This window comes from Mus musculus, chromosome 9, assembly GCF_000001635.26.
Source record: "Mus musculus strain C57BL/6J chromosome 9, GRCm38.p6 C57BL/6J".
NCBI lineage: Eukaryota > Metazoa > Chordata > Mammalia > Rodentia > Muridae > Mus > Mus musculus.
In genome coordinates, this window is record NC_000075.6 from 103289828 (window position 1) to 103352165 (window position 62338).

Genomic DNA, 62338 nt, shown 5'->3' on the forward strand with positions numbered 1-62338 from the left:
TTACTATAAACAGTTAGTTTGGGAATAGTCTAGTGCATGCCTTTGAGTGCAAATAGACAGGCATCTCTGCAGCAGACTTTTCTAGGAGAACAACTGTTTGGTCCAGAAGTAGGTGGAGGCCTGGTTTCATAGATCCTGGAAACTCTTAGGACCCAGTCAAGAAGCTCTGAAAAGGGTTATTACAGAAAGAAATGTGTACTGTCTTCTGGTTTTAGGTGTTATTGGCAATACTAAGGTTCTCTCTTTCTACATGAGTTGCTTACATCTTAAAAACATGACTGGGATTGGATTTTTTTGTATTTATCAAAATAATGATATGATTTTCCTGCCTTGTCTGTGGGGAACTATGCAGCAGAGCATGAGTTTTCTTCTTTTGTTGTTATTTGCTTGTTTTTGTTTTTGTTTTTTAAATGTTTTGTTTTGTTGCTTTTTGAGACAGGTAGGGTCTTGCTATAAACTAGGCTGGCCTCAAATTTGTGATCCTCCTGCCCCAGCTTCCTGAGGCCTGGACATATGGGGGTGTATAACCACATCTGACTTCTAGTTCGCTTTGTTTGCTTGCTTTGTAATGGAGTTTGAACCCCGGGTCTCACATTCGCTGGGTAAGCATTTCACCCCTGAACGGCATCTCTAACCTGCTAACTGGATTCTAGATTTATTTCCCTTTATGGATTAGCAGTGCTTTGCTTACATGTGTGCCTTCTGCTTGTGACAGTGAGAACAGGGTGTCGAATCCCCTGGAACTGGGGTTGCTACTGGTTGTAAGTCACCATGTGGGTACTAAGAACAGAACTCTGGCCCTTTGTAAGAGCAACAAGTGCTCTTAGTCACGGAGTGGTCTCTGCAGCTCCCTGCTAACTGACTTTTAAGTATTGCCACTGTTAGATTTCTGCAATAAACCCCATTTGGTCATTATATGTAAGATTACCCATGTACTGTTGGGTTGGTAATATTTTCTTTAGTGTTCCTTTCTGTATCTATTCTCTTGAGAAAAATAAATCTGGGGGCTGGAGAGAGGTCTCAGCATGTTCCAAGAACCAGAGTTTGATTTCCAGAACCCGTATATGGTAGCTCACAGCTGCCAACTCCAGGAGGATCTGATGCCCTCTTCTTGCCTCCACAGACACCTGCACTCGTGTGTGTGTGTGTGTGTGTGTGTGTGTGTGTGTGTGTCTGTCTGTCTGTCTGTGTGTCTGTGTGTCTGTGTATATATGTATATATACAAGTGTAGTGGCTATTCCTGGTTGTCAACTTGACTATATTTGGATGATCTACAATCCAGAATTGGAAGGCTCACCAGTGACCCTTATCTGGAGGCTTGGAGATAGAAGTTTCTGATCTGGATCTTGGTATGGAGATCTTGAGGCATAGTGGCTATGGATTAAAGGTGGAATACACCTTTAATCTGGGCTACACTTTCTGCTGGAGACCATATAAGGACATTGGAAGAAGGAATCTTGCTCTCACTCCTTCGCCTTCTTGCCGTGTGGGACTGAGTAACTGCTAGATCCTTGGACTTCCATTCACGGCTACTACTGAACCATCGTTGGGAATTGGGCTGCAGACTGTAAGTCATCAATAAATTCCTTTACTATTTAGAGACTATCCATAAGTTCTGTGACTCTAGAGAACCCTGACTAATACATGCAAGTATATATACATACATATATGTGGGAATATATGCATACATGATAAAAATAAATACATCCTTTTTAAAAAGAGAAAAATAAAGAAAAATTTAAAAGAGAGAAATAATCTTACAGTTTCTCTTTATTCTAATTTCCATATATCTTTTGCTTTAACATTACAATGATTTTTGAACTGAGAAATGTCACCTCTTACTTTCTGAAAAAGGCTATGTAAGAATAACATTCCTAGCTGGGCATGGTGGTGCACGCCTGTAATCCCAGCACTTGGGAGGCAGAGGCAGGCAGATTTCTGAGTTCGAGGCCAGCCTGGTCTACAGAGTGAGTTCCAGGACAGCCAGGGCTACACAGAGAAACCCTGTCTCGGGGAAAAAGAAAAATAGAATAACATTCCTTTTCCCTTAAATGTGCAGAAGACATCAGCAATGACGTCCCCTGAGTTTAGAGCTTCCCTTGTGGGAAAGTTTTCAACAACACACTAACCATTGTCTCCTCCCTCCTCTCTCTGGTACTAGGGATTAAACACAGGGCTTCATACATACTAGGCAAGAACTGTGTGAAAGAGTTCAGCCCTTCACTTTTACTTTAGACTTGATCTCACTATGAAGCCCAAGCTGGCCTACGATTCATAATCCTCCTGCCTCCATCCCAGTAGCTAAACTTAGAGATGTGCACACCCAGGAAATTAAGATTTATTTATATTGCTGGGCAGTGGTGGCACACACACTCTAGGACTCGGGAGGCAGAGGCAGGCAGATCTCTGAGTTCGAGTCCAGCCTGGTCTGCAAAGTGAATGCCAGGACAGCCAGGGCTACATAGAGAAACCTTGTTTGAAAACAACAACAACAACAACAAAAACCCAAAGAACAAAAAACAACCCCTCCCCCCCCCCCTTTTTTTTTTTTTTTTTTTTTTAAGACAGTGTTTCTCTGTGTAGCCCTGGCTGTCCTGAAACTCACTCTGTATACCAGGCTGGCCTCAAACTCAGAAATCTGCCTGCCTCTGCCTCCCAAGTGCTGGGATTAAAGGCGTGCACCACCACACCCAGCTACAAACCCATTTTTATATTTATAGAAATATCCATAATTTCTAATATTTCAAACCAGAGTATAGGCAAATATTGTCTTTTACTTATTTGTATGTGTATGAGTGTTTTGGCTGCCTGTATGTCTATGTACCACATGTGTGCCTGTGGAGACCATTGCCCCTGGGACAGGAATTACTAATGGCTGTTAGGATCTGTTTATGGATGCTAGGAATCAAACCTCAGTCCTCTTAAAGAGCACCAGTGTTCTTAATTTCTAAGCCATCACTTCAGCCAAAGTATTGTAAGAAACTTATCTAGAGGCTGAGGCGATGGCTCAGTCAGTTAACTGCTCCTTGTGCAAGCACAAGGCCCTGAGTTCAGATTCCTGACATACTACTTAAAAATCCAGGCAAAGGGGCTGGAAAGGTGGCTCTGAGGTTATGAATACTGGCTACTCCTCCAGAGGACTGAAGTTTGATTCCCAGCAACCACATGGAAAATTGGAAATGGAGATTTGAAAGCACACAATTTTCTTTAGCTGGGCCTGGTGGCACACACCTTTAATCCCAGCATTTTGGGAGGCAGATCTCAGAGTCCAAGGACAGCCTGGTTTACAGAATCCCAAGACAGCCAAAGCTCCATAGAGAAACACTATCTTGAAAAAACAAAGCAACAAAACAACCAGGCATAGTGGAGGCTGCGAATCCAGAGATGGGGAGGCAGAGATCCCTGGCCAAGCTGAACCAGTGAACCCCTGGTTCAGCGAGAGACACTGCCTCAAAAAAAAGGTGGAGAGTTTCTGAGAAAGACAGCCAGCCTTGATCTCTGTCCTCCAAGAGTACATGCATCTCACACATCTCGTGAGCATGTGTACACGCATGCACATACATAAATCACATACACACACACACACACACACACACACACACACACACACGCACACACACACACACACCATCTACATTTCAAAGTTACTGAAGCAAAGTCACTCATCACATTATCCTGTAACTGTTATTTGGTGTTCTGTACTGGCGATTGGATCCAGGGCCTTGCACTTCGTAGGCTCCAGATCTGCCACTGGGTTAGGTCTCTAGTCCTCCTCCCTTTAAAAAAAGCAAAAACAAAAACAAACAAAGAAAAAAAACCACTTTGTATTCTAACACAGGGTCTCACTAAATCTCTCGGGCTGGCCTGGAACTTATGACCTTCAGCCCCTTGAGGTGGCACAAACTGCCACCAGATCTTGTAGATGACATTTTAAATGTATGACGGATTCTTCCTATAATACCTTTTTCCATTGTTGACACTGGTAACTGTTGATTACAGTTGCCGAGGTTTTAGCTATTTTATTAATTTAAGAAAACACACAAACTTGGGTTGGGGAGATGGCTCAGTGGTTAAGAGTATTGACTGCTCCTGCAGAGGACCCAGGTCTGGTCCCTAGCATTCATTATCAAACAGCTCACAACTGCCTGTAACTCCAGGGCCTGTAACTCTAGGAAACCCAATGCTGTCTTCTGTCCTCCACAATCATTTGCTAGCACTCACACAGCATACACAGACTCGAACAGGCACGGACATACAGAAATCTTTAAAACAATATCCCCTACATACAAACTTTTGGCTTTGTTGATTTTTCTGTATTGTACACTCATTTTATTTCATTGATTTCTGCTTTCTTGACTATCTATGGATTTTATCATTTCTCTAGTGGTTTTTGTTTTTTTGTTTGTTTTGTTTTTTGAGATAGGGTCTTTGCTATGCCCTCAACCTCATCTGGAACTTCCTGATTGCCTGATTTAATTGCTGTGAAGAAGAAATATTCAATATTTTTTGGGAGATGGGATTTTCGAGACGGTTTCTCTGTGTAGCCCTGGCTATCCTGGAACACACTCTGTAGACCAGGCTGGTCTCAAACTCAGAAATCGGTCTGCCTCTGCCTCTCAAATACTGGGATTAAAGGTGTGCACCACCACTGCCCACTAGAAATATTCAATATTCTAATCTTGGATTGGATCATGGTGTCTGATTATGATGCCTGCTATAATATTCAAACATTTATAAAACAGATGAATAAATGCACCAAGACTATGCAGGGCAGTCTCTTCTGCAGGCCTGTAAGCAAAGCCCACAGGGTCCAGGAGCGACCATTTCTCCTAGAGTTAATGATCTATCTAAAGCTAACACACTCTAAATCCATAAGGGCCAAAGTACCTACTGACCTGAGTGGAGTATGCTCTGAAAATGTCTCATGTCCAAGGACAAACTCCTATAGCAAAGAAAGGACATCCAAAGTGCTAGAGTCATCTTGTGGGCTCAGGCAAACAGACACCAGAGAAAAGATTAGAAAGATAGGACACGGTGACTCCTGTCTGCAGTTGCAGCACTTGGGAGACCAGAGAACTAGGGGTTCAGAGGCAGCCTTAGCTACATAGTAAGTTTGAGGCTAGCGTGGGCTACATGAGACTCAAACAAAACAAACAAACAAACAAACAAACAAACAAACGCCAAATCAAACCAAACCAAAATCCAGAAGATTAAAAGAAGAAACAGTTTTCAGGACTTTGAGCCAAGAGTGATTTTTGGAAAACTGCAGATTTGGGCTACTCTTTACTAGACACTACACTAAGTGTTTTTGTAGCATTAATTTATGATGAGCTTATAAGTAGTATTTTACATGTTTTTTTTTTTTTGCATTCAAGAAAAAAGGAAAGCAGAGAAGTTAAGAAATATGTCAAAGGTCCAAAGGTTCATGGTTTTTGCACATGTTTTGTGCTCGTTGGTTGGTTTTAAAACAGGGTTTCTCTGTGTGGCCCTGGCTGTGGCCCTGGCTGTCCTAGAACTCACTCTGTAGACCAGGCTGGCCTCAAACTCAGAGATCAACCTGCCTCTGCCTCCCAAGTGCTGGGATTAAAGGTGTGCGCCATCACAAGATCTTTCTCTCTCCTTCCTTTCTTTCTTTCTTTCTTTCTTTCTTTCTTTCTTTCTTTCTTTCTTTCTTTCTTTCTTTCTTTCTTTCTTTCTTTCATTCTCTCTCTCTCTTTCTTTCTCTTTCTTTCTTTCAAGATTTATTTATTTATTACATATAAGTAACACTGTAGCTGTCTTCAGACACACCAGAAGTGGGTATCAGATCTCATTACCGATGGTTGTGAGCCACCATGTGGTTTCTGGGATTTGAACTCAGGACCTTCAGAAGAGCAATCAGTGCTCTTAACCTCTGAGCCATCTCGCCAGCCCCCACAAGATATTTCTTCTCTCTCTCTCTCTCTCTCTCTTTTTTTTTTTTTTGGTTTTTTGAGACAGGGTTTCTCTGTGTAGCTCTGCTGTCCTGGAACTCACTTTGTAGACCAGGCTGGCCTCGAACTCAGAAATCCACCTGCCTCTGCCTCCCAAGTGCTGGGATTAAAGGTGTGCGCCACCACGCCTGGCTTAAGATATTTCTAATGCTTAATTTGATTAGCAAAGGCTCAACAAATGGGGAAATGAGACAGGAAGAGGAAAAGGCATTCAAACAATGTGTTAACAAGTCAGTAGCCACTGTCAAGACTGAGGCTTAATTCCACTGGGGAAATTCTACGAGCCAAGGGGCACAAAAATAAAGGCTTTATACAGCTTCCTGTCAGTTCTTTTTCATCGGTCATATATCCACTGGAGACACCTGCTTTGTTATGCAGACAGAACAGCAGACTCCTCATGCTCAGAAAACACCTGCAAGCAAAGAACCACTTGCTAGTTGGTAACACCGTCCAGAGGTCTGTAAGAGCAAAGAAACACTTGCTAGTTGGTAACACTGTCCAGAGGTCTGTAAGAGCAAAGAAACACTTGCTAGTTGGTAACACTGTCCAGAGGTCTGTAAGAGCAAAGAACCACTTGCTAGTTGGTAACACCGTCCAGAGGTCTGTAAGAGCAAAGAAACACTTGCTAGTTGGTAACACTGTCCAGAGGTCTGTAAGAGCAAAGAAACACTTGCTAGTTGGTAACACCGTCCAGAGGTCTGTAAGAGCAAAGAAACACTTGCTAGTTGGTAACACTGTCTTGAGGTCTGTAAGAGCAAAGAAACACTTGCTAGTTGGTAACACTGTCCCAAGGTATGTAAGAGCAAAGAAACACTTGGTAGTTGGTAACACTGTCCAGAGGTCTGTAAGAGCAAAGAAACACTTGCTAGTTGGTAACACTGTCCAGAGGTATGTAAGAGCAAAGAAACACTTGCTAGTTGGTAACACTGTCCAGAGGTCTGTAAGAGCAAAGAAACACTTGCTAGTTGGTAACACTGTCTTGAGGTCTGTAAGAGCAAAGAAACACTTGGTAGTTGGTAACACTGTCTTGAGGTCTGTAAGAGCAAAGAAACACTTGCTAGTTGGTAACACCGTCCAGAGGTCTGTAAGAGCAAAGAAACACTTGCTAGTTGGTAACACTGTCTTGAGGTCTGTAAGAGCAAAGAAACACTTGCTAGTTGGTAACACTGTCCCAAGGTATGTGAGAGCAAAGAAACACTTGGTAGTTGGTAACACTGTCTTGAGGTCTGTAAGAGCAAAGAAACACTTGCTAGTTGGTAACACTGTCCCAAGGTATGTGAGAGCAAAGAAACACTTGCTAGTTGGTAACACTGTCCCAAGGTATGTGAGAGCAAAGAAACACTTGGTAGTTGGTAACACTGTCTTGAGGTCTGTAAGAGCAAAGAAACACTTGCTAGTTGGTAACACTGTCCCAAGGTATGTGAGAGCAAAGAAACACTTGCTAGTTGGTAACACTGTCCCAAGGTATGTAAGAGCAAAGAAACACTTGGTAGTTGGTAACACTGTCCAGAGGTCTGTAAGAGCAAAGAAACACTTGCTAGTTGGTAACACTGTCCCAAGGTATGTGAGAGCAAAGAAACACTTGCTAGTTGGTAACACTGTCCAGAGGTCTGTAAGAGCAAAGAAACACTTGCTAGTTGGTAACACTGTCCAGAGGTCTGTAAGAGCAAAGAAACACTTGCTAGTTGGTAACACTGTCCAGAGGTCTGTAAGAGCAAAGAAACACTTGCTAGTTGGTAACACTGTCCAGAGGTCTGTAAGAGCAAAGAACCACTTGCTAGTTGGTAACACCGTCCAGAGGTCTGTAAGAGCAAAGAAACACTTGCTAGTTGGTAACACTGTCCAGAGGTCTGTAAGAGCAAAGAAACACTTGCTAGTTGGTAACACTGTCCCAAGGTATGTAAGAGCAAAGAAACACTTGGTAGTTGGTAACACTGTCCAGAGGTCTGTAAGAGCAAAGAAACACTTGCTAGTTGGTAACACTGTCCAGAGGTATGTAAGAGCAAAGAAACACTTGCTAGTTGGTAACACTGTCCAGAGGTCTGTAAGAGCAAAGAAACACTTGCTAGTTGGTAACACTGTCTTGAGGTCTGTAAGAGCAAAGAAACACTTGCTAGTTGGTAACACTGTCTTGAGGTCTGTAAGAGCAAAGAAACACTTGCTAGTTGGTAACACCGTCCAGAGGTCTGTAAGAGCAAAGAAACACTTGCTAGTTGGTAACACTGTCTTGAGGTCTGTAAGAGCAAAGAAACACTTGCTAGTTGGTAACACTGTCTTGAGGTCTGTAAGAGCAAAGAAACACTTGCTAGTTGGTAACACTGTCTTGAGGTCTGTAAGAGCAAAGAAACACTTGGTAGTTGGTAACACTGTCTTGAGGTCTGTAAGAGCAAAGAAACACTTGCTAGTTGGTAACACCGTCCAGAGGTCTGTAAGAGCAAAGAAACACTTGCTAGTTGGTAACACTGTCTTGAGGTCTGTAAGAGCAAAGAAACACTTGCTAGTTGGTAACACTGTCCCAAGGTATGTAAGAGCAAAGAAACACTTGGTAGTTGGTAACACTGTCCAGAGGTCTGTAAGAGCAAAGAAACACTTGCTAGTTGGTAACACTGTCCAGAGGTATGTAAGAGCAAAGAAACACTTGCTAGTTGGTAACACTGTCCAGAGGTCTGTAAGAGCAAAGAAACACTTGCTAGTTGGTAACACTGTCTTGAGGTCTGTAAGAGCAAAGAAACACTTGGTAGTTGGTAACACTGTCCAGAGGTCTGTAAGAGCAAAGAAACACTTGCTAGTTGGTAACACTGTCCAGAGGTCTGTAAGAGCAAAGAAACACTTGCTAGTTGGTAACACTGTCTTGAGGTCTGTAAGAGCAAAGAAACACTTGGTAGTTGGTAACACTGTCCAGAGGTCTGTAAGAGCAAAGAAACACTTGCTAGTTGGTAACACTGTCCCAAGGTATGTGAGAGCAAAGAAACACTTGCTAGTTGGTAACACTGTCCCAAGGTATGTGAGAGCAAAGAAACACTTGCTAGTTGGTAACACTGTCCCAAGGTATGTAAGAGCAAAGAAACACTTGCTAGTTGGTAACACTGTCCAGAGGTCTGTAAGAGCAAAGAAACACTTGGTAGTTGGTAACACTGTCCCAAGGTATGTAAGAGCAAAGAAACACTTGGTAGTTGGTAACACTGTCTTGAGGTCTGTAAGAGCAAAGAAACACTTGCTAGTTGGTAACACTGTCCAGAGGTCTGTAAGAGCAAAGAAACACTTGCTAGTTGGTAACACTGTCCCAAGGTATGTGAGAGCAAAGAAACACTTGCTAGTTGGTAACCCTGTCCAGAGGTCTGTAAGAGCAAAGAAACACTTGGTAGTTGGTAACCCTGTCCAGAGGTCTGTAAGAGCAAAGAAACACTTGCTAGTTGGTAACACTGTCCAGAGGTCTGTAAGAGCAAAGAAACACTTGGTAGTTGGTAACACTGTCCAGAGGTCTGTAAGAGCAAAGAAACACTTGCTAGTTGGTAACACTGTCCAGAGGTCTGTAAGAGCAAAGAAACACTTGCTAGTTGGTAACACTGTCTTGAGGTCTGTAAGAGCAAAGAAACACTTGGTAGTTGGTAACCCTGTCCAGAGGTCTGTAAGAGCAAAGAAACACTTGCTAGTTGGTAACACTGTCTTGAGGTCTGTAAGAGCAAAGAAACACTTGCTAGTTGGTAACACTGTCCAGAGGTCTGTAAGAGCAAAGAAACACTTGCTAGTTGGTAACCCTGTCCCAAGGTATGTGAGAGCAAAGAAACACTTGCTAGTTGGTAACCCTGTCCCAAGGTATGTAAGAGCAAAGAAACACTTGGTAGTTGGTAACACTGTCTTGAGGTCTGTAAGAGCAAAGAAACACTTGCTAGTTGGTAACCCTGTCCAGAGGTCTGTAAGAGCAAAGAAACACTTGCTAGTTGGTAACACTGTCCAGAGGTCTGTAAGAGCAAAGAAACACTTGCTAGTTGGTAACACTGTCCCAAGGTATGTAAGAGCAAAGAAACACTTGGTAGTTGGTAACACTGTCTTGAGGTCTGTAAGAGCAAAGAAACACTTGCTAGTTGGTAACCCTGTCCAGAGGTCTGTAAGAGCAAAGAAACACTTGCTAGTTGGTAACACTGTCCAGAGGTCTGTAAGAGCAAAGAAACACTTGGTAGTTGGTAACACTGTCCAGAGGTCTGTAAGAGCAAAGAAACACTTGCTAGTTGGTAACACTGTCCAGAGGTCTGTAAGAGCAAAGAAACACTTGCTAGTTGGTAACACTGTCCCAAGGTATGTGAGAGCAAAGAAACACTTGCTAGTTGGTAACACTGTCCCAAGGTATGTGAGAGCAAAGAAACACTTGCTAGTTGGTAACACTGTCTTGAGGTCTGTAAGAGCAAAGAAACACTTGGTAGTTGGTAACCCTGTCCAGAGGTCTGTAAGAGCAAAGAAACACTTGCTAGTTGGTAACACTGTCCAGAGGTCTGTAAGAGCAAAGAAACACTTGCTAGTTGGTAACACTGTCTTGAGGTCTGTAAGAGCAAAGAAACACTTGGTAGTTGGTAACACTGTCTTGAGGTCTGTAAGAGCAAAGAAACACTTGGTAGTTGGTAACCCTGTCCAGAGGTCTGTAAGAGCAAAGAAACACTTGCTAGTTGGTAACACTGTCTTGAGGTCTGTAAGAGCAAAGAAACACTTGCTAGTTGGTAACACTGTCCAGAGGTATGTAAGAGCAAAGAAACACTTGCTAGTTGGTAACACTGTCCCAAGGTATGTAAGAGCAAAGAAACACTTGCTAGTTGGTAACACTGTCCAGAGGTCTGTAAGAGGGATGTGGTGGCTTGAGTGAGAAATACCCCCAAAGTCTTGGGCATTTGAACAATTTGTCTTCAGGTGATGGGGTGCAGGTGCTGGCTAGTTTTAGGTCAAGTTGAGACAAATCAGAGTTGTTAATTGGGAACAAAGAACCTCAATTGAGATAATGCCTTCACCAGATTGGCCTGAGGTCCATGTTCTTCTTGATTGATGATTGATATGGGAGGGCCCAGTTCAATGGGGGTCCCTTGGGAAGGTGGTCCCGGGTGCTACAAGAGAACAGCCTGTGTGAATCATAAGGACTAAGCAGTAAGTGGTGCCTCTCCGTGGCTCCTGCATCAGTTTCTGCCTCCAGGTTCCTGCCTTGAATTCTTGCCCTGACATCCATGAATGGGTTACAAGCTGTAGAATTAAATAAATGTCTCTTCTTCAAGGTGCTTTTGGTCATGGTGTTTAACCACAAAAATAGAAATCCTAAAACATCGGTGCTGTTTTGGGGAGGTTTAGGTAATGCTCTGTTGATGGTCAGATCAACGGAGTCTTTTCCTGAGGCTCTGATGTACGGAGAATGAACCTGCTTGGCAGACCCAGTAATGGCCCTGGGCCAGGGCTTTTGGGTGGGGATCTGTAGCTTCTGTTCTCTTCCCAGCGTGTGGGGCTATGGTTATCAGTCCAAGGCCACTGTGTACCCGGTCTGTAATGTTCTTGAGATACCCCTTGCTCCCCTTGTGCAACACTGTTTGATTACCTTCCTGTTGACTTCGTCCCTTCGTAGGACAGTTTCTGCTGACTTAGTCCCATTTCTTCTCTCAAAATGGTGTCTGAGATGCTGTAGTTGCTTGTCCTAAGACATAGCTCGCATGAGACCTCCCGACCCCAGATTTTCTCTCTATCTTCTTATCTAATGTCCATCTCCCGCTTAGGACCATGTTACTGAAGAATGACTCTCCGACCCAAGTCAGTGCAGTCGCGCTTGGACAAAGCAGATCACTGGGGTTGGAGTTTAAGACTCAAACGAAACGACTTGCCTACTTGCAGTTTGCTCTGCCTTGTGTTTGTAGTTCAAGAGCTGAGGAAGCTGCCAGCTGCTATGCTGCCCCGACCACTGTGGACTCTGACCCTTTGGAGCCATTGTAAGTCTCCTTCAAGTAACAAGACAGTCATCCATGAAAGAAGCATGGACCAGTTGTGATGACTCATTGCTACAATCCAAGCATTTGCTAGGCTGAGATAGGAGGAACAGCACAGGCACTAGGCCAGCCTGGGCTACATAATGAGTTCCAACCCAGCCTGGCCATAGAGTGAAACAGAATCACAGAAAACCAAAGAGGGAGAGAGAAAGAGGGAGGAAAGAGGGAGAGGGAGGGAGAGAGAGAGAGAGAGAGAGAGAGAGAGAGAGAGAGAACGAACGATGTTGGTGGTAAGGATAAAGGTAGAATATTAACTCCAGAATCCTGAAACAACAGACATTGAAGCCATTGTTTCTGGAATGGGAATATATCTCACTTGATGGCGCCTACTCAGCCCAGAAGAGTCCTATACTCCTCCATCTTTCCTCCATATATAGGCTCTCATGGCCATGACTCAAAAGCCTCTTAGGTTTCTCTTCTTTTTAGGACCTAGATACAATTGGCTTTTCTAACAATGTAGCCCCCTACATTTTTTGGCAAGGAAGCCACTTTTTTCTCAGAGTGTCTCCTTACACGATCTACTTAAACACAGCCGGGAACAATCTACATGTGATGTTGGCATTCTACTTTAGAGCCCTCTCCCTGGAACTCACACTGTCGGTAGGCTGTACTTTCCAGCTAGCTGAAGCTATCAGCTTTCATAGCTGCTAGGCCACTTCAAGTTAGCTCTGTAGCAATAGAGGCTGTTTGCTAAGCTCTCTTGTATTTATACATATTCACTTGAAATGCTGGGAATTTAAATATAAAACCCTTTAAGTAAAACAAACGAGCCCTTTTCAACTAAAAAAAGAAAAAAAAAAACATCAAGGTGGGTGATACCTGAGGAATAACAGCTGGGGCTGGCACCTGACTGTCATATACTTGAGCACACATGTGTACCTGCACACATGTGAACATACATAACACACGCCTCAATAAAATGTATGTTGTGGTGGGGCTGCAGAGGTGCGTCAGTGGTGAAGAGAATTTGCTACTCTTCCAGAGGACCCAAGTTTTGTTTCCATGTTAGACAGCTCCCAACTGCCTGTAACTCCAGCTCTGGAGATTTGATGCCACCTCCTGGCTTCTATGGGCATTACATTCATGTGCACAAACACACATAATCAAAGTAAAAATATACTGTGTTAAATGCATAAACATATACCATGGTCATTTATCAGATCGCCTATAGACTGCTCTGAAGGGCATTTTCTTGATTAGTGATTGATGTGGGAGGGCCCAGACCATTGTGGGTGGTGCCACCCCAGGGGAGGTGATCCTAGGTGATCTAAGAAAGCAGGCTTGAGCAAGCAGTGGGTGTAAGCCTGGTTGTCTTTGGCCTCTGCTTTAGTTCTTGCCCTGACTCTCCTCAGTCCTTGGTGACCTATCAAGTATCCTACAGATATGATGACAACTTCAGGACAGAACTGCATTTTAGACATCAACTGTGGCTTCTTTTTCACAGCTCTAATAATTTCTTCAAGGCACTGCAGGGTCTCATGTATCCCAAGATACCTCCTGCTTAGCTAGGATGCAACCAGTGTTATATGGCCCTGAAGATGGAACCCAGGGACTTTTATGCTAGGCAAGTGCTCTACCAACTGAGCTACATCCTCAGACCCTTACCTCCAATACTAAGTATTTCCCTTCTTTTCCCTAGTGGGCATTTACCTCTGCGCCAGTGTTATCGATATCCTGTAAATGAAAAAAGTTAATGATACCTTTAAAGCAGGACCATTATAATCACTACAGTGACCAGCAACCCTAAATATATTGTACTTAAAAGAATAGAGTTTGTGTTGGGCGTGGTGGCATACCTTTAATCTCAGCATTCCGGGAGGCAAAGGCAAGATCTCTTGAGTTCAAGGCCAACCTGTCCTACACAGTGAGTTCCAGGACAGCCAAGGCTATGCAGAAACTCTGTCTCAAAAAATAAAATAAAATAAAATAAAGCTGGGGGTGGCTAATAATTCAGCATTTTATCAATAATTTACCCTTAGCAACTTTTTTTTGTTTTTGTTTGTTTGTTTGTTTGTTTGTTTTTCGAGACAGGGTTTCTCTGTGTAGCCCAGACTGTCCTGGAACTCACTTTGTAGACCAGGCTGGTCTTGAACTCAGAAATCCCGCCTGCCTCTGTCTCTGCCTCCTGAGTGCTGGGATTAAAGGCGTGATCCACCACTGCCCCCGGCTACCCTTAGCAACTTTTAAGAGGTAACATAAGAATGGGGTTTTGGTTAGAACCTAAGAGTTTTCTTACTGTAGATAGGCCAGAATAGTCAGATATTACCTGGGGACAGTGAAAAATGAGAAAGGGCATGAGCTATCAAAGGTGGCAGGATCTAACTGGATTTTTACAAGGAGAACGACCAGTAGTCAGACTACAGGTTTGGCTAAGTAAAGATTCTTTGTCACAAAATGCCGGAAGTACACATCAGAAAAGAAAAAAACCAACTTCTGTAATAAACTGTGCCGGGAAAATTGGATAGCCATACATAAAAGAAGGAAACTAGATCTTAATCTCTCTTGCGTTACACAAATATCAACTCCAAATGGATTAAAGACCTTAATGTCAGAACTGAAATCCTGAAACCAAAATAGTCAAGGGCTTTCTGAATAGGGCCCTAGTTGCTCAGGATATAATACGAACAACGGACAAATGAAATGGGATTGCGTGAAGTTAAAAGGTTGTGCACAGCAAAGAAAAATTAATCAAATGAATAAGCATACAGATGGGAGAAAATCTTTGCCAATTATACACCTGATAGAGGATATCTAGAAATACTTTTTTTTGGGGGGGGGGGGGTGGAGTTTCAAGACAGGTTTCTCTATATAGTCCTGGCTGTCCTGGAACTCACTTTGTAGACCAGGCTGGCAACTCAGAAATCCGCCTGCCTCTGCCTCCCAAGTGCTGGGATTAAAGGTGTGCTCTACCACTGCTCGGCTTAGAAATACATATTTTAAAAGTCTTGAATGTGAATATAACCTAATCAATAATCTAGCGTGCCTTTCATCACCCAGTCTTCTTTCCGTTACTGTTTTTGGCTTTGGTAAGGATTGATTGTTCATCCACTTTGGGGAGTCAGACCTTGACTTTCTTAACATCCTCCCACCCACAAGCCGCTATTAGCTTCATGCGCTGCCCCGGCACCGTCAGGAGAACTCGCCACTGGACCCCCTCGCCCCACTTCTGCACGTTCTGGACTTAAGGCTGATCGGTCCGGCCGCCCGCAGGCCCTCGCCACGAACGATGAGCTGCGCCGCAGCCGAAACTGTTGCCGCAAACCCAGACCCCAGAGCATCTCGGGAAAGCGTGCCCAAGGACCGCCCTCTTCCGACCGCTCCGCTTCCCAGAGCGGGGGCCCCGATGACGCCACTTCCTCCGGAAGAGGTGTGGCGTCCGCTCGGTTGGCGCGAAAGTCGGTTCCCGGTCTTGGCCCTTCCGGGTTCTGCAGCGTTAGCTTCGGGTTGGGGGCGCCGCCGAGGGCGGGGGCTGCGCGCCGGGCTGGCGCCCGACCCCAGCCGCCGTCCTGCCGGCCGCGCGCCCCCCGACTTGGTGCCCGTGGGCCCTCGGGCTCCACCTAGGTGAGCGAGCTTCGGCTCCTCCCGGCCGGCGTGGCCGCCCGGCGCCTCTTGCGGCCTTCGCGCCTCTCCTAACCGGCGGGTGGGCCTCAGGTCCCTGGGGAGCCGCGGCCTGGACGCTCCTTTCCCTGGGAGCTGGGCCGAGCGTGCACGACCTTGCACGGTGGCTGCTTGCGTTCAGAGTTCGTTAACTTAGGAGCAAATCTTGCGGGCTGTGGGTACCCGTAGCCGCAGCGGCGCCCTGCGTCGTCTTAAGCCCCATGCAAGTGAACAGTGAGTGACTGAGGACCAAACCAAGGGTCTCAGGGGATTCAATCAGGAACGTTCATTTTGTTCTCACGTTTGCAAGGATCCGTGTCCTTTTTTTTCTTCTTCGACTTTGCCCACCTTCTGGGGCCCTTTGTAAACATCTTGAATGAATTGATGAACCAAGCCAGATAGCTATGTCTTAGGCACTCTTGTCTGCATAAGAAAATAGTTGATTTGCAGGCCGGGCGGTAGTGGCACACTCCCTTTTTTGCCAGCTTGAGTGAGGCAGAGGCCGAGCATCTCTTGAGTGCCAGGCAGACCTAGTCTACAGAGCGAATTCCAGGACTGCCAGGGCTTGTCTCAAAACTAAAAAAAAAAAAAAAAAAAACCAAAAACCCTACAAAAATAGTTGACTTGTACATTTAATTCCCTGATTGACTGACTGACTTTTGTTCTTCTTGACTGCCTTATTCTCACAGTTCAGCTATGTCCAGAAATGACCAAGAGCCGTTTCTTGTGAAGTTTTTAAAGTCTTCGGACAATTCAGAATGCTTTTTTAAAGCTCTTGAGGTAAGAATTAATGGATATGTCTTATTTGATACTTGAGCTCATTTTCATGTTTTAAATGTTTTTGCTTTGTTGGATTTTATGTCTTAGAAGTAGATAATTTTAATGAAATTTTGCTATAGCATATGCTTAATACAGATAAATCACTGCTATATAATTTTTAGTTGATGCAAGTTTACCATTATATTTTTTGGGAGGATTGAAATCTATTGTGACAATTGGATGTTAACCTACAGTTTGATCCCCTACCCCCGCCCGGTCTGTGTCTGTTTGTGTGTGTGTCTGAGCCATCTTCCCAGTCCTCTGACTTAGAGTTCCTGACTTGTTTTGTTTACTAACCCCATTGATCCTTTAAGCACTGAAAAACGGAGTCACAATGCAATAGTTTTGGTTCATTGCTTGCTCTCTCTCTTTCTCTCTGTCTCTCTCTCTCTGTCTCTCATACACACACACACACACACACACACACACACACACACACACACACATATTCATGAATGAATGAATGATGGGAGTAGTTTTGAGCTTTGCCATTCACAAACCCTAGTAATGTCCTTGTAGCTTGGGAATCTATTAGAAATGCAGAGCCTTGGGATCCCAACCCACATTTGACAATTAGAATATGCATTTTAAACAAAAGTCCCAGTGCATATTCAGGTTTGAGAAGTTAGCTGTTTTTTTTTTGTTTGTTTGTTTGTTTTGTTTTTTAAAGTTCACTCACTTAGCAATCATCAATTGAGTGTCCGTCATCTGACAGGTTTTCCTCTAGCATAATACTTGGGGTACACCAATGATCAGAACAAGCAAATATCTCTCCTCTTTCAGCATACATAGAACAGGAAATCGGTATTAATCAGGTGATAAGCAAGAAACTACACAGTATGGGGGCAGTGAAAGAGTTGAGACTGAGTCTCACAGTGTAGCCCAGACTGATCTGGAACTCTGTGCTTCTGCCTCAGTTTCCTGCATGCTGAGATTACAGGTGTGTGCCCCAAAACCTAGTACCTATGTAATGTGTTATAAGGGGTCTAGTACTGTGGGAAAATGAAAAAGAAAAAGCCAAAACAATTTAAGGTTTTCCAGAGGATGTTTGTTGGAGGAGAAAGACATGGAAGGGTTACAGCTTAAAACTGAATTTAAAAAAAAGCAAACTATTTCTCTTAAGATTATAGACTAGGGTCTTGTATAAGGTACTAGGTATCCGGATATGCTTATAAACAAAATACATCATGGAATGTTCATTTGTGTTGGTGTGTGGGGATGGTGTTTATGTGGGTGCTCTTGTGCACATGCATTCGGAATAGTATCTGCATACCACAGTACATGTGTAGATGTCAGAGGACAACTTGAAGCAGTTGGTTCTCCTTTTACCCTGAGGTTCTCAGGCTGAATGGCAGGCACTTTTACCTGATGAGCCATTTAACAGAACCAACACATTCCTTCTCACAGGGAAGAAATAAAACTATGTACATTTACAAAAAGAACCATTTTTTTTTCCTTCATAAAATGTAGTCAAGTGGTAGAGGGAGTGTAGTTAGAAAGCAGGATGACCATGGGAATATTGCTTAGTGGTAGTTGTATAGTGTGCATAAAAACCTGGTTTTAGTTCCCGGTGCTGCAAAGCAAACCCACCGTGGTATCTAGAAAGATCTAGACAGGTATCTCTAGGAAGTGACAGTGAAGCAGGCGTTATTGCAGTGAAGAACCACTTCCAATGAAAGCTTAAGAAAAGAGTAGCTCCTGTAGTAGGACCAGAAGCAGAACCGCTTAGTAGGTCATTAGTATCTTCCAGGTGTACGGTTTGGGGATGACTGGAATTAGCCAGGAAGGTGGATGTAAAGATGAGACTTGAGATAAGTGAGGGCTAAATTTTATGATTTTGTAGTCATGAAGTTGTATGGTGCTGATGCATCTTTAATCCCAGCTCTTGGGAGGCAGAGAGATCTCTATGAAATGGAGGCCAGCCTGGACTACGGAGTTAAGTTCCAGGACAACCAAGGCTACACAAAGAAACCCTGAATGGGGGGCGGGGGGGGGGGGGGAAGAATTGGGACTGATCCATGTGCCCTTTCTTTTTGTCCAGTGGTTCATTTCTGCTATATTCCTCAGTTTCTCTCCATCTTATTTTTTTGAGATAAATTTCTCACTGTTGTAGAGCCCACTGATTTGCTAGACTGGTTGGCCAGGGATCTGGTGGGCTCCAGTCTCTGGCACCCACCCCACTGCCCAGTATTGGGATTGTGAGTCCATGCCTCCACACTAGGCTTTTTACATGGGGCCAAACTCAGATGCCCAAGCTTACACTGCAGGCATTTTACCCACTGAACCCTCTGCTCAGCTCCTGGGTGGTTTCTTTAAAAGGATTACTAACTGTGAAGAATAGAGAGGAGACCAGTTCAGAGGCTTCTGCATGGGTCTAGGTGAGAAGCATGCATGGGTCTAGGTGAGAAGCTTTATTTAATAAGGAAAGGGCTGGGTTTGAAATTAGCTCTGAGCACTTAGTAGGACTTAAATTTAGGGTACTAATTTCTACTACAATCTTACTTGTTTTTTCTTTCAGTCAATAAAGGAATTACAATCAGAAGATTATCTTCAGATTATTACAGATGAGGAAGCATTGAAGATAAGAGAGAATGACAAATCGCTTTATATCTGTGACCGTTTCAGTGGCACTGTTTTTGATCACCTTAAACAGGTTTGCTGTTTCTAGAATACTTATTTGCTCTTTCACCCTCTCTTTTAATCTGTGTGTACCTGTGCTTGTGTGTGATGTGTCTGTCTGTCTGTGTGTGTGTACATGCATGCGTGTGTAGGGTCTCATTCTTCATGAAAACTATCATGAGTGCTACGAGTACCTTGGGATTCTTTGGGCTTGGGGTTCTTAGATATCTGAGCTGCTTTATTGGCTGTTGCTTTTTTGAAAAGCATACTTGAATGTTTCTCAGTTGTTATAGCATAAGATTATTGCATTAAGATTGTATTTCTTGGGAAAGGTGCCCTAGTGGTTCAGGGCACGTACTTCAAGGGATCTGAATTTGATTCACAGCACCCATGTCAGGTGGCTCATGACTGCTTATAATGCCGGTTCCAGTACCTCCAACTCCAGGTTTATCTGTACAAAATGTGTGTATACCTACATAAGGATACATACATACATACATACATACATCATATAATTTAAAATAATAAAAAGTTTTATGTTGTAAGAGTTTTTACCTGCATGCATGTTGGTGCACCATGTGCACACTTGATACGCTTGGGGGTCAGAAGAGGGCATTGGATCCCTTAGAATTGAAGTTACAGGTTGTAAGCTACTGACTAAGGTACTGGGAACCAAACCTAGGTCCTTTGTAAGAACAATAAGTGCTCTTAACTTTTTAAAATTAATAATGATAATAATAAGACAAGGAGGAAAGTTTGTTTTAAGTGGTTGAAGTTTTGGAGGCAGTTATGAGCGCTCTTGTGGTTTTGCTTTGGAGGGTGCGTGTCTATTTAGTGCTTGCTTGAGAAATTATGTGATAGTCTTTTTCTCCTAACATTTCATGGTTTTCTGCAGTAGCTGTTAGCTTCTGTGAGTAACTAATAAAATGTCCCAAGTTTAATTTTGTGATTTTGTCCCAAACTTTTTACAGCTTGGCTGCAGGATTGTTGGTCCTCAAGTGGTCACATTTTGTATGCGCCACCAGCAATGTGTCCCAAGAGCTGAGCATCCAGTCTACAACATGATAATGTCTGACGTAACTGTATCCTGTACAAGCCTGGATAAAGACAAACGGGTAAGCACTGAAAGCAGCCGGGCTGCCCCCACCTGACTTACCCAGGGCTCAACAGCAGCAGGCCTCACACGTGGGGTTCACAGCTACAGGCCTCACACGTGGGGTTCACAGCCAGCAGACTTGTGCATGGCTCCCAGTGGTATTTTTTTCTAAAGATTATTATATAATTCCATCATTTCCTCATCCCTTTTCCTCCCTCCAAATCCTCTCATACACCATTCCTTGCTTTTTTTTTCAAGTTTTCAAATTTATAATCTTTTTTTCATTGTTATATGCATAAATATATACATAATCTTAGATAAATACAACCCGCTTAGTCTGCATAATGTTACTTATATGTATTGGTGTGCTCTTCCCTGGGGAAAGTGGAATATGATTGTAGAGACACTGGTTAAGTGCTTTGTTTTGATTTAAAAGAAAAGTTACTTTTTTTTCTACAGTCAGTGAGTTTTGTTTTAAATCATTTAATTTTTGCAGAACAGAAAATCTTTCAAGAAAGGATTCTAATCTGGGTGTTGTAGTGCATGCCTTTAATCCCCAACTCTTGGAAGGTAGAGAAAGGCAGATTAGTGAATTCCAGATCAAATAGGGCTACATATTAATAAGACCTGTCTCAAAAAAAAAAAAGGAAAGGAAAGGAAAGAAAAAAGAAAAGTGGCTGGCACCTTTAATCCCAGCACTGGAGAGACAGAGGCAAGTGTGTCTAAGTTCAAGGTCAGCATGGTCTAAGGCCAGGATAGCTAAGGCTACACAGAGATGCCCTGTCTCGGGGAAAAAAGAAATAATCAGAAGCAACATAGTTTTGAATTATGGAATTTAAAAGAATAAATAAGGTCACTTATTAATGATAATAATTCTACCTGAAAGTGTTTCTGTAGGTGACTGAGGGTGCTTAAACTTAAGAAGGCTATGATGTCATTAGCAATATTAATCTGCAAGACCACATTGTTATAAATGTGGTTGATTAGAAAGTATTGTTAAAAAGTATGTGACTGTTCAAGAAAACAGTTCTTTTCAGGTTTTTTGTTTTTTTGTTTTTAGGGGAAGGCTGTGGATTGAGCCCAGAGCCTTGTGCATGGTAGGCAAGCATTCTACTACTGAGCTACATCACCAGCCTACAAATAGCGATTTTTAAATTTAAAATTGATACACATCTTTCCAAAAATAATTACTTATTTTTTTTAGTAGCAAAAAACATTTGTATGTTTAGTCTATCAACAGTAAATGATACTTATGGGGGCTGGAGAGATGGCTCAGCGGGTAAGAGCACTTATTGCTCTTAGAGAGGACCTGGGTTTGGTTCCCAGTACCTGCTAGATAGCTCACAACCATTTAAACCTTCAGTTTCAGGGGGTCTATCTGATGCCCTCTTGTGATCTCCAAGGCATGCAAATAATGTATAGACATATACTCAGGCGAAAGAAACACTCATACACATAAATTTTTTTAAAAAAATTACGTGATTTTTTTTTTTTTAAAATAGAAGAATTGTTGTTTTCTCCAGCATTAACATATTTTCTTTTGGGTCTATAGGAAGAAGTTCATAAATACGTACAAATGATGGGTGGACGAGTATACAGAGACCTTAATGTATCAGTCACTCACCTTATTGCAGGAGAAGTTGGGAGCAAAAAGTACTTAGTTGCTGCTAATCTGAAGAAGCCTATTTTGCTACCTTCTTGGATAAAAACCCTTTGGGAGAAGTCACAAGAAAAGTGAGGCACATTCATATGCTTTGTCTGTTTGAAAAAATGATGCATTTGGATAGTTTTGACGGTGTTTGGTTTTCATGGGGAAGCTTTATGGTATCTCTGGACTTGTTACTGAGAAACAAAACAGGGTCTTTGTTCATTTCTCCAGTGACAGTAGGGGAGATGGTCCATAGATTCAGCAGTGCCTAGAGGGCAAATGCTTTGATAATGAAGTTCTTTTCTGCATCAAATACATCTAAAATAATTCAGTTTGGCTTTTGTGTTGCACTGTGTAATACTGTTCCCCAGTATTAAGATGGAGAATAAAGTACCTACTTGGGCAGCTCTGTTCCCTGCTGGGTAGGGTGGAGGTGCAGAGAGGGGTAGAGGTAAGATTAATATACATATATGTAAGCCATCTGCTGAGAGGTGATCATTCCGTGTACATCGAGCCTATTTTCTGCACTGGGCTGGACATTAGATGTATGTAGAGATCAGAACAGGATAACAGTTTACCTTATGGAGTTTGGAGGTACACTTCTGTTTTCCCTAAACTTGGGTTTATAGTAATAAATCCGGGTATCTGAATTATATCTGCATTCTGTGGCATTTTTCTGCACTTATTTCAACATTATTCAGCATGTACTCAGTACATTTCCTAGTTAGTACCAGCCTGGTGAAGTTTAGCACACCTACTTATTGTGGCAACAAAATGGCAGTACTATTGTTGGAACTCTGCCGAAAAGCATTCCTTTTACTTATCAAGAGTAATGGAAGAATGTGTCTGTTTTATACCAGACAACCTGTGTAAACGTTAGGTTTTTAAGTACAGATCCAGTCTTATAATTCTGCCAAATGCTCCCCATTTATTAGCAAGGACTTAGGAGTTAATAGTGCTTTCTTTAAGATAGTCTTGGGACTGTTGCTGAAATACAAGTTTTTATTAGAGACTTGGGACTGAGCTAGATGAGCAGTTAGTGTAATCCTCAATGTCAGTTTTCCTTTCTGAAAAATGTTTATAGATCCTAAAGAATAGCAACTGAGCAGACAGGGAGAGCAGTAGGAGCTAGCACGGTCTGAGTACTCGGGCTCAGTTGTCTCCTCTTCTTACTTTCTCCAGAAAAATAACCAAGTACACTGATGTAAACATGGAAGACTTTAAGTGTCCTATTTTTCTTGGTTGCATTATCTGTGTGACTGGCTTAAATGGAATACACAGAAAGACAGTCCAGCAACTCACGGCTAAGCACGGAGGCCAGTACATGGGACAGTTGAAGATGAATGAGTGTACACACCTCATTGTGCAAGAACCAAAAGGTAAACAATGCCTTAGATGTGGTTGAGCGTGCAAGTCCTGTTTAAGCACTAATTCTCTGTAGACCACCTTGTGTTCTGATGTGTCATTGCCTTAGTTTATCTGGGTTTTTTTTTGCCTTTTAAATTCTTGAGAAGATAGTTTGGGTCACAGTCTAGAAAAATTAAGGAACTGTCCTTGTTATTGTCCAGAATATGGAATAAACATAAAATATCAAAAGTTGCCCATGATGTTTCACTACCTGACTTAGACCTTGATGAAAAAAAAACAAAACTCTTCACAGCATAACAAATATGTATAGCTGAGTGGTATTCTTTCTCATGACTAACTTCAGAAGCTTAGTTAAGCACTTAGTGGGATGAATTGGTTTATATTACTGCATTTGGATTGGGGTGCGGGTGGGTGGTATGGGTAGAGTTCCCGAGTGCTGGGCAAGTGCTCTACCACATTTTCCAACTAGTCTATGAACTAGAATTTCTTTCTTTCTTTCTTTCTTTCTTTCTTTCTTTCTTTCTCTTTTTCTTCTTTTTCTGAGACAGGGTTTCTCTGTGTAGCCCTGGCTGTCCTGTAACTCACTCTGTAAAGTTTTACTATTGAGAAACTTTAAAATTATTACTGTTTTTGATATTTCGGGAATTTTATTCTAGGGAATAGTTTTGCTAATACTCCTAAAATCAGGGTTAGGGTTTATACAAATATATAAGAAGAGTCTTGCTGTATTTTTAGTAACTCCTTTGTGTTTGTACTGTTTTACTAAGCTACCTTGATAAGAAGCATTTGAGAGTGATTGTTAGTTACTTGATAATTGTCACTTGATCAGGAGATTGGTGTAATGGTTATGATAGGACAGTTACTGTGGCTTTTCTCAATCTAAAGGCAGTCTGTTTATCTATTAACTATGTTTTAAGGTATGCGGGATTGAGCCTAGGTCTTGCTTATGCTAGGCAAGTGCTTTCCCACTGAGCAATGACCCTAGTCCTGCTTTCTGTTGGAGACAGGCTCTCGTCAAGTTTGCCATGCTGCTGTGAGATGTATGATTTTCCTGTCTTACAGAATATAGACTCTACCAGGCCCTGCTCCCTTGACTTTATGGAGTACCAAAAGTTCTCCATAGAGCGGGGTGTCAAAGGAGGAGGAGGAGGCAGGAAATCAGGGCTACACATCTTTGTCTAGTCAAAGATAGTATTTATTACGTTGCATACATTTATGGTATCTGCAGTTGTATTATATGTTCTTATTAAACAACATTAATAGCCGGGCAGTGGTGGCGCACGCCTTTAATCCCAGCACTTGGGAGGCAGAGGCAGGCGGATTTCTGAGTTCGAGGTCAGCCTGGTCTACAAAGTGAGTTCCAGGACAGCCAGGGCTATACAGAGAAACCCTTTCTCAAAAAACCAAAAAACAGAAACAAACCAAAAAAACAACATTAATAATGTCAAGCATGATGGTGTCTTCAGTCCCAGTGCTTGGGAGGCATAGGCAGGCAGATCTGTGTGAGTATAAGTCCAACCTAGTCTATCCAGGCTAACTAAGCCTACAAATGAGACCCTATTCCAAAGCTGGTTGGCTGGAAACTTGACTCAGTGGTTAAGAGCACTGGCTACTCTTTCAGAGGACCCTAGCTTGATTCCCAGCACTTATATGGCAGCTCACAACTCTCTGTAGTTCCAGTTCCAGGGTGTCCAACACCCTCTTCTAACCTCCTTAAGCATCAGACATGCAAGTAGTACACAGACATACATGCAGACAAAACACCCAGACACATTAAATAAGAAATAAAAAATTCGCTGGGCGTGGTGGCACACGCCTTTAATCCCAGCACTCGGGAGGCAGAGGCAGGTGGATTTCTGAGTTCGAGGCCAGCCTGGTCTACAGAGTGAGTTCCAGGACAGCCAGGGCTACACAGAGAAACCCTGTCTCGAAAAAAAAAAAAAAAAAAGAAAGAAAGAAAAAATTCTTAAAGGTAAATATATTTACTGGTAAGCTTTAATCATTACTTTTGTTTGGAGTGACTTTTAAAAAAATAATTTACTATGAACTAACTATATAGTCTATGTATTTCTGTATTTCTTTCGTAATGAACACAGGACAAAAATACGAATGTGCCAGGAGATGGAATGTGCACTGTGTGACCCTGCAATGGTTTCATGACAGTATTGAGAAAGGCTTTTGTCAGGATGAATCTATATACAAGGCTGAAACCAGAGTAGAAGCAAAGATGGTGCCTGATACTTCAACACCCACTGCTCAGAGCAATGCTGAAAGTAAGTCTCTTTGAGATTAAAATAAACAATTACTTGTTCACATGATAATTGATTGACTGGGGATGTAGCTTAGTGGGAAAGCTTTTGTCTTGCAAGCCCAGGAACTCAGTCTTAAACACCAAGGAAAAAGTGAAGGAGTTGATTTGTTAACAGGACCATAGGAATATAGTAGGGACTTTATTTTCTCCCTTTGCCCCTGGGTAGAATTAAATAAAATAGCCATGCGTAGACAGCTTTCCAGAACTTCTTTTGTATGCCTTTTGGAATGAGAGATTGCTTTCTTTCACATCCTAATTCACACAAGAGGGGATTAAGAACACTAGTGTATGGGCTTAAGGGAAGAGTTGTTCGCCCCTCTCCACATTTGTTTGCTTGGTTAATTGGTTTTTCAAGACAGGGTTTCTTTGTATAGCTCTAGCTGTCCTGAAACTCCCTCTGTAGATTGCTGAGCCCGGCATGGCCCTGGTGGGGACAGTTCTTGCCCCTGGGACAAGACCCGGTGTGGGCCTCCTCAAGTGTTGATGGCTGGTGGGTAGAAGACTTGTTGTGTAGTAATGTACGTATTTTCTGGACCAGCAGTGGGCGAGTCTTTCCTTCTGAAGAATGTCCTCCCTGTTAACTTTAATGATTCCATGATAATTAGAAATAGAGTCCAGGAGAGTGTGGCTGTGTCTCGGACCTTCAGGACAGCCCTTAAGGATATGGGAAAGAACTCTAAATACGTGAGTTCAAAAATGTAAGGATGCAATATGAATTATGAGGGGCTTCACGAATCTAAAGGAACAGAGATAGCTACACTATGAGCCTGCTTGTCAGAAAGATACAAAGGCAGGCGGATACAAATGTCCCAGGCAGATTCCTGGGACACAGCAAGATTAGGTCCAAGTGTGGTTGAAATGATAATTTCCAGTTCTACCTAGCTAGTTTAGCATCTGTGTGTAAGAAACTAGCAGATCTCTGAATTCTTTTGCAATGTTAAAAGAAAATGTGTTTGTTGTCTCCTAAGAAACAAAAAAGTCACTGATGCTGATTCATAGGATAATTAAAAAAAGGAACCTGGAATAAATAACTGAATTGTTATGTAAATAAAAAACTGGGCTTTTGGTCTACCTGATGTGAACTAGCAGAAAGCAGTAGCAGATCCTTTTTAGAATTTTCTCTAGTGAGAGCTCTGGAGAACAAAAACATCTCTGCAAGAATTTTTCTTAATTTTCCAACTTGGTAGGAAGATAAAATAATTTTTTTATAGCAGTTTTTCTGACTATGGTCAGAAAACCCATGAGCTATCCAGATAGCTTTTAGAATTTTTCCTAGCAGAGAGAACTGTCTCAACCAGAGTTTTTAGAATAGTGAGAAAAGGCTGTCCAGAGCAGAGCAGAGCACATACACACTCATACACACACACACACACACACACACACACACACACACACACACACACACACACACTAACTCTCACACACTCACACACTCAGACTGAGAGATCGAGCAGTCTGGAAAGCCATCTCAGCAAAACCTAGGCTGCCAGCTTGGACCCACAATTAGACTTCGAGTTGTTCTTTTCGCTGCTCTCAGACACTACTTCTCTCAGAACCCCTCTCTGCCAAGGCTAGTCCCTGGCAGTAGATCATTGAGCTGGCCTCAGATTGAGATTGCGTCCACTTTCTGAGCACTGGGATTAAAGGCGTGTCCACCATGCCCAGCCTATATTTTCTGTATTGGTTTACTGTAATGATTATAAATCATTACATAAAAATTCGGCCTGCATGAAGTCCTGAGTTTGATTACCTTTTGATTACTACTACTGCATTATAAAGCTGGATGTGGTGGCACATACCTATAATACCAGCACTTGAGAGTTGGAGATGGAGGGATCAGAAGTTTAAAGTCTTCTTTGGCTACAAAGAGTTCAAAGCCAACCTGGATTTGGTGAGACTCTGCCTCAGAAAACAAAACAAAAGGCCAGGGACAGTGGTATATAACCTCAGTGCCAGCACTGCGGGCTGAGGCAAGTTCGATGTGGTCCTGATCTGGGTAGTGCAGTCCTTTTCAGCCTTCCTAATGCTGTGACCCTTTATTACAGTTCCTCGAATTATGGTGACCCCGACCATAAAATAATTTTGTTGCTACTCTATAACTGTAATTTTGCTACTGTTATGAATTGTAATATAAATATCTGTTTTCTGGAGGTCTTAGGTGACATCTGTGAAAGAGTTGTTTGACCCCCAAAGGGCCTCAACCCACAGATTGAGAACCACATGCCCCTACATCCACATGCCACTCTGATGTGTCAGCTAGGCTAGCATATTCAGTCAATACTGAGGTCTTATTTCGGAAGTTCCATTTAGCAAAGTCTTCCTCCTTGGACCTTAAAGCCAGCCTTATGGGCTATAAGCCACTTTAAGGAAATATTAAATATAATTTCACCTAAAGAATGAAACTTTATAGCCGGGCATGGTGGCGCGCGCCTTTAATCCCAGCACTCGGGAGGCAGAGGCAGACAGATTTCTGAGTTCGAGGCCAGCCTGGTCTACAGAGTGAGTTCCAGGACAGCTAGGGCTACAGAGAAAACCTGTCTCAAAAAACCAAAAAAAAAAAAAAAAAAAAAAGGATGAAACTTTTATTTTTTTTTTCAGTAAAAATCTCTGAATTTTTGTAGGTTTATGCCTTAAGCCCTTTCTAGGAAAAGTTAGTTTATTAGGAAGCAGGTAATGGCTCTTTTACCTCAGGAATTTTCATTTCCTTTCACATTTTAGGTCACACGCTCGCAGATGTCAGCCATATATCCAACATAAATGGCAGCTGTGTAAATGAAACAATGTTTGGTTCAACTACTAGCAAACTTGAATGTTCCCTTGAAAACCTAGAAAATCTGGACATCAGTATGTTTCAAGCTCCTGAAGACTTATTAGATGGCTGTCGGGTATGTCTTTATTATGTAACAAAGTCAGAAGGACAAATAAGAGACCTGAGTTTAGGGCTAGCTTGGGCTACACAGGTCCAGACATCCATACACCCTCAGCCTGACTCCAAAGACCCCTCACAGATGGACTTGCTCCTTATGTGCGTAAGCAAACCTTGCACTAAATTAGGAAGCTGACACTTGGCACACACACGCTGTGCCTGTGGGTCTGTCTGGGCTGTAGCTTCATCCCTTCTATTGCTGAGTTCTTAAGTCTGCTCTGAAACCTTACCGCCTACTTTACAGATGTTCATCCTTATCATTTGTTTACAATACATTAATGACGGTGATCATTTCATGTTACATTATGTTATTTAAAATATAACTTAATCCCCATGAGTAAAGTGGTTATTATCTTGAAGCTAATACTTAGATGATTAAAATCCATTTTTAGGGCACTTAGGCTAACGTGCTTGTTGCTAAGCCTGACAGCCTGTGCTCAGTCCCTAGCACCCCATGTGGTCGAAGGAATGAACGTAATCCTGTCCTGTGACATGTACTTGCGCCACGCCCACACGTGTATATGTACAAGACTTAAATACAATAATGTGCTTTCTCAGAGTCCTAGACAGATAATACTGTGGTCTTAAAGTCTGCCTTCTTAATTGTGTACAAGACCTTGGGTTCAGTGCTCAGAAATAAAAAGAGAAAAAGATTAGATTTGTAAGATTATTTTCAGTGTGTGCATGGAAGCTCCGTGATGGAAGTGTCGCGTATTTAGACCCACACACCCCACACAGTGCTAGGAGGGGAGTGAGAAGCTACACATTTTTCCTCAGAGTAGGCAGTTAGGTTTATTGTTAAGGCCACATATCTGTGATCGCTCCTAAGATTTATCAACTTACTGGTGGGATAGAACGACACTTTGTGTAATCTTTTTTCTTTGATCTTGGGACAGACTAGTTCTAGATGTAACTTTGAATTTTTTTTTTTCTATGTAGGAAGTATTTGATTCCTAATTTTTGCTAGGATGTATTCTAGTAATGGTGATAGTTTGGGACATGTGGAAATAGATTGTCCTTTTTGAAATTTTTTAAAGACTTGAAATTTTTAAAAGACTTGAAAAGTAATGTCGGCTATCCCTCACATCTACAACCCCTGTACACATGTTTCTTCAAAGCATTGGGCTCAGCTCCTGGATTTGTTGTTTTGGTTAATTCAAGTCGAAAAGAAATTTCAGGAAAGATAACTATGTAGGAAGGAGTTGGCTCCGAGCCTTGAGGAGTTTGCTCAGTTCATATGGTTGGTCAGTACCAACTGAAAACATGCAAGCCTGGGTGCTCCTGAGTTTACAGTGAACTGCAGTGTTTCTCTGTAATTATTCATCTACAGGCAGTCACTCCTTTACAATTTAAGGAGCTATTTGTATGTTAGAAATAGCTCTGCCACCCACCAAACCTGATGACCTGAGTTCCATTCCTGGGACCATAAGGTAGGAGAGAACTGAGTCCCTCATGTTTTCCTCTGGCCTCCATATATGTATTCTGACACCTGTGCATGTGCACACATATGTACACACACACACACATATACACACAGTGAAAATCTTATAGCAAGCTGTGCACCATCATTTAGAAGATGTTGCAGTTTGTCCTGTAATTCATCTGCGGCCTCAACCCTCCTTCAGGTTTTTACTGAGAGATGACAGTGCTGTGGTTAAAATACCAGTTTTAGGCTGAGGAGATGGGTGAGTGGGGCAGGCACTTGCTGTGAAAACATGGGGGCTGAAATTTGATTCCCAGCACCTATGTAAAAGCTGTGAGTGATGGTGTCCAGCAGTGGGGGGTGGAGGGGAGCTAGCTGCTAGTGTGTGTGCACACATTAGATGTAGACTATAGTTGACTCCATGTGTATCCCAAAATGTACATGAAGTATCTTGTTTACACACAGTGGATACAGTTTTCCTTTAAATTTGTTTCTGTTGAGGAAAAAAATAACTTGAGTATGTTAATCCAAAGCAAATGTTTTCTTTGCAGATATATCTTTGTGGTTTTAGTGGCAGAAAGCTGGATAAGCTGAGAAGGCTTATTAACAGTGGAGGTGGAGTTCGATTTAATCAACTAAATGAAGATGTAACTCATGTAATTGTGGGAGATTATGATGACGACGTGAGGCAGTTCTGGAGCAAATCATCTCACAGGTCCTGTCAGTCTTCAGCTCAGAGCACTTGGTACAGGGATGGTTTGGGTTAGCTTTGCATGTCTGTGCGTGGAGCTGTGGGAATGATGGCCAGTGGAGTGACGATCTTCTACTCGGGAGCCTAACTCTGCTCTTTTTATAGGCCTCACGTAGTGGGAGCAAAGTGGTTGCTGGAGTGTTTTACTAAAGGATATATACTTCCTGAAGAGTCCTATATCCACACTAACTACCAGCCAGCTGGAATTGCAGTTTCCGATCAGCCTGGAAACCAGACAGCTGTCTTAGACAAGAGCGGCTCATTCTCCAAGAGCGCCCTTGTTCCTGCTGAGAGGCTTCAGCAGGCCGACGAGGATCTGCTTGCTCAGTATGGAAATGACGACTCCACGATGGGTGAGGAAGAGTTGATTAGCTTTTGTAGTTAAGAAGCAATAGATAATGCATGATAGCTGCCATATTTTTATGAACATTTTATTTTCAAAAACTTTTAGATTTGTAACTTTGTAACCAGGCAAGGCCATCAGGCTCCAAATGATTGAATCATGCTCTCAGTAGCTCTATGTTGAGTATGAACTGTTTTTGTTTGGGGTGTGTGTTTGTGTGTGTGTTGGTGCCAGAGGTCAGAGGTGAGACCCTCATGGAGCTAGAGTTACAGGCATTTGTGTCTAATGTGGGTGCTAGGAATAGAACTCGCGTACTTTGTAAGAACTGTGCATCCTTTTAACCTCTGAGCTATCTCTCTGGCACCTCTGTGTGAATTGTAATGGTAGAAAACAAAGGCCCTCTGACTGGGCTGTCGGAAGTCTTTCCTGCATGCAATACTGTTCCTGGTACTGCTGTCTCAGCGTATAGTTTCATCGGTGTAGTAAGGTAAATTACCAACAAAGAGTTAGAACTAACCTTTTTAGAGTGTATTATTTGATACATCAAAAGATAGGGTTTTGTGGTGACTGTCACGTACTGTTTGTTTATGAAAATAGAGCATACCCCTGTGCCAAGAGCATTCCTGTGAAGTCCTCCTGTTTTTCGCTTTCTAGTTTGTGTCCTGTGTAGGTTTATAGATGAGCCTTTGGCCTTCGTGGCTAGGTTGTTTAGTTGTTTACATTGCTTATTGCAATGCTGAGGCTGACTCAGGCGTAGGCTCTATCACTGAGCTGTTACTCTTTTTATTTTTAATTTTAAGGCTTAGTCTGCTCTTGGACTTCCTCCGTGAGGCAGGTAGATTTTGAACTTGGAGTCTTTCTGCCTCAGCTTTCTGAGTAGTTGGTTTTTCAGGCCTCTTCTACTAGGGCTGGCTTCAATTTACATAAAGTATATGTACTTTGTAGTTGTAAAGACATAGTTTTCAGTTCTTTTTTTTTTAAGATTTTATTTCTTTTAAAAAAAGATTTTATTTATTTTACGTATATGAGTACTATAACTGTACAGATGGTTGTGAGCCTTCATGTGGTTATAGGAATTGAATTTAGGACTTATGTTCGCTCAGTTCAACCCTGCTTGCTCTGGCCCAAAGATTTATTATTATATCTAAGTACACTGTAGCTGACAGCTGACTTCAGATGCACCAGAAGAGGGCATCAGATCTCATTACGGATGGTTGTGAGCCACCATATGGTTGCTGGGATTTGAACTCAGGATTTTTGGAAGAGCAGTTAGTAGTGCTCTTACATACTGAGCCATCTCATCAGTCCCCAGTTTTCAGTTCTTTTTGTATGTGTGTGGTTTTTGTTTTTTGTTTTTTTTTGTTGTTGTTGTTTTTCGAGACAGGGTTTCTCTGTGTAACCCTGGCTATCCTAGAACTCACTTTGTAGACCAGGCTGGCCTTGAACTCAGAAATCCATTTACCTCTGCCTCCCAAGTGCTGGGATTAAAGGTGTGTGCCACCACTGCCCAGCCAGTTTTCAGTTCTTATTGAATTTTAATTGTTTAATTGTGGAAAACAAATTTTTTTATTATTTTTCTAAATCTATTCAGTGGTACACATTTGAGTTTCAGCACTTGCGAAGCAGAAAGAGGCAGAAGGAGCTTGAGGCCATCCTGGGCTACATAACAAGCTGCAGACCAGCCAGGACTAGAGAGACCGTGTCTCAAAAACAAAACAAAGAAACAAAACAAAGCATGTTTACTAGACGGTGATTTTTCAGGAAATTTGGTTTTCTACTCTGGTTTCATACTTAGAATAGACATGACAGTTGTTCTCTGATTGACGATGGTGATACTTAGCATTTGGGATAAACCTGAAGATGGAATGAATACAGAGTCTCCTTTCACTGTATATTTAAACCTAAGTTTTATAAGTATTAAAATTATCAGACTCTTACATTCATGTCTTTGCTAGAAAATCACTGTGTAGCTTTGGTTGATTTGGATATTGCTGTGTAAACCAATTTGGCCTTGAACTGACAGAGATCCACCTGCTTCTGTTTCCCAAGTATTGGGATTAAACCTGTGCATCACCACACCCTGTGCAAATAAACTCTTTTTTTTCTTTCTATTATTCACTGTACATCCCAATATCCATCCCTTTCCTCCCAGTCCCCTCCATAGCCCCTATTCCCCGTCCCCCATTCCCCCTCTCCTGTGAGATGGGGGACCCCCACCCTCCAATCATCAATCACCCCATCATGGCACATCAACTCTCTGCTGCACTTGGTGCGTCTTCTCCCACTGAGGCCAGACAAGGCAACCCAGCTAGGGGGATGGGATCCACAGACAAGCAACAGATTCAGGACATCCCTGACTCCAGTTGTTAGGGGACCTGCATGAAGATCAAATAGCACATCTACTACATATGTTTGGGGAAGCCTGGGTCTAGCCCATGTTGGTGGATTTTTGGCTGGTGGGAAATAAACTTTGTTTTGTTTTTTCTCAAGACAGGGGGAAATAAACTCTTAAGTCTAGTAATTGTCAAATAGAAAACTTGCCTTTTTCTTTTCCAGTTGAAGCTAAGCTATCTGAAGCTTTAGAGCCTGAAGTCGGGCCTTGCCCTGGTTCTGCTCACCGTGAGCCCTGTGATGATTCCACTCACATTTCTGTGCAAGAGGAAAACAAGTCGTCTGTCAGTCATTGCATCCTTGATGACTCTACAGTTCGTGAAGAAGGCTTATTTAGCCAGAAGAGTTTCCTTGTTTTGGGTTTTAGTGTTGAAAATAAATGTAATATTGTAGACATCATAAGAGAGCATGCTGGCAAGATTGTGTCCCTTCCCAGCAGAATTGTTGCTGACTATGCTGTGGTTCCACTGCTGGGATGTGAGGTAGACGTGACGGTGGGAGAAGTTGTTACAAACACGTGGCTGGTAAGAAGCTGTGGCAGTCGGAACCCTGTTTTGAAGGAGTATTGGCTGCCAGAGTCTTTATGTTTACTTTTGAGCCTGTTCTGTTTATCTAAATTGGCATTTGGTTTGGGCAACGGCAATTTTAAAACATTAGCCTGGGAGAGCAGCAGGATGGCCCAGTGGGTAGAGGCCCGAGCTGTGGGAGCCTGAGCACCCGAGCCTGAGCCCTAGACCCTGGTGGGAGAGAGAACTCCCACGAGTCCTCTGACCTCCGTGCTGCAGACACTTTCTCTCCCTCCTTTTCCTTTTGCTGTGCCCCCTCAAATGCACCGGCTATACTTCTGGCCTCAAACTCAGAAATCTGCCTGCCTCTGCCTGAGTGCTGGGGATTAAAGGCGTACACCACCACGCCCAGCCCAAACCTGTATTTCTTGATCCTAATACTAACATCAAGAAGTTGCTATCACAGGGCTAAGGCACCAGTATTCTTTAAAGTAACTTGCAATTGCTGTATTAATCCATCTTACTGATTTTGATATGCAAATGTGAAGGATTGGTATCTGTATTTTTCTTCAAATATCATTTGGAATATGTCAAGAATGAGCATACTCAAGTCTATGTAAAATTCCTTTTTCCTTAAACTAAAATTGCTACTATTATAACTTGAGCTTCTCTTAACCACTTGTTTCTGATAGTAGCTTTATTGCTTTTGTTTTCAAAGGTTACGTGTATAGACAACCAGACATTAGTTGATCCCAAGTCGAATCCCCTCTTCACACCAGTCTCAGTAATGTCGGGAGTGACTCCTTTAGAGGACTGTGTGATTTCCTTCAGTCAGTGTGTGGGAGCAGAAAGAGATTCCTTGGTATTCTTAGCAAATCACCTTGGAGCAAGGTATGTAATATTTTCAGTATATCTCCTGCCTGTGAGTGAGTGTGCATGCACACACACACACACACACACACACACACACACACACACACACACACACACACACACACACACACACAGTGTTAGGCAATAAGCGGAGGGCCTTGTACATGCTAAGCAAGGGCTCAACTATGGCAACCCTAACTGCATCAAGTTTTGTTTGTTTTGGCTTACTGGAAAGTGTATAATTACATTTGCCTAGGATTTTGTTTGTATATGTGGTTGATGGGTAAATACTGGGGCATACACAGCTAGGTGGATATCTGGCAAACTTGCAAGGCTGTGGGCAGGCATTGTTTTTTTTTTTTTCCCCCATTGGCTTAGTCACCATGAAAGGCTGTTACTAAATTGTGCTTCTCTAAGCACTGTATGTGCCCTTCAGTGCCTCCTCCTCTTCCTTCTCTTCCCCCCTTCTTCCCCCCACCTCCTTTCTCTTTCTTATTTTAAGTGTATATCTATTGCTTGTTTTTATCGAGAAATACAAATGGAGCACTTTTTTTTTTTTTTTTTTTTTTTTTGGTTTTTCGAGACAGGGTTTCTCTGTGTAGCCCTGGCTGTCCTGGAACTCACTTTGTAGACCAGGCTGGCCTCAAACTCAGAAATCCGTCTGCCTCTGCCTCCCGAGTGCTGGGATTAAAGGCATGCACCACCACACCCGGGGCAAATGGAGCACTTTGCAAGGAATGCAAGGAACACTTTGGAAATAAAGGAATTAAAAGTTTCCTATAAAATCCTCATTGGTCATTACGTAGTAGCATTTGAAAAAGAGTAGAAATCAGCTGTATCAATGCATTTCCATTAACCAACCTCATATTTAATGGGGATATTTTTAGGTTAAGAGCATAATGAGCATAATGCTTTTAAGCAACACTCTGAACATTCTGAGGGGTAGAGTCACAGCAGGGCTTCTCTGTGTAACCCTCTCTCCGTAGACCAGTTTGGCCTTGATCCAACTCAGGTCGGCCGCTCTTGCCTCTAGAGTCCTGGGATTAAAGGCGTGCACTGCCACCACCCAGAGTATGTTTCTCTGACATTAACCATGCTATTATTTTTTTAAAATGAGCTAATTGTGTGTTCATTTGCTTTATTTCCATGTAAAATTTTAGTGTTCAAGAATTCTTTGTTCGCAAAGCCAATGCAAAGAAAGGCATGCTCGCCAGCACACATCTTATAGTGAAGGAACCGACTGGTTCCAAATACGAAGCTGCAAAGAAATGGAGTTTGCCGGCAGTTAACATTTCATGGCTCTTAGAAACTGCGAGAATCGGGAAGAGAGCAGATGAAAACCATTTTCTGGTTGACAACGCACCTAAACAAGGTTAGAAGTCCTTGTTTTTTTTTTATGTATTTTACAACTTGATGGTTTCTGAAATAGGGATGTTCCAGTACTTGCTTTAAAACATTTGTATGACCCTAACCTCAGTCAGTGGTGCTTACTTCAGAACCCCTGAGTGAAACACGGAAAGCAGATCAATGAAGAAGCGCATCAGGGTCAACCCTCGATTAGTCCTCAAGGCGAGTGACGAGAAGGTGACCCCCGAATGGCTGTTAGAAGCAGTTTTTATACTTTTTAGTGGCACAGGTTACATCAGCAAGGTAACAGTTCATACTTATTGCCTAAGCATATTGACCTTAAAATCTATTGGCTAGCAAGCATGACACACATTTGAACTCTACCTAGGACTTTCCAGGGGGTCCGATGACTATGAGTCAGTACGTTCTGCTGTTTTTCTGAGAATTTTTTTACTCCAGGATGTTCCTGTGGGTGAATGGAACTTGGCCTAGCTTTGACCCCAGGTGAGAGGGGGAAGCTGTAAGGAGGGTGTGAGACTGGAAAAGCCCTTAGGGTCCCTCACAATCTTTTATTTCTGCTATTGTTTATGGTAGGTCCTGTGAGTCTTGGTTGTTTGTCAGTGGTGCCATCTCTCAGCTTAGTGTGTACTGTACCAATTGTTGTCAGTACGGCCTGAAAGGAAAGTGCACACACAGTCTAGTTCAGTGCTGTGCAAGGCGTGAGCCTCTATCCCAGTTAGTGTTAATTCCTTTTATGGCTTGCGCTAGCATGCTGGGTAGCTAATGTGCTCTTGCTGCTTATCTGGGTTTTTCGTATGTTCCCACAAGATAACTTACGACTTGGCTACTGTCCTAGTTACTTTTCTATTGCTGTGATAAGGAACCATGGCCAAAAGCAGCTCGGGAAGGGAAGCATTTATTCCAGCTTACAGTCTGTAGTCTGTCACTCAGGTAAGCCTGGAAACTGATGCGGAGGCCATGGACGAGTGCCGCTCACTGGCTTATTCCTTATGGCTTGCTCAGCTTGTTTTCCTTTACCATCCAGGGACCAACTGCCCAATAACGTACTGCCCATAGTGAACTGGGCCTCCCAAATCAATCATCAATCAAGGAAACATGCACAGGCCAATCTGGTGGGCGTACTCTCAGTTAAGGCTCCCTTTTCCCGAGCCTGTGGCTGGTTGTCGTAAAACCAGCCAGCACAGCTATTTTCCTTTGTCTTGAGTTTGAATGCCCCTTTCTCTGGGATAGATGGCTTCTTTGACTTAACAGTTATGGCCTTGTCTCTTCACTTTTCTCCTTTTTGTAGGATTCTTGTTGCTTAGAGAGGCTGGTTTGCTTTCTTGTCTCAGTCAAACTATAAACTATAAAGGCAGGAACTGTGGAAGTCCTGTGGATTCTTTACTTTTATTGTTTGGCAATGGGCGTGCTGTGAAGTAGTCAAAAACGTTTTGTTTAATGTTGGATAACAGTGGAGAAGGCAGAGATGGGAGGATGTGAACAGCCTCTGAAAGGCAGTGTTGCTGGGCAGACTGCAGAGCCCAGTCAGCATCCTGGGAGCACCTGAGAGCTGTTAGCTGCTACCAAGGCGGCCTAGACATGTTCCGTTGCCACAGCAGACTAGCTCACTAGACTTTCCAAAATTTTTGACTACACTTAATTCTAAAGACATCTTTCGGGAATTTTCTTCTTACTGTTTTGACTAGGTTAATACACTGTTTTGTTTTGTGAATGGATTTATAATTATTTGTTTCACTTAATGTGTGTGTCTGATTCAATATATACATTCATGTACACATACATTCATGCACACATATGTACACATATGTGTATGTGTGAGTATATTTGTGTATGTGATGTATGAGTGTGCATGTCTGACCACAGGTCAACATGGTGTGTTTTCTCTGTCATGCTCCATCTTGTTTTTAGAGTCAGGGTCTCTCACTAAACCTGGAGCTCACTGATTAGGTGAGCTCCAGGAATCTGCCTGCCTACACCACTGCACCCAGCTCTCCTTGGATGCTGGAGACCTGAATTCAGGTCTTCATTCTTGCATAGTAAGCACTTTACTCACTGGGCCATTTCTCCATTCATCACTGTATATTTTAATATATCTTCTGGAGTCAGGGGCACATCTCTGAAGCCACACTTGAAGAACACTAGTGAGGATGAAGCAGGGGGGTCACATACATGTGTGTCCAGCCTATGTTCTATGGAATGCATTCATACAAAGATGGCTTTGACTGTAGCCCAACACAAAATCATAAAATACCTGGGTTGTTTTTTGTTGTTAAACCCTGATTGTGATCTTCTCTTTGTAGATGACAGTGTTCTGTTGCAGTGTCAGTCAACAGGTTCCACGCATCTGCAAGGCTTTATGAGACCTGTCTCAAAACAAGTTTATCTGGTTTGTTTTTTGGAAAGTAGGAATATAACTTTATGGTTTAAAGTGTACTGAGACAATATGTAAAATCTAACAAAATACTAAAATGTCACTTTGCCTCATATGAGAGAAAAGGCTCATATTAATGGCTCATTTGTTTTTTGTTTTGTTGTTTTTTTCATTTTCAATTTGTAGAACAAGTTTTAGAAACTAAGATACCAAATGGAGTGAGTTCAAATCCAGATTTACCAGCACATCCTGACGCACACTTGGAAATTCACAGAAAAAAGGCGGTTACACCTTTGGACATGAATCGCTTTCAGAGTAGAGCCTTCCGTGCTGTCATTTCACAGCAGAGGGGGCAGGACCCCACCTTTCCACCAGTACGGCAGCCCCTTACTAAGGAGCCCTCTTTACACCTGGACACACCATCAAAGTTTCTGTCCAAGGACAAGCTTTTCAAGCCATCCTTTGATGTGACGGTAAGGTTTGAAGGAAATGTTACTAGTGCTAATGGTTTTATGGTTTATAAAGGTAGAGCCCCAAATTGTGCGTTACTACTAAAGTTTGTAATAGAAAGTCATCCAGAGATGTTGATAAATGGGCGCTCAGAGCTGAGATAACAGCTGTGCCTATATAATATGAAGTTAGGACTCTGGGTTTGCTCATGAACACAGTTCTAGGCAGATGACTTAACCTCTGAATATCACTCTGAAATGAAATAGTCTAATGTAATGGTTTTGTAAGCTTTAAAATAGCAAATGTGTTGCTACCGTTTCTGGGTGACTTAGTGTGCCTTGGACTTGCTGAAAGCCCTAGTGTTGCCTTACCTTTTCAGTCACTCCTCTTAAGGAGACAAGTGTTGTTTCTCTGTGTGATCTGAGCAGTGGGGCCAACACCTTATGAAATTTATTCATGAATCAAAGACTATTCAAATAGTCTTCTTTCAGATTCTCAAGATTCCTCCCCCCCCCCACCTTTTTTGGGGGAAGGCTTTTGGCTTTCTAAGTAGCTGTTGAAGTAAGTCATTGCCTGAGATTTCTGTATCCTTGAGCCCACTTACTTTTGATAGTTTGCTTATAGGATGTTAAGAAATGACATTTTAGCTGCACCTAGTAGTGTTTCCTATAATCCCAGTAACTCGGAGGCCAAGGTGGAAGATCATAAATTCAAGACTTGTCTAGGTTACACAGTGAGTTCAAGGCCTGCCTCAAACAAAAAGTACTTTTGTTTTTGTTTTGCCTAGAGTTTTTTGTTTGTTTGTTTGTTTTGTTTTGTTTTTTTCTGAGATAGCTTTTCTCTGTGTAGCCCTGGCTGTCCTGGAACTTGCTCTGTAGACCAGGCTGGCCTTAAACTCAGATCTGCCTGCCTCTGCCTCCCTAGTGCTGGTATTAAAGGCTTGTGTCAGCACTGTCCAGCAATTCTTTGCTTTAAAAAAAAAAAAAAAGAGTTGTGGAGGTAGGTCTCTAATAGAATAGTGGCCTTGTGGACATGAGAAGACTATGGGTTTCATCCATAAGAAATCCAGGTGCATTTTAGACATTTTTACTACTGTGTTTAGGGGCAGATTATTCCGAAAATAAATATTGATATCTAGTACCATTTTATTCTAGGCTGATGTATATCCCTAATCTGAAAATCAAAATGGCTCCTTTAGTATTCTACAGTGGTCCTGCAGTTTTAAATCCCTTCCTCTGATTAGTGCTCTGCCCCATGAGCCTTCAGCAGAGGAAAGGCACTGTCTTAGTGCTATGACTTCTGGAGTCAGGATGACCATGCTTCATGCTGCCTTCTGTCTGACACGTGGGAACTCCCTTGAGCGTCACCATTCTTGTCCTGGGATCATGTTAAGTCACGGAATGAGTCCCAACAACTTGTACAGTTCTCAGACCCCTTAAGTAGTAAACACAGAAAAGGGATGCACTGCTAAGTGAAACTGCAACCAACATTTGGGCAGCCACTGTCCGAGCTCAGATAGGACTCATTCTGTGTGCCCTTCCTCATGCTCGGTATTTCTGTTTCTCCTCCCCACCACTTGTCAGAGTTGTGTTGTGCTTGGTTTTGGCACTTACAGAGGCAGTGTTAGGAAGTCTCTTGCATCTGTTTTGTTGGATTTGTTTAGCCTCTATTGTGGAGATTTGCCCATGTTCTATATAACTGTAGTTAATCATTTATCATAAGATGGTATTTTTTCTATCTGAGGTAGTGTTTGCTATATATCCAGTATATTTATATGAAAACTGTAATTTCTGATTCCCAATATGTGCTTATTTACCCATCCTGTATATTAAGTGATGTTTGCAAGTTTCTTGTGTTGATAATTCTTGTTTCGGTTTTTGGTTTTGGTTTTTGATTTCTCTGTGTAGCCCTCACACTGTAGACCAGGCTGGTCTTGAACTCTCGGATTTACCTGTCTCTACCTCCCAAGTTCTGGGATTAAAGCCTGTTCCACCATGCCCAGCAGTGTTGGTAATTCTTCTTCTGAGATTTCACATGGTTTTGTTTTTTGTAAGTAGTCGCTTTGTTAGTTGGCACACTGATGTGTGACTTGTATTAATTAGAATATAAAATGCAACTTTTGATTTTATAAAAGATCCTGTCTTGTTTAATGCTTTCTGGCTTGAGGGCTGTCTGCTGTGGTTTTAGGATTTCAGTGTGCTGTATTTATCTCAGTTCTGTCATGTATATAGTAACTTACACTTGCTTCATATACCTTTATATTATGTTTGCTTGATGTTCTTTTTTCCTTGTTTCCTTTTTGTATGTAGAATAGAACCCCTGCTCCACTTTTGAGACAAGGTCTCCTATATAATGCAGACTAACCTTGAATTCTGAGATCTACCTGCCTCTGCCTGTTGATGACTGGAGTTAAAGGCATGGACCTCCATGCCTAGCTTTTTCTCTTTTCTTTCCTCTCCTCTCCTCTCCTTCCTTTTTTTTTTTTTTTTTTTTTTTTTTTTTTTTTTAAGATTTTAAAACAGTTTTACTGTATAGATAGCCCTGATTGGCTTGGTACATAGAGCCAGGTATTCATCACTGTTGTGTATGATGCTGGAGAATATGCCTAGGGCTTTGTGCATGTAGTACTCCCAGCCGAGCTGTATCCCAGTACAAACCATAAACATGTGTTGATCATTTGCCATTGTGGTTACTAGCTAGTAAATTCCCTACTCTTTGCTTAGTTTCAGCAAAGAGTAATTGAGGCTTTTCCCTTCTCTCCTTTCTAGCCTCTCCGAATCTTGGGAGAGTTAGCATTAAAGGTGTATGGGATTGTCAAAGCCTAGAGTTGACATGACAGGTAGTGCATCCTCTCCATATTAACTGTCCACTTCTCCTGCTGGCATATTTTACTTAGTTTGGATATTATAAAATTTATGCAACTGCATTCCTGAACATATTCATTCATATTATTTCTGATCTTTCCTTCTTGAGGTGTGTCACTTTTTGTTAATCCACATCAACAGTAGAAGGATCTGTTCTCAAGAACTTTGTTTCTCAAGAACACTTCTCTCTTTGTGATCATGCATTCCTTGGTATCATGAGGCTGGATGAAAGAAAAGAATGGCTTCCTCCATTGTAGTCTGCAGAAACCCCAGATGAGAGGCATCTATCTATCTGTCGTAGAACTTTCAGCACCCATTGTCATGAAGGGATATTAGAACTGTCCTCTAAGGTGCCCAGAACACTTACGCCTGTCTCTAAAGGTGTCAGATGCTTGCCCACTTTCAGCGTTAAGTGCAGTCCTGGTTAGCTCTGAGCTCTGTGGACTGCTTGGGAAGTAGCCAGACCCTGCATGGAGCTCTCTGCGTCCAGTTCTTAGCCTCCCCTCCCTTTGAGCCTATATTTTATATCTTGTACATTTTGTTGGTTCTTGCCTCAGTCTGACTTTTTACCTAATCTTAAAATTAATTTCTTATACCCATCCATTCTTTCTGGTTTCCTTCTGTGTTCACTTTAGTTTGGGGTATTTTATGTAATTGCAATTACAATTCTTAAGTGTGGTATGTATGCACTGCTGAAAAGGTAAGTATGCCTAATGGTTTTGTTTATCTGTTTTAAAATCTATTTTTTATGTGCATGGTTCTTTTGCCTACACATATGTTTATGCATCACCTGCGTGCCTGGTGAACATGAAAACCAGAGGGTGTCAGATCCCATGGAACTGGTGATACATATAGTTGTGAGCCACCACGTGAGAGCAGGGGATTGATTCCCTGGGTCCTCTAGAAGAGCTCTCGCAGTACTCTTAACTGCTCAGCCAACTCTCCAGCTCCTTACTTAATGCTTGGTGAAGAATATGAAATTCTTTTAACTCTAGTATAAAAATAAAAATTAAAGTTCATGCTTTTTATTTCAGAGAAAAAGAGGTCAAAGATGTAATCTCTTTTTTCCTTTCTTCACTACTTTGTCTCTTTCCTCTGTGTCCCCCTCTTCCTCTCCTCATTTTTTCCTTTTTCCTGTTCTTAAACACAGGATGCACTTGCAGCCCTGGAAACCCCAAATGCTGCCAGCCAGAAGCGGAAACTAAGCTCACCACTCTCTGAAGTCATCGTCAGAAACCTGACAGTTGCTTTGGCAAATAGTTCCCGAAACACTGACAGTCATTCTGCCAGCCCTCAGCTGAAGGGTGCCCATTTGGAGGAGGTAGACATGGTTTTCTTATTAAATGGAAGGTGTCCCTAATGCATGTCAAAGAACTGTGGCTGGTCTGTTTCTTTATTCTCCATGTGCAGGAAGAGACTCGGAAACCACTTGACAGCGTTGTGGTGTGTGTGAGTAAGAAGCTCAGTAAGAAGCAGAGTGAGCTCAATGGGGTCGCAGCATCACTGGGAGCAGAGTACAGGTAGGGACAGCTCTGTGTTGGCGGCGCCAGCCACAGCTCAGACAGCACAAAAAGCCTGTATTCATTTATAAGGAAGACTTGGCTTTGCCTGCTTGTGTGCATTATCTAATAAAACCTCTCCGATTAATTAAAACTGTCCTCTTAGGTACCCAGAACACTTAAGCCTGTCTATAAAGGTGTCAGATGCTTGCCCACTTTTAGCCTCCAGTGCAGTCCTGGTTATGGACTGGTCATGGGTTTATAGTCAGCACATCTGGGACTGACTGCATTTATTATCAATCTTAGTGATTTCCTGTGAGTAGTACTGACTGACCACTGTAGCAAACCTTCCTAGATTCCCCTGACTTCCACACTCCATTAAAGACATTTTAGTTTGCTCTAAATAAAAATTTATTTGTGTGTGTGTGTGTGTATGTTGGCATGGTGGTACACTCCATTAATTCCAGCGCTTGGGAGGCAGAGGCAGGAGGATCTCTGAGGGTCTACATAGTTCCAGGATAGGCAGGGCTACAGAGTGAGAGACCCTGTCTCTAATGTTTTCTTAAGAGACGTAGTCTCATGCTGTGGTAGATTTCTTGCCTAGTGTACTCAGAGGCCTGAGCTCAGTTCTCAACATAGATAGTTTTGTGATAGGGACTAACTTGATAGAGTGAATAAACAGGGTGGTGGCCAGTGACTGGACAGTGGATTTGAATGCCTTAAGTTTTATTAACTTGAAAATACTTTTTATTGTAATTAGAAAGTGATATACATTATAAGACAAAATGGAAGGATTCTTAAAAATATAAAGAAGATAGTAGTATTTTAAAAGTATTCTTCTGGCATCTACACTGTATAAATGCTGTGTAAATGGAGTCGCTAGCATTTGTCAGGATACAAAATCTGCCATTTACTACTCTTGCTTATTCTCTAGTTCTTTGAGTTCTGTGTGTCAGAACATTCTGTTCAGAGTAGACTGCTGTTTCCCTTAGTTATTCCTCTTGCATATTTGGTTGTTTCAGGTGGAGTTTCGATGAGACTGTTACTCATTTCATTTACCAGGGTCGGGCAAATGACAGTAATCGAGAATATAAATCTGCAAAGGAAAGAGGGGTGCACATCGTGTCCGAGCATTGGCTATTAGAGGTAAGCAATGCTTTTCCCTCTCTTCCTTGTTGGTTGAAAATACACAAATATTTCAGAGCACAAACCAGTTTCATTGAATGCAAATAAATTTGCTAATCTTGGCTAACTGTGTGGTGGCATGTCGTGCCAATACCTGCCCATTTCATGGCTGGGACATGAAAGAGGTCGTGAAAGGGTTGGGATTGGACTGCTGTCCAGGGCACACCCCGAGGGCCTGTTGGATGCCATGGGAACTGTGCTTGTAACATAAGGCCTTGGGACACTCAAAATCTGAGCTATATGTAGGTCATGCTTGGGGCATTGTATCGTTTTAGCATTAGAACTTAAATTGTTTTAAGATTAATTGGTTGATTGGTTGATTGATTATTTTTGTATTTTTATGCACATGAGTGCTCTATCTACTTGTACACTCGAGTGCCTAGAAGAGGGCATCAGACCCCATTATAGATGGTTGTGAGCCACCACGCGTGATAGATGGGGAATTGAACTCAGGACCTCTGGAAGAACGTACATCTCTCCAGCCCTAGAACTTAAAATTTTTATTGCTTGAATATTTACCAAGTTTTAAATGAATACTTATATCATGATTCCTTTCCCTCATTGACTATTAGATGAAGAGTAGCTAAGGGGCTGGAGAGATGGCTCAGTGGTTAAGAGCACTGACTGCTCTTCCAAAGGTCCTGAGTTCAATTCCCAGCAACCACATGGTGGCTCAAAACCATCTGTAATGAGATCTGATGCCCTCTTCTGGTGTGTCTGAAGACAGCTACAGTGTACTTACATATAATAAATAAGTCTGAGAGGGAGAGGGAGGGAGAGATTGAGAAAGAGAGAAGCTGAAAGAAAGGGTGTGGAAGGTAAAGGCTCTCACCACCAAGCTTGACTATTTGAATTTATTTCCTGGGACCCATACAGTGGGAGGAGATAACCAACTCCTACAAGGTCTGCCCCCCATATAAATAGATAGAAATTAATTTAAATCATATAAAAACAAAAGATGTTTTTGAGGGTAGTTGCTAGCATCCTCATACACTATAGCCATGCTTTTCTTGGTGCTCTCTGGAATGGCTGATACAGAGGCTAAATGCAGAGGCAGGATTAGAGTTTATACTTTAATAGACAGTAGATTGTAAAAGTGGGGATAACTTGTTCCACTTTGTTTAATTTACTGTGTGTGCATAGGTGTGCTCAGAGGGCCTTTTACTCTTTTTACAGTTTTAATATGGTTTCAGTGATTAAACTCATGTCACCAACTTAATAGGACAAGGACATTTACTGGCTAAGTCATTTCCTGGGTCCCAATTGGTTATTTACATGCTAGAGTTTTCCACTGTAAATTAATTTCCTTCCTTCCTTCCTTCCTTCCTTCTTCCTTCCTTCCTTCCTTCCTTCCTTTCTTTCTTTCTTTCTTTCTTTCAAAGATTTATTTATTTTTTATATGTAAATACACTGTAGCTGTCTTCAGACACTCCAGAAGAGGGCATCAGATTTCGTTACGGATGGTTGTGAGCCACCATGTGGTTGCTGGGATTTGAACTCGGGACCTTTGGAAGAGCAGTCGGCACTCTTAACCACTGAGCCATCTCACCAGCCCCTGTAAACTTCTTTCTAAAGTGTACACTTGTGTTTCAGTGTGCTCAAGAGTATAAGCATCTTCCTGAATCTCTTTATCCACACACTTACAATCCCAAAATGAGTTTGGACATCAACACAGTGCAAGATGGGCGGCTCTGTAACAGCCGGGCACCCTTGGCAGTTTCTGCATCTAAGGATGATGGGGTAGGTGGTGTGGACAGTGAGCCCCTCCCAAGCTGCATGTAGATGTCTGTGAAACTTTATGCAGTGAACTTCGTTTGAGAAGTTGTCATTTTTCTCTTTGAATAGCCAGATCATCTGTCTGTAGAAGGAAATGAGACAAACACTATGGGCACAAATGACAAAGAGTCACCTCTGTTGAATGGGAGTGGAAGAGATGACTGTAAAGGAGGTAAGACACTTGTCACTTTTTACCCCTTACTCTCACGCCATGGCCTCCCAAGACAGGGTTTCTCTGAGTGGTTCTGGAACTGACTCTGTAGACCAGGCTGGCCTCAAACCCAGAGATCTGCCTTCTTCTTTCCAAGTGCTGGGATTAAAGGCCTGCGCCACCACACTCAAGTGCACTTTTTACTTTTGACAACGTTTGTTTTGACTTACAGTCCCAGCTGTATTTTACCACTAATAGAAGAACTGGGATGGCCTTCCAGCTTTGCAGCCAAACACTGACTTCTCTCCACAAAACCCTAGAGAGGTGTCTTCTTCCAGTCTGAGTCAGCTGCTCATTCTCCTGCAGCTTCGCATCAATGAGGAGCTGTGCCCACTGCAGGAGCACTTGGAATTTCTCTTTGCAGTCACAGCTTGACTGTTCAGCAGAAGAGCCTTTTGACCTAACTTGACTTTCATGCATGCCTTTGTCACTTGCCTTAGTCACTGCTAGCTTTACTTTAGAGCTAGAGAGAGGAGTGTGACTCTTCTCTTCACTTGAACACTAAGCCACTGTAGGATGTTAATTGAGCTAATTTTAGAACTGTTGTTTCTTAGGGATTGCGGAAGTCCTTGGAAGGAAAGAGAGGAGGAACAACCAGTCAGCATATACAGCTTTTATCTGTAGCTTTTGTGTAGATATGGTTCACACAGAATCATTTGGAAGAGTTGGACAATTGTTAATATATGGTTGCTACAGCTCTCCATTTGCAAAAAAAAAAAAAGAAAGAAAAAAAAGCAATGTTTTAGTGTAGCTGGAGCTGAGAAATATATAGTAAAGGGTACATTTTTAGCTCAAACAGCCTTAGAAAATGAAAGCCCAAGCTTGATTGGTTTGGACTCTGATGAAGACCTGGCTACATCCTATCATGTCACTATCAGAAAGGGAAAGAGTGCAAGTGGGTGTCACCACATGAAAGACTGCAAGCAAGTTAGACCAGGCTCACTGTTGTCATAGCAACCCACAACAAAACTAGCCTGAGTTCCCCCTGAAAACTGCATTACTTCTGGGGTGGTGTTGCTAATGACCCAACCCCCTTAGACTAGATCTCACTCTTAAGGAGTCTCCTTACTATACCACACCACACACAGGAGGGTGTGCACTCAAGCCAGAGAAGAGTGTCTGGGAAACAGGGGCTGCTCCAGTCCTGGGTTTTATTTGCTGGTGTAGTGTGTGGCTTCTGTCCTGCTTTATTTTGCTGTTTCCTGTTCAGTGTCACTAGCAGTTATTTTGAATTTCTTGCTATTACAGATAGTGCTGTGCTGATTACCTTACTTAGATGTGTTACTCTCTGACTTCTCCTTATTCAGCCTGCCTACTAGAACTTGCTTTCTGACTTAACTGTTCCATTCTGTTTATTTCAAAAATGCCTACATGGTATCTACTTCAGTGTCTATAATGGGAAGGAAAGACAAAGACGTTGTGGTGTGTTCTTTCAAGGATTAGTGAAAGCTCGGCTAGTGCTTTACAGCAGCAATCCCAGGCTTGCTGCTGAGGCAGGAGGGCATTCAAGGCCAGCATGAGCTATGTGGCAAGATCCAAAGCAAATGGACAGACAGCTATACATACAAATGACTGTGAATCTCTGTAGTATGCATCCATGAGAAAGGGTCAGACACGAGCAGGGAGCTCCTCAAAGGAGCAAGTTTTCCTCCAAGGGAGTCTTCATCGCTTCAGAAACAGTCCTCATGGCCGCCTTTGTGTTTTGTGACATTTTAGCCTTGTATTCCTGTATAAATGTTCAGTAAATGGCAATTCTTTGTTCAGCTAGATCTAGACAAAATAGTGTAAGATATGATTGACAAGAGAAGTTAGTAACTGTGGTAATGCTTGCCTGTAATCCCAGAACCCTAGAGACTGAGGCAGGGATTACAATGGGAGGTCAGCCTGGCCACACAATCAGATCTATCTTCACACCAGCAAGGTGGAACGGGGGGGCACATCTTTCTTGATTGATATCGATTACTCTGTTTCTAGCTCTGACCCAGGCCTTGGAGATGAGAGAGAACTTCCAGAAGCAGCTGCAAGAGATCATGTCAGCCACCTGCATTGTGAAGACGCCTGCCCAGAAGACTTGCATGTCAAGAAGCAGCTGTAACAGCGCCTCTTCAACTCCTGACAGCGCTCGCTCTGTGCGGAGCGGACGAAGCCGAGTCCTGGAGGCACTCAGGTTTGTGCGCTGTGTTGTTTGCATAAAAGCCCCTGGTAACTTAGGTTGGTGGGTTAGGCTCTTTTTGTTGTTTTTGTTTTTCGAGATAGGGTTACTTTGTGTAGTCCTGGCTGTCCTGGAATTCTGGAATTTGCTCTGCATACCAGGCTGGCCTTGAACTCAAAGATTCATCTGCTTCTGCCTCCCAAATACTAGCAATAAAAGGTTTGTGCCACCACACAGGACTTTAATTTTCTTTTCTTTTCTTTCTTTCTTTTTTTTATTTTAAATAAAGTGGAAATTAGAATATTGAGACCAGTGAAGGGGTTTGTGTTGGCGCTTTGTTTAACTCAAACAGTATGCATTATATCCCACTGTCATCTGGGGTTTTGTGTATTGCTGCTGAGTTTTTTGTCTTGTTGCTCAAGCAGTTGTGAGTTCTTACTTTGAAGTATGTGATTTTAGGTGCACTTTTCCACTTGACGTAAAATCCGGGAGCAGTCAGTCCTCTCTGTCACTTAGTGTTAGCACTAGACAGTGAGGACACAGAGTACTTCAACTTTAAACAGCTTTTTTATTATCTTGTGTTTGAGTGTGATATGTGGGCGTGAAGACATGCATGCCATAGCACCCATGTCGAGGTCAGAGGACAGCCTGTGGATGTCACTCCACCCTTTCCTCACTTTTTATTTCTTACTTGAAGTGTGTGTACGTTTTTCCTCTGTGTTCTAGGAAAGGTGCCACAGTTCTTAATGCAGTATAACTTAAGCTCATTGAAATTACTGTATTTTTCTTTGTCTTTATAGTTATAAGACAAGGTCTTATCCCAGGCTGGCCTGCAATACTGTGGAACTAGTGTTAGCCCTAAACTCCCAATCCTCCTGCTTCAGTCTCCTGACTGCTGGAATTACATGTGTACCGCCACTCACCCTCTCTCTGTATTGCTGTGTAGCCAAGGTGGGCTTTAAATAAACTTGGTGTTTTTCTACCTCAGTTTACCAAGTGTTGGGTTACTGGGCCCACCAATAGCATTTTTTTACCTCTCTCTGTATTGCTGTGTAGCCAAGGTGGGCTTTAAATAAACTTGGTGTTTTTCTACCTCAGTTTACCAAGTGTTGGGTTACTGGGCCCACCAATAGCATTTTTCTACTAGAAGAAAAAATCTCTGAGGTGTAGGGTGAGAGATTTGAGTCCATGTTGACTTCATTTATATCGTACTCTGTGTTTTCCTTGGGGTAATTTTGAATTCTGAGAAAAGTAGCTTTTCCCAACAGTGCAGGTCATGTTTTAGATATAGAACCTTACTCTGTGCCAGGTCGTTTGGGACTAAAAGGCTTTCCTGGTTCATTGGCTTGTTTGTTTTTAAGACAAGGTCTCACTATGTAGCTTGAGCTGGTCTGGAGCTCAGAGATCACCTGCCTGACTCTGCCTCTGCCTCTGCCTCCATCCACTTTGGGATGTAGTCCTTACTGTCCTGAAACTCAATATGTGGACCAGACTGGCCTCAAATTTACAGAGACCCGCCTCCTACTGGCTACCGAGTCACTTACTAACTGCATGTAGCTTGGTGATGGCGCAGGCCTGTAATCAAGGCCCCAGGGAGATAGCCAGGTGGTAAAGGTGCTTCACGCCAAGCGTGATGACTTGAATTCCGTCCCTGGAATGGTGGAAGAAGAGAGCTAACTTCTGTAAGCTGTCCTCTGGCCTCCACATAAGGTCACTGTGTCACATATGTGTATACATACACACAAAGTAAATAAATAAATGTAATGAAAACATTTTTAAGGGACTAGAGAGATAGCAGTTAATGAGTGCTTGCTACTCTTGTAGAGGCCACAACTAACTGCTTGTGACTACAGGTCGAGGGGATCTAACAACTTCTTTTGGCCTCCCTGGGCACCCACATCTGTACATATAAACAAAATACTTGAAAATATTTTAATGAATTCATAATTCTGTAATTCAGTAAATGTCTACCATAGACTGGAAATTTTGGTCACCAAGTGTACTGGCTAGTTTTGTGTCAACTTGACACAGCTGGAGTTATCACAGAGAAAGGAACTTCAGTTGAGGAAATGCCTCCATGAAATCCAACTGTAAGGCATTTTCTCAATTAGTGATCAAGGGGGAAAGGCCCCTTGTGGGTGGGACCATCTCTGGGCTGGTAGTCTTGGTTCTATAAGAGAGCAGGCTGAGCAAGCCAGGGGAAGCAAGCCAGTAAAGAACATCCCTCCATGGCCTCTGCATCAGCTCCTGCTTCCTGACCTGCTTGAGTTCCAGTCTTGACTTTCTTTGGTGATGAACAGCAGTGTGGAAGTGTAAGCCGAATAAACCCTTTCCTCCCCAACTTGCTTCTTGGTCATGATGTTTGTGCAGGAATAGAAACCCTGACTAAGACACCAAGGGTTGAAAGACCCATTAGTTATATCTTCAGCAATGTCATGTTAAAAATACACTTTAAAGCTGGGTATAGTGGCACCCACGAGGCAGAAGCAATGGATCTGTGAGTTCAAGACCAACCTGGTCTTCAATGTGAATTCCAGGACAGCCAGACCTACATAGTGAGACTCAATGAGATATAATTTAATTACTAAGACAGGTACGGTGGTGCATACCTACAGTCCTAGCACATGGAAGCTGCTGAGGGGAGCTCATGGTCGTCCTTCACTACAGAGAAGCGTCTTTAAAAGAAAATGTAAATGCAATTATTAACCCACTAGCTACAGTTCTCTAAACATCACCCTGGTTCCCTAATTTTTTAGAATTTAAAAAATACCCGGGCTTGATGGCGCACGCCTTTAATCCCAGCACTAGGGAGGCAGAGGCAGGCAGATTTCTGAGTTCGAGGCCAGCCTGGTCTACAAAGTGAGTTTCAGGACAGCCAGGGCTACACAGAGAAACCCTGTCTCAAAAAACAAAACAAAAAAAAATTAAAAAATATATAATTATTTTTGAAATACAGTTATAGACATTCACTTAAATTGTCTAGTAGAAATATTTTAGAAGTAATTAACTGGGTGTATTGGTGCATGCTATGCTGTGTAGGTTTTTGTAAACTTGGGTCATTTAAGAAGAGAAACCTCATCTGAGAAAATGTCTTTATCACTCTGGCGTGTAGGTAAATCTGTAGAATATCTTGGCTAATGAGTGATTTAGGAGGGTCCGGCCCACTGTGAGCCCCTGGGACTTCCTTTGAGCAAGCCATGCAAGTCAATAAGCAGTTCTCTTCTACAGTCTCTTCAGTTCCTGCCCGGACTTCTCTCAGTGATGGGCTACAGCTGTAGGCTGTAATAAATCTCACCAGGCTGCTTTTGATCATATCTTATCACAGCAGGGGAAGCAAACCAGGATGCATGCCTATAATCTTAGCACCTGGGAGGCAGAAGCAGGAGAAGCACCTCATTTAAAGCCATACTCTCAATAATGAGACCATATGTCCAAAAAAAAAAAGAAAAGGAGAAGAAAGGATGTCCTCTTGATTTATTCAACAAATACTGTGTGTCTTTGCTGCTTACTGGTTTTCCGCACTTGGGTTCAGTGTGGCTGCTATTTAACACTGTCCCTTTTGTTCCTTAGGCAGTCTCGGCAGGCAGTGCCTGATGTGAACACGGAGCCGTCCCAGAACGAGCAGATCATTTGGGACGACCCGACAGCAAGGGAAGAGAGAGCAAGGCTTGCCAGCAACTTACAGTGGCCCAGCGACCCCACACAGCATTCTGAGCTTCAGGTTGAGATAAAAATGCCGGATGACTCTCCCTCTCGAAAGCCTGTGTACCATTCAGAAATTGCTGAGCAGGGTAATAAGACAGACATTGACTTGTGCTTAAGAATGCTGACCTCTTAAAGACACCATGGTTCTCTGTTACATATGCGAATCAAAATGAATTTTCTAGTACTGTTTCAGTCAAATGAGAAATGTTTTTTGATTTTTAAATATAGAAATTTAGCTATAAGTTTCTGAAGAAGAAATTGTCATTTTTGAAGCTTCTAGCCTCCATACAATCTAATCTGGGGCCAGAATATTATCAGCCTCTGAGCCTTACTGCTGACTTAAGTTCACCCTTTCTAATTCTTCTGAGCTCTAGCTGGATGGCTCAGCTTAGCTGGTCAGCTGTAAACTCCTCTCCAGAGTGACTGATTCAGTCTGGCTTCTCTCAGCTTCTCCTGAACTGCTCTGCTTGGCCTCAGACTGTCTTTGGCAACATGTTCTAATCTTATTGCTTCTTCTCGTTCTCTGGCTTGTTCTGTTTTCACCTGTGTTTAGCTGTTCTCTCTGCAACCTGTCCTTCTATAATAATGTCTGGTAAAACGGCCTTTCTTCTCACTGTGCTGCTTCCTATAGCTTCCCTTTCCTCTCCTTGTTATTGGGCCTGTCCTAGTCTGTCAGATCTTTCTCTTGATTCAGCACTTTGTCTGCCACTCAGTTAGACATGGCTTACAAACATGGGTGCTTTTTTTCTACAACTAACTTTACCTTCATTGCTGGGAATTAAGAGCAAGTCTGTATTCCAGCCAGAGGGATTAAAGGTGTGTGCTGAAACTCAACCACACCACAAGTAAAAACAGGTTTTCTCAGTAAAGATCACAATCTTGGGGTTCACCGTGTGATCAAATATCCTGAAATATTTAGGATCAGCCTTTTTTTTTTTCCCTTTCTACCCTCTTCTGTTTGTGAGGTAATGTCTGATGTTGTTTGGCTTATGAGCTTTGCCTGAGTTCCTTTTTTTTTCTCCCTTCACCTCGGTTAAGGTTATCTTCCTGTGCTGGATATACAGATCTGATTTTTTTCTCCAAGAATTGCTTTCATTTTAAAAAGTTGGGTATGTTATACTTGTGAAAAGATGTTTTAGAAAGGGATTCACAAAACTCAATTAATAGCTGCCCTTTCAGAGCTATTTAGTCAGATGTACCTATAAGCTGGGGAAACCAACCACTCTTTCCTCTATGTGTAGTGCTTGCTTTTGAGCCATGCAGGGTTGTACCCATGCAGGGCTCAAGCCTGAGAGTCTCCTGTCTCAGCCTCCCAAGTTACTGGGGTTACAAACAGATGCCACCATGTCTGAGCCTTTGTATACTTTTGATTGCAGAATTCATGGCTCATTTTATTTTGGCCAAGACAGGTGAGAACATTTCCAGAGTTTGTTCTAAGTTCCATGTGTACACTCTTACACAGTATTTCTTTCTCCTTACCCTTAGCCTCGTGTGTTACTCAAGCCCCAGGGCACCCAGGCTCTGAAGAACCAGAGCCTCCAGTAGCAGAAAGGCCTTTGATCCCCGAGCCGCAAGCCCCCGCTGTAGCTTCCCCCCTGGCTAAGCCGCCTGTGGCCCCACAACCTGCAGACAAGGTTTGTTAACCTTCGGTATGGTGATGGCGGGCGGTTTTGTGTATTTTATGCTGGAGTAGGAAGTGTTGGCTGCAGCAGGCTCATCACTACTGAAAAGTGCATCTCTTTGAATTACAATTTGTATACTTGGTCCCTTAGAAGACTAGATAAAATGTCACTATAAAATAGCTATATCTGATAATAGTTTTAATGTTAATATTTTTCTAAAATAAAACTATTGTGTTTTAGATTGAAACACAGGAGGAGACGCACAGAAAAGTTAAAAAACAGTATGTGTTCCAGATGTCGTCTCTGAATTCTCAAGAGCGGATTGATTACTGTCGCCTGATTAAAGACTTAGGTGCCATTATTTTACTTTTTTTTTTTTTCAATTTTCTTCCAATATTTTACTTTAAAACATTGTTATTACAACTTATTTAGAATACAAATGCAAACATATTTCTATCATGTGTAAAGGGGAGGGCAGTTGAGAAAAGAACATGGTTAAGTTTTGGATTTTGTTGGTTTTTTTTTTGGTTTTGTTTTTTTTTTTTGAGACAGGGTTTCTCTGTGTAGCCCTGGCTGTCCTGGAACTCAGTCTGTAGACCAGGCTGGCCTCAAACTCAGAAATCCACCTGCCTCTGCCTCCCAAGTGCTGGGATTAAAGACATGTGTCACCACTGTCTGGCTATGGGCAAGTTATTTAAGCCTACACATTGAGTCTGTTCTGCCTCACAGACCCAGGTACACAGATAGGCAAAATACACATACATATAAATAATATATATATATATATTTTTTTTAAGTCAAGGGTGGGACTGGGGGTTGTATGGCTCAGTGTGAGTTTTTTTGGGGGGGGGCATATATGAAGCCCTGAATTTCAACTGTATACACGGGTCAGCATTGGAAGTTTTATTTTTTATAAAACCCCAATCTACATTTCAAATCACTAGATCTTGGAACGCTGAAGGCAGGGATGGAGGGCGATAAATTAAAGTGAATGTTACTTTTACATCTCTAGGTTGATCATTTTATATAAATAATTTTTATGCACAGTTAACATTTTTCTAGAAAGAAAGTTAAGAACTAGTAGATGCCGTTTCTCTCCATACAAGGTGGGTCGGTGATCGAGAAGCAGTGCTCTGACCCCAGCTGCACACACATGGTTGTGGGCTACCCACTGCGCAATGAGAAGTACTTAGCTTCTATGGCAGCTGGTAAATGGGTGCTTCATCGCTCCTACCTAGACGCTTGCAAGACAGCTGGGCGCTTTGTGCAGGTGTGTATTCATATTCCTGTGAAGGTTTGTTCTCTTGTTAATGACTTAGGAGATCCTTGGTCATCCCCTCACCGTGTATTTAGTTTAAATGACCACACGTGGCCAGTCAGATTACAGCTGTTCTGTGAGGATCTTTGAAACAGAACAAAGTCTGCAAGGTCGGGCTGCTTTATTCACATCCCTTTTTATTAAAATATTTTGGTTGGCATACAAAAAAATGAGTTTTTATTGTGGCCTGCTCACTTTTTGTTACCTAATTTATCGGTGCTTTTTTATTGAAATGATTTTCTCTTAATGAGCAGATTCAAGATAGCCCATTATAAGGCTTTTTCTTTGCTGTTAGCTTATCCATATTAAGCAGTTGTAACAAGCTGGGCATCACGGTAATATCTACTGTGTCGTTTCCGAAGCTTCCAATCTGAGCTCCTTGGGACTTGTCTTAGTTCATACCTCCTCAGGCTGTGCTCTCATGAAGCCAAATACTAGGGTATTTTACTAAGTTAGGTATGCTACTAAGTTGCCAAAATACAGCTGTCTGGCCAAAAGGTTTGTTTTGGGGAAATTAGTTTCTGGTTTTAATTAAAGCCAGCTGTACTGGTTCTTCACATAAAACTGAATAAATGGAATGAGTTCCCAAAGTAGTGTTCTCTATCATTCGTGTCTCTGTAACGATTGAACTTTCAGCTTTGATCTTGATAGACTGCAAGCTGCTGGGGGCCAGATACCCATGCTTAGTTAGCACAGTGCTGTGAAAGGAACCCACAAGTTCACTGGCCTGGTTTTCTAGGAAGAAGACTACGAGTGGGGAAGTAGCTCCATACTTGATGCTCTCCCTGACGTCACTGAGCACCAGCAGAAGCTCGCACTGGCGGCAATGAGATGGAGGAAAAGAATCCAGCAAAGTCAAGAATCCGGCATTGTTGAGGTACTATTGTGGGATTCAGTATTGTGACTTGTTTTAAAGAGCATATGCCTGACCAAGTAGTTCTGATTGTCTTTTATTCCATAATTGATATATTTAGTTGCACATTCTGTGTTGAACTAAAATTTCTGTTGTGCAGGGAGGCAGAGGCAGGAGAATGTTTGAATTCCAGGATATCTGAGGCTATGTAGAAATCCTGCCTGAGACAACAAAGTATTGTGTTACTGTAAGATAGGGTCTTCTAAAGATAACTTGTCTTTTCAGGGTAGAGCATCAGGAGTCCTAAGCCAGGTCTGCAAATTCTCTCTAAGGAGTCTATATACTTTTGAGTAAGGAAATTATGTCCTTTCTTTCCTAATTGCTGATTGCTAGGGTACTCCTGTAATCCTAGCACTTGGGAGGCAGGAGAAGAGCAAGAGGTCAGAGCTAGCCTATGAAACTTTGTCCTTTTTCTTTTCTTTCTTTCTTTTTTTTAAACTAATAATGGGTTGAAGAGGCCGCCCAGGGGTAAAGGCACCTGCGCTGCTCTTCCAGAGAACTCAGATTTAATTCCTATCATCAACATCTGTAAATCTACTTCCAGAGGATCCAACACCCTCTTCTGACTTCTGTAGGCCCTGCATGCAAGTGATACTTAGTATATGTAAATATATGCAAAAAACCCACTGAGTTTTGTGTGTGTGTGTGTGTATAGATAGATAGATGAATGACAAGAAATTACTTGACACTAAACAATTAAATTCATGCATTATCTCTGCATTTTGAATGTTTAGTATGTTAAAATTACATGTACTTATTTTTAAATAGGGAGCATTTAGTGGCTGGAAAGCTATTTTACGTGTTGATCGGCCCCGAGAAGCTGGGTTCAAACGCCTTCTTCAGGCAGGAGGAGCAAAGGTTTGTCCTGAATTAATTTACTGCTATCCTAGGGGCAGGTTTGCACCAACTTGTCCAGCAAGGTTTCTGTGATGTCTCCCTGCCCTCTGCCTTTGAGGGGAGGAGCATCTGCTATGGAGCATGAGGGGATTAACCCTTCCTGTTTTTCATTAGGTGTTATCTGGTCATCCAGAACCTTTACTTAAAGATGCTACGCATCTCTTTTGTGACTTCAATAAACTGAAACCTGATGACTGCAGAGTTTTCATCGCAGAGGCTACTGCCCAGAACATGGTCTGCTTGAAAACAGAATATATCGCTGATTATCTCATGCTGGTTTGTCACATTCTACTCTTCCGTTTATCATTATCATTTTTATTACTTGTGTGTATATGTGGGGTGGGGAGTTGGCACATGTGTGCTCGTCAGAGGATAGCTTAATGGAGTTGGTTCTCTCCTACCATGTAGGTTCAAACTTAGGTTGCCAGGCTGGTAGCAAGCGCCTTTACTTGCTGAGTCATTTTGCTGGCCCCATACTTCCTTATTTCTAGAGATATGTGTATGTTTGTAGATGAACATCCACACATTTACTCTTGGCTTGCTGCTAATAGAATTGACAGTCTGCCATTCTCTAGTCTTTCAGTTTAGTTCCATTTCTATATTGGATGCCTGTAAACTTTTTAGCATGAAATTTAAGTATGACAGGTTTATGAAAATCTGGGTAGCTATAGATGTTTTACAAGTTCTTTAAAATATTGGGCTATAAAGAAAGCAGGGGGCTAGAGAGTTGGCTCAGAGACAAGAGAACTGGCTGCCATTGAAATCAGACTCAGTTCCTACCTAACAGTAACAGACCTACCGTGTGTACCTGTGTTCGTGTGTACCTGTGTTCGTGTGTGTGCTCGTGTGTGTGTGTGTGTGTGTGTGTGTGTGTGTGTGTGTGTTCGTGTATAGAGGTGTCTGTGGAGTTCAAAAAAAAAAAAAAAAAAAAGAGTTCTATTCCCTGGAGCTGGAGTTATAGGAGGCTGTATCCTGTCCAGTATGGGTGTGAGAATCAAACTTAGATCTCTTAAGTGCTCTTAACTGCTAAGCCATCTCTCCGGCCCTAAATGAATGGATTTTTAAACTGTATACTTGCTTCCTAGGTCAAGCAACATTTTAATATAATCAAGTAACATTGATTTATTACATAGCCGTTTCTCATTTTTTTTATGCATTTCAGAGTTTTGGGGAAATCAGAACATGTGTCTCCTCAAATACTTAGCATGTGTATCATTAACTAGAATCCAGTATTTGTTTACTTTTCTCTTAGAAGAGCTGTTGTACAGTGAAATTTGTAGATAACAGTTCCATCATGTGAGTCAGCCTCCTGATAGATGATGGCCTTCCAAAACCCTTTGGTATCAAGAGCATGACCTCATTTCAACAAGCATCCTTGGGGCCCTTTTCAATGACCTCTACCCCAGCCCCACAGAGATAAGCTTGTTTTATTATTTGTCCCCAGAATATATTAATCTTTCCTTAGTTTGAGAGCTTTTTATACCTGGCCTTAGGGAACACTTAGCATACTGTCCATGTGTCTAGGTCATGGTGCATGTTAGCTAGCTCATCCCTTATTATAGAACGTTCTGTCTGAACAGAGCCCCTGGGTGACTTCCCTTCAATGTGAAGTAGTGTAACTGCTGGGCTAAGTATACATTTAGTTTATGTGGTCTGGATAGCTTTAAACTTGCAGGGCTTCCTACTTCTGTCTCCTAGTACTAGAATTGCATGGTATTCACTATCAGACTCTTCCTAGAAGAGATTTGGTGTCACTTTATAGTCACTTGACTTTTAGCATCTGGTATGGCTACAGTGGAGGTAGTAGCATCATGCTTTAAAAGAATCAGTCTTTACCTCTCTTACTCTGCCTCTCTTTGCCTCCCATCCTTGTCCTGCTAATTGCTGTTATTACCAGCATGTATCTCGTTGTTTATGAGCTTTTTTCACTTGGTACTCCAGATTGGCCTTAGGCCTTAAACTGGTTTTGTTTGTTTGTCTGTTTTCTTTCAATTCTGATGGAAAATAGGTTATAGACTATAGATCCTGGCATTTATCTGTTTGCATTACTTAACAAATAACAGAAGCAGCTGAACTGTCAGTTCACATTTTAGTCTTATTAAATAAAGGTTGTGTGTGTGTGTGTGTGTGTGTGTGTGTATGTATGGCTCAGAGGCCAAAGATTTGGCCAAGCTCCACAAACTATTTCTGGCTTCCAGACCTTTGCTCTGGGTTCCCAACCTTTTTTTTCTGAGGAAATAGTTGCTTTCCTACCTTGTTCTTCAAGCCATTTCTATTAGAATTTTAGCCAGCCTGTGGCACACATAAAAGAAACAAAATGAGAAAGCCCACAAAAGCTAAATTGACCCAGGTCTGACCTGCCCTGTAACAGTTACTTGGTTTGTTAATTCTCCAGCGTCTTTAATTAGAATTTAAGTTCAATTCCCAGAACCCAAAAAAGGCAAGCATGATGTTTGTAATCTTAACACTGGAAAGGCTCAGTTCCAGGCCCATAAGTGACTAGTGGGATTGGCATGGTGACTCAGGCCTTTAATCCCAACATTTGGGAGTTAAAGGTAGGAGGATCACTAAAAGTCTGAAGCATCCTGGGCTACAAAAGGCCAGCTTGTCTTATTTATTTATTTATTTATTTATTTATTTATTTATTTTATGAAAATAGAAAAATGGCTGCAAAGGTAGCCATTGCAAGGACTTGGTGTCAGGTAGAAACACTTAAATGTCCTTGCTACCTGATAGTTAAGCCCATTGCACATTTGTAAATGGGTGTAAAAACACTTATAGTAATTCACACTACTAGCTACTGACCAGCCTTTCCCCAATTTAATCTATATTTTAATCCATGGAATCATTAAAATCTGAACTAGCCATGCTTTACCTGAACTTTGACCCACTGGCAAGCTTTGAGGGGAAAAAGAAACCTGGAGACATACATGCACTACAAATTTGAAGTTTTCCTCTTCCCATTCCAGGAATCCCCTCCTTGTGCAGACAATTACCGTGTATCCGAAGCTGCTTTATTCCATAATAAGAAAGGTGGGCCTGGATTACCACAGAAGAGGAAAACTCCTGCAGAGAATGTAGTCAAACGGCCTCGAGTACACTGAAGTGAGCCATACACAACCACCCAACGAATGTTTTTGAGTTTAGTGTGCTTGCCTAAAATGTATAAAGTGCACTAGAAAATTTTCAGCTACAACCTGAACATTGCTGTGATGCATTTGTGTAGCAGTTTAAAGGCATACATCTGAAGGACTATGCTTCAGATTCTAATGATCCTGTAAACTGGATACCTTTAACCTGAATTTGAATCACTGGTTATTGACTGTTCCTAATGAGGCTGAAATAGTTTTAACAAGGAGATTTGTTTCAAAAATGTCATAGTTCATAAAAGCAAAAGTTATACATTAGGGTTATTTCATGTTTTCCTGATTTTTATATATGTATTCTTGCCATTTAACCTCTTTAACAGCCTGAGCAGAGAGTTTAACAATGAAGCTGGGGCTCTAAACTTAAAATATGTATATATGTAAATGTGTGTATGTATAAACTTCTATCATTTGCCAAACTTGGGCACCAAAACTTTGAGATAAAGAATAAAAAAAAATAGCAACTTAAACTGTATTGATTTGTTCATTTAGATCTGTTGATATGCCAGACTTAAAAGCTGTCTCAAAATACACTCACGCACCTCACCTGCAATCCCAGCACTCAGGTATTGAAGTAGGGTCATTGAGTCCAGCCTAGCCTGGGTTGGAATGAGACGCTCCATTAAGCAAAGGACTAAAGAGGCATCAGTTGGAGACAGTGGTGGCATATGCTACACAGAGAAACCTTCTTGTCGGGGTGGGTTGGTGGAAAAAGCAACCCTTAGAAGGTGTCTCACAATTGCCTATAAAACTATTAACTCCAGAAGCATCCGGGCTCACTCCATGGATGCCAGCACTCATGTGCAGACAAGTATCTTTTTAAAAGGTGACAGAAATTTGTTGTGCTTCAAATAACTTGTTGCACTAGCCCAGGTTACCCAAATAATGTCTTGGAATAAGGGAGATGGATAGCTTGGCTCAGGATAAAGTAGGCATGAAGAACTGGTTAGGTCCTAAAACACACATAAATCCAGGTGTAGGGCCCCAGAATCTAAACTGGGATTCACTGGTTAGCAGAACAGCTTCAGTGACTATCTCAAAAGGGCAAAGGCAGAGGGGCTCAGAGGACAGAAGCATTGGCTGCTCAGAGCACTGGAGTCCCAGGAGGTCCAGTGCCTTGTGGTTCTATAGGTACCAAGCAGCACGCAAATATTCAGGCAAAACACCCATGTTAGAAATAAATGTAGAGGGCCAGGGAAATGGCTCAGGCTCAGCAAGCCTGACAGCCAAGTCTCATTCTCCAGAACCCACTATAGAAGTAGCTCAAGTTGTCTTCAGCATCCTCAAGTTTCAAAGACACCTGATCTGCTGTTAGTCTCTGGCTTTCATATGCTCACATAAGGATCCACCACCACAAACTGTATGTGTATTTTTAAAAAACAAACAAAAGCCAGGGATGTACTTTAGTTGCAGTGTAGGAAGCCTAGGTTCAGTCCCAGCACGGCATAAAAACCAGGCATGGAAGGAGGTAATATAATAGGGTCAGAACGAGGTCATCAGCTACACCAGGTTGAGGCCAACCTGGGCCATGTGAGATCTTGTCTCAAGACTACAATAAAAGATGAGACAAAGCACTTTACAAACCACAAAAGGTACTGATGTCTAGATATATAAAGAACTCAGTAATAGCCCAAAATGCTGGGAAGGATACACATAGTCACTTTAAAATGGTTTCAGGTCTGACATTATCATGTGACTCTGATTTAGCTTTAGGTATACACCAAAAATAGGCAAAAGCATGTTGACATTAACACTTGGCAACTCATAGCAATACTGAGGCAGAGTGAAAACGAATGTCCACTTAGGAACCCATACAACTGGTTTACTTAGCAACATGGTAGTACAACCATGGATGGCCTCAAAAGCATGTTAGTGAAATGCCAATCACAAAATACCACCTACTGTTCATGTGAATGCTCAGAAGAGGAAAAACCATAGGCAGGGGGACAGGGCAGTATGTGAGGCAGAACAACAAATGTCTGGGAATGAAGAGTTACAATGGGCATGTGCCCTTGAGAAAACCAAGAATTTTGTCAGCCGAGTTGTTTTATAACCCCAGGTAGCTTTGCAACAAGCTATGTTGATTAGGTTTGCCACAAAATATCTTCCTGCCCATAAAGACGTGTTGAGATTTATAGATACAAGTTATTAAATATATACAAAATCAGAATCTCAGCCAGCCTTAGCTACAAAGCAAGCTTAAGAGT

General features: G+C 42.2%; 1 protein-coding gene across 3 annotated transcripts; it reads left to right on the plus strand.

The window, feature by feature from the left end:
* The first annotated feature begins 15339 nt into the window (after positions 1-15339).
* Topbp1 (topoisomerase (DNA) II binding protein 1) lies at positions 15340-60601 on the plus strand. Of its 3 annotated transcripts, none has more exons than NM_176979.5 (28): positions 15500-15544; positions 16270-16360; positions 18918-19052; positions 19990-20133; positions 21667-21848; positions 22945-23141; positions 25227-25403; positions 28160-28326; positions 30342-30505; positions 30647-30894; positions 33441-33799; positions 34500-34672; positions 35815-36026; positions 38580-38866; positions 42858-43028; positions 43118-43227; positions 44229-44352; positions 45985-46131; positions 46237-46339; positions 48353-48545; positions 52101-52321; positions 53721-53869; positions 54098-54209; positions 54964-55127; positions 55915-56052; positions 56857-56946; positions 57100-57261; positions 59955-60601. In NM_176979.5, the coding sequence occupies exons 2-28, from the start codon at positions 16277-16279 to the stop codon at positions 60087-60089; spliced, it is 4548 nt and encodes a 1515-aa protein (NP_795953.2). In that variant the 5' UTR covers positions 15500-15544; positions 16270-16276; the 3' UTR covers positions 60090-60601. The 3 variants fall into 3 exon arrangements, with proteins under 3 accessions (XP_006511769.2, NP_795953.2, XP_006511770.1); XM_006511707.4 differs by lacking the exon at positions 15500-15544 and adding an exon at positions 15580-15814; XM_006511706.4 differs by lacking the exon at positions 45985-46131 and having other exon boundaries at positions 15340-15544.
* The last annotated feature ends 1737 nt before the right edge of the window (positions 60602-62338 follow it).

Excerpts from the sequence above, each read along its gene's own strand:
- Topbp1 (NM_176979.5), top strand. The coding sequence starts at position 16,277 with ATGTCCAGAAATGACCAAGAGCCGTTTCTTGTGAAGTTTTTAAAGTCT. Across the intron at positions 36,027-38,579 it reads TGACAACGCACCTAAACAAG|AACAAGTTTTAGAAACTAAG; the intron begins GTTAGAAGTCCT and ends TTCAATTTGTAG. Across the intron at positions 43,029-43,117 it reads AGGGTGCCCATTTGGAGGAG|GAAGAGACTCGGAAACCACT; the intron begins GTAGACATGGTT and ends CTCCATGTGCAG.